The sequence below is a fragment of the Chenopodium quinoa genome, unplaced genomic scaffold (assembly GCF_001683475.1).
Source record: "Chenopodium quinoa cultivar QQ74 unplaced genomic scaffold, ASM168347v1, whole genome shotgun sequence".
In the NCBI taxonomy this organism is placed as follows: domain Eukaryota; kingdom Viridiplantae; phylum Streptophyta; class Magnoliopsida; order Caryophyllales; family Amaranthaceae; genus Chenopodium; species Chenopodium quinoa.
Genome location: NW_018742238.1, coordinates 568,769 through 640,857, shown reverse-complemented (window position 1 = coordinate 640,857; position 72,089 = coordinate 568,769). Strand labels below are relative to the sequence as shown.

Sequence of the window (72,089 nt, the reverse complement as noted above, 5' to 3'; positions counted from 1 at the left end):
TAGATTAATAGACCTCTCATTAAAGAAAACCGACCATTTAAAAATAATAATAGGAAAGAAATTAGGAAGAATGCATGTAACAGTAGATTTACTGAAAGGATGCTTACTAAACTGTACTATATGGACTCAATTGATTGGTTTGATTTATGAAGTAACTTTATGTAGATGTCATATATATATTTATATATATATATATATATATATATATATATATATATATATATAATAAATCAATCTTATTTTTAACAATTAAAAAAAGTCAAAGTCAATTTTATGAGATAGTGTAATAGTTAGGCCCTGTTCACTTCACCTTAAAAAAATAATATTAAGTAAAAATAATTTCAGTTCAGTAAAAATAATTTCAATTCAGTAAAAATAAGTTCAGTCTATTAAAATTAATTTAAATTCAGTAAAAATAAGTCTAGTTCAGTAAAATTCAATAACTATAAAGAAGAAATATAATAGAAAATCAGTAAAAATAATTTCAGTTTAGCAAAAATAATTTCAGTTCAGCATAGTAAAAATAATTTAAGTTCAACAAAAATAATTTCAGTTCAATAAAAATAAGGCAAAGTAAACGGGACCTTAGACATTATATTAAAAAAGAAACAAATTAAAGAAAGTGGTATCGTATGATTTTGTATATTGCCTTTATTTTCAAATACATACATAACAAATCAATACACTAAAGTGTATCTGAATTTAGGTTGTCTGAATTTAGGTACAGCCTAGATCTAAAATTTATAATATTTCTTATAGATTTAGTAACTACTTATTATTGAATAATCAATCATTAAACATTACTAATTTGGGGTGAGATAATAAATATTATCATTTTGAAGATACATCCATATGTATATTGACATAATACACATTACTACTAAGTAAAACCATTCATATGTGGAAAGTCATCACGACCTATATATCTCATTATTTACAACAAATGAATATTTTATCTCATAAATAATACCCTTTTGTTACAAATACCCCGCTTTGAAAAATTACATATGCATATTTCGGACATAATTTTTGGCTTCCTGTTTTGAAACACTAACCTTAAAATATTTTCTTACATTAAACTTCTCTAGTTGTAGGACGTCAAGAATCCCAACTACCAAGTCACTATATTTCTTATTGTATTAAAAATGCCATTGGTCATATTTTTCTTTTGAATAAAATCCACTTGATAAATAAATAAAGTAGTGAAAATCTGACGTGTAGCTACGGCATGTAGTTATGAACTTTTTTTCACTCCATCTTCAACTTATCCATTGTGTCCTTAAAGGATATGTAGACAATCTTATATATTGACAATTGCGCCTTATATTAGAGTAAGGTGGACAAAAAAAAGGCCGTTTTTAATTACTTAAAACCTCTAATTTTAGGGTAATGTGGACCAAATAAAACAGTTGGTTTTAACCACTAAATGCCTCTACGTACAACTACCCTCATGTGATCGAAAAAACTTAATCTTTTTATACTAGAAACAAATTTTAAAATTGAACATTTTTTTTTTCATTTCAAATACTACCTCCGTTATATATTTGTGCAACTTTTGAATTTTTTATATGTCATAAATAAGGTCTAAAAGTTGCAAATATTATTTAACTGAGACAATATATGTTGATTATCAGTTTCACTTAACATTATTGATCAAATTAAGCAGATTTACTCCGAATTAGCGAAACTTTTATAAGTTTGAATAATGCAACATAAGAATTAAGATGCTGGATGAAGAACAATAATGATTGAAATATAGCAAGAGTGCAAGACCCATGATGCCATGCGCCATGAGGCTATTATGTTATGTTGCCTTCCGATTTCATTGTTTCTTGCTCTTTTATTTCCTATTTTTTACTCTAAATACTTTATAAGCACTATATATGTCCCCTTATATCACTCCTTATAAGTTTGTTCATATTTATATACATCTACTTATACAATATCTGTAGAAAAAATCAATGATTTTTACTAAATACTTAAAGTAGCTCTTAGCACATTAAACGTTCATCCACATTTGTTCAAGGCTACTCTTTGGATTCAAGGAGGTAGAAAGAGAGGAAATTGGTTAGAAATGAAATTTTAAAAGCTAAAGCTTAGAAAATTGATAGTTTAAATCCAATCTTCAAAAGCTTCTAGCCTTCTTTGTTCTTATATTACAATTTACAACAAATAAAATTAAAATTAAAATCCACTAGTTGTCATAGCCTTGTTTGATTTTCTCTAGAGTGTACTTTTAGGTGATAATCCTATTCTATTTGCCAAAACAAATAAAACTTATTACTCCCTTGACTCCATGAAATTCTTCCTACATAAGAAAAACATTATCTTGTTAACAATGTTGGATTTATTTTGATATGTAAATTAACTTCAAAACGTTAAGTTTTTATTTGTATACACTTGAAAAATTAATGATAAAATATTTATATTGAGTACCGTGTAGAAGACAAACAGAAACCCTTCATGAAACGAAGAGAGTAGAAGTGTAGAGCTCATTATAAAAAAAAAGGAAAATTTAACATCAGTGGACTAACCTTTAGCCGGTTCTCCAATAATAGACTAACCTTTAAATCTTCCAGTTTTGGACACAAGTTTGCATAATTTCGCCAAAAATAGACTGAGGTAACCTGGAACCGGTTAACGAAGTCAACCTTAGACATCTTGACCCTTGGAAGTTCGTTTCCCTCCAACTGAGAGTGAAGCGCCATTAACTATCAACTAACAATTTCTTGTCCGCCATTAATGCTGGTAAATACGGTCATCTCCTCCCCTATTACCCATAGTACTCTGCTTCCCCTTTCATTTACAATCCGTACACTGCAAATTGTTGGTCCCAAAGATTTTTTTTCCCTAAATTGCTTTTGCGATTGAACTGGTTTGTTAGAAGCGTTGAAGCGAAATTAAAGCTACTGGGAAAACCATTGAAGTCTGAAAATTGGCGCAGTAGAGGTATGCACTTCTTAGAACCCTAAAGCGTAGTTTTTTCGATGTAAATTGCAAAATTGTTATCGTAATTTGTTGATTTTATGGTCTGAAATTGCCCAGTAAAAATTGTGAATTGTTGCTATGTTAAGTTGTTAATTGAGTTGAAGTTAATTGAATTGTAGTTAAATTTATGGGGAGATTTCAGGTAGGTGAGGGTGGATTTATGGGGGTCAGGGTGGATTTTTGTTGGGTGGAGGTGGCTAATCAATGGTAAGGGTTTTTCGAGAAGGTGGAGCCGTGGAGGTGAATTTAAGGGGGCGAGTAGATCTTTCAGGAGGGTGGAGGTGAACTTATGAGGGGTGGGTGGGGTTTCCGGTTGGGTAGGTGAATGTCATGGTGATGGTGGTTTTTGGGTGAGTTTTGAAGTTAAGGGCAGTGAGGCGGTGATGATTTGGGTGGAGGTGGTGGCAGTGCAATGGTGGTGTGGTGTGTCTTTGGTGAGTCTTCGGCGGTTTCGGGTCAGGGAAAGGGATAAACCCAACGGTAAGTTCCACGTCACCAAGTAAACCGGTTACAACAGGTAACGTAACCTGCTCAGTCTATTTTTGGCGAAATTATGCAAACTTGTGTCCAAAACTGGAAGATTTAAAGGTTAGTCTATTATTGGAGAACCGGCTAAAGGTTAGTCCAATGATGTTAAATTTTCCTAAAAAAAACCTAACTTGGTTGAAACTTTGAAACTAGTCATAGTAAGCCTTGTGCCAAAGCCCACAAATAAGATTTGAATGAAGCAAGGAAAAATTGCCAAACTGAGTGTTTTTGGAAAACAATTTCCCAAACAAGACGCGTGGCAAAACTATTTACCAAACTAAGCTTTCAGGGTAAAACGCCAACCAGGGTGGCGTTTTACCCTGGGCAAATTTTTTTTTTTTAATTTTTAGTCAAAGGTAAAACGCCATCAAGGGTGGCGTTTTACTGCTGGGCAAATTTTTTTAAAAAAAACATTTACACAAAAACGCTAACGCCGTTGGCGTTTTACTTTTAACACAAAAGCGCTAACGTCGTTGGCGTTTTAGAGTCGGGTATTTCTAACAGCATATATCGCTGTTCTTCATTATTCAACCAAACCCCCAAATTGCAAACCCTAACCCCGCGCATACCAACTTCCAATTCTCCATATTTGAAGCAATTTCATCACATTCCGTAGCTTAGTTTTGCATCATAGTCAATAAAAATTAATCCTCCTTCTTTGTTCAACACTGTTACGCCCTACTTTCATCGAAATTGAGGTATGTCTTGAATTTAACTATTTTACTTGTGTATGATGTTTTTTGGGAATTTATGTTTGTAATTTACAATGTATGTACTATAGTGTTGTTCAAGTATGCGAAATATGTATAACTACATAATACATTGTTGTTTAATTATTGAAATTAAGTATAGTTATATGTATGTTGTATAATTTCGTATAATTTATATGAAGCATTTAGTTGTTGAACTACATATATGAAGCATTTAGGAAATTACGAACTACATTGTTGAGTTAAGTACATTTAAATGTATCTTACATTGTTAGATTAAGTAGGTAAGTTAGTATGTTGTTGAACACTGCGTTGTATGTACGCTTTGCTTGGGGATTTATTGGAATCATTATGGTTTTAGTTGTGCATATGTGTCACCTAATATGTGGTATGATGTTATGTAGAACATGGCTTCACAATTGATTGTTTTGTTATGCCGTTGGGGGGGTGAAATTTTGTGTGTCGGACCCAATGTCGAGTATAGAGGAGGAAAAGTGGAACCGCTAGCATTGAAACCTTGTATGACTTACAATGATTTTTTGAAGAAAGTTTATACTATAATTGGTTCAAAGCCAACAAGTGTTGAAGTGAACATCAAAATGAGGTTTGAAAGTGTTAGCGGGATTCAAATCTTACCTGTTTTGAATGACGACCATTTGGAGGTTTTGAGGGGTGTCGTTGCAATGAGGTCTCTTCCTACTGATTTGTATGTAGAAACGGTGCCTGTATGTACTCAACAACCAACATTTCTTCCATCATACAATGCAAGCTCTCTACAAATGCCCGCATATAACATTCCATCATCTGAATATGGAATGGGTTCTTTCAGTAGAATGTTACACGACGATTAATTTGACATTCCATTCAGTTCACAATTTACGGCGTCGGGGTCAATGCAGAAACCTGGTCCATCTACCTCAAACAATGACATTTCATCATCGATGCAGTTGCAAAGTTACTCTCCCACGCAAGAACATATTGAAACACCACCGTTTCAGACTTTGGTGAATGCTGAACTTGTTGTAAACAACGAGTTGTCTGTTCTTGATATGTATAATGACACAAACGACGAGGGTGAAGACGGAGATGAAGAAGATGTTATAAACAACGATTTGTCTGTTGATGATGTTGTTGCTAGAACTCCATTACCTTGGTTCAGTCAAATAAACGAGAACTATGAGGTGGACATACATTGGGGTGATTCGGGGAGCCAGTGTTCGTTTTGTGTCGGGGGATAATTTGAGAAGGGCATGATTTTCGACAATAAGAAAGCGCTACAGGAAATGGTGAAATTGTATTCCATAGAGCGAAATCATTTCTACACCACAGTGACGTCGAATGAGAATGTCCTTCATTTAAAGTGCAAGAGGGGGTGTGGTTGGTCGCTACGTGGTACAAAAACAAATCTAACCACACGTGCCTTTAAGATCGTATCTTACAAGGGCCCACATCGCGACAATTGTGTTAATGAAGTTCCGCCCAGAGATCATCGACACTTGGACTCCTCTGTTATCTGCGACTATGTGAAGTCGTTTGTGCAGAAAGATCCATGTTTGAGAGTTGAGTTCATACAACATATCATCTCCAACAAATTTCAATTCGATGTTCCATATCGAAGAGCGTGGTATGCCAAACAGAAAGCGATTGCGGAAATTTTTGGGGATTGGGAGAGTTCATACAACAGACTTCCTTCATTCATGCAAGCCCTCCAGGAGTCGAACCCAGGCACTGTAGTTCTGTGGAAATACAAAGCTATTGCTGAAGGCGTTTATTACAGCAACATGGAGGTATTTGAACGAGTGTTCTGGGCCTTTAAGTCTTCCATCGATGGGTTCAAACACTGCATGCCTCTGTTATCTATTGATGGGACACACTTGTATGGGAAATATAAAGGCACACTTTTGGTTGCTACAAGTGTTGATGCTAATTTTCAGGTATTTCCTTTATCATTTGCAATAGTTGAAGGGGAAAACACCTCGAGTTGGTCCTGGTTTCTAAGCTGCATTCGGGTTCATGTTACTGATCGAGAGGGCCTATGTGTTATATCTGACCGACATGCGGGGATTATTGCTGCGATGACTAACCCGGATGTTGGATTTCATGAGCCACGGGCCTTTCACAGGTTTTGCGTTCGACACATGGCCTCTAACTTGAGGACCCATGTGAAAAACAACGACATGAGAGACAGGTTCAAGGCTGCTGCATACCAACGCCAAGAAAAAAAATTGGTTGAAGATATGCGTTCTATCGGCGAAGCTTGTGTTAAGTCCCTAGAGTACATCACGGATGTGCCGTTTCACAGATGGTCCTTGTTTCATGACGCTGGTCGGAGGCATGGTATATGTACTACAAATTTCTCAGAAACTTTTAACAATGTGTTGAAGGGAGCTCGTTTTCTGCCAATCATGTCCCTTGTCGAGTTAACTTTCCACAGAGTTAACAAGTACTTTAACAGAAGCAGAGATAGTTCACTTGCTAGGCGTGCTCACGGATATGCATACTCACCTAAGGTCACCGCCATTTTGGAGAAGAATAATAGAAAGGCAAAATACCATACAGTGGATGTTTATAGCCGTCAGCTTGGTATATACCAAGTAAAAACACACCGAGGAGAAAGGATAGGGAGAAAAGGGGGTCATAAGCATACCGTTAACTTTAATTTAAGAACATTTACATGCAACAAACCGATGACATTTGGGGTGTTGCCTCCTGATGCTGATGATGGGGTTGTCCAAAGATACGCTCGAGCGTACCTGTTCATGTTGATAGGATCATTATTCAGTAACAAGAGTGGTAGTCACATACAGTTGATCTACCTACAGCTGTTAGAGAAAAACTGGGAGGGTATACGTGACTACAGCTGGGGTAGTGCGTGTCTGGAAACCTTATATCGACATCTTTGCAGAGCATCCCAGCGTAGTAGATGGGAGATCAGCGGTCCCTTGATTGTGCTTCAGGTAGTCTTGTACTTTCATACCATTTTCTACCTATTACGTACTAAACATTGGCTAGACTAAACTTTTGTTTTTTTGTTACAGTTATGGGCTTGGGAGCACATCCACGTTGGTAGGCCAGCTATGCCTGCTAGGCGTCGACGCAAGGAGGAGGAGGAAGACGATCAGGAGCATGCATATGAGGCGCCGCCACACCCACCACCGGACTTAGCATACGGTTGCCGGTATGTATGACTTATTGTTAAGTTATCCACATATGGTTTTAATTTTCTATTAATTTTGTCATGAACACTGTTATTATACATGTAATCAGGTGGCTAGGGCGGAGACTTACTCGTGTGCATGCAGCAAGGGGTCTGCCGTATTATAGAGATGCATTCGACAGACTGAGCGAGTCTCAGGTTATAGTTCACTTTAAAAACTAATTTAACACCGTGTTCATTATTTTAATAAGTTAATTATGATGTTAGCGACTGCTTGTTAATGCAGATGACGTGGGATCCGTCCGTCCCTCACTTAGTCGATGCCATGCCCCAATATCTTCTTGATCACCAGATGGAGTGGCGTGCCATGACAATGCTCATCTGTTTTGAGTTGGTGGAGGCTCACCTCCCCGACAGAGTCATGCGACAGTTCGGCCTTTGTCAAGCCATCCCCGCCCCGTGTGACACGAGTGTCCAGTTGCACAGGACAGACCGACGAGGAAAGGGGGAGGTTAACTGGGCAATTCAGCATGCCCCTTACATTGACATGTGGGACCAGCGGCTGCAGCACGTCGCGGATGGTGCGCCTGTCCAAGGCCTGATGGAGTATCACGATCCATACATGGTATGGTACAGGAGCATTACCCGACGCTTCATCAACCCTAACTACACCCCACCCTCAACGCATTACCACCCAGCTTTTGGAGACATCAGTGGATATGTGAGTTTTTTGTCATTTTTTCTTTTCCTCCAATTTATAGTTTCTTTAATTATTAAAATGGCTGATTGTTGACTAATGCAGGCGTCTGATATGCTTGCTATACATGATGCACTAGAAGTCTTGAGCATATCATATCCCACCATACCGCAGTTGGATGACATTCACGCAATTGAGTAGCTTACAGAGACATGGTCATGGCCATCTTATCCCCCAGGGCCGGGACCAATCACACCGCCGTTCACACCGTGAGGTAGGCAGCAGTAGTAGGGGACAGACTCACACGTCCCCTACAGGGTCCCCCCTGTTTTTTGATGATCAGGAAGATATCGCCATCCACATGTCTGCGCCATACACATCTCAGGAAGGACCATCTTCCAGCCAACAGACTCCTCCCCAGACCTCTGCCCCAAATCCTTTCACAACGGTATCTCAGTACTACCGTCGTAGAAGACCGCAATTGGATAGACAACACTTACATACAATAGATGAATCGGGATCTTAGAACTTCTTTTGTTAGTTGTAATCAGATTCTATAGTACATTGTATCCAAATAAATATTATCAATTTTACTAACCTTTTTAGTTCATTTTCTGTACATTATCAACTTCACCATACGCATTCATTCTTTTCATTGTATTGGTTGCTGGTGTTGTTGTTGTTGTTGGTGTTGTTAATGTTGCTGATGTTGTTGCAGTTATTGTTGTGGTTCCTGATTAGGGGATTTTTATCCACCAATCACCGTCTGACAAGTGGACCAACCAGGTTCCGCCACGTGTCCTTCACGAAGGCCAACAGGAGCCTGCCACGTGTCAATCACAGATACGTCCTCTACGGACCAATTTAGACACGCCACGTGTCCACCCATGCCAAATGGGAAAACCGGCCATCAAGGCCCAATCCAGTCTAGAGGCCCGATCAGCCCTAGGTTTACCTTAAACCTAGAGAGTTGCACGCTTCTCAAGGCTATAAATACTTAATTAATCCTCATTAGTTAGGTAATCGAGAAAATCAAGTAATCAAGCAGAGAAGAACAGAGATATTACGGAACACCAACAACCGGCTAATCTCGCTAACGACGCAGATTACCAACACTAAGCACTCTCACCTAGAGAGATCTTATTACTTTAATTTCCGTATTAATTTCTCCTTAATCAGGTACTAACTTGACCGTTGGAGGCGGAGCTCTCAGGAGTCTCCGTTATTTTGCAGGTACAGGCGTCCGGTTCCAGTCTCGGAATTGTAACTCTCCCGCAGGACATCAGAAAACCCCGAAACATTTGGCGCCGTCTGTGGGGAGAGTACTTCAGAGATGGCATCCAAGTCTGTACCGACTCCAGAAGAGAGGCGTCCCCTAGACGACCCTCAAGTTCAGTCGGACCATGATACCGAAAGTGAATTTGAAGTTGAAACTCATACAGCTCCAGACGGGACCCTAAGGGCCCGACGTACCCGTCATACCGAAAGGAGGGAACGGGAGCATCTTCAAACAGGAAGCGAGCCAGCAGGCGCACCGCTTGCTCGGCAACAGCCGACTGATGGGTCTGCTCCCATCACAAGGAACGAACTCATGACCTTCATGAGGGACTTCAAGGGAGAGATTCAAGAGTTGATCAACAAAAAACCGCCTGCTTCAGTCAAAGAGCAGTCGGCCAAGAAACCTTCCACTTCACTGAAGAGGAAGCCGGTTCAAGGGCGAGAGGCGACTCCCCATCCTAAATCCAAGAAGCGGGAGCCACCTGCTCTTGATTTCACAAAACTCCGTTATCCTACGGGAAATAGGAAACCGGTTCGTCATATTCAGGCGGACGGGTCAAAGCAAACGTTCACAGATGCTCGGCTCCTGCTAGAGCAGAAGAAGAGTGACCGATTATCAGAGTCGGCTTCTACTTCAAATTTTCAAGACAGTTTGCGAAATGCCTCGATGAGGCATACTCAGTCGTACCATGAGAGTCAGTCAGGCGGCACCTCCCGTCAGTCCGGCTTTCATAGTGCCCAGGCGGTACCAAACTTACCATTTGTGCCGCAACAACAGTATTTTATGCAGCCACCTCCATTTGGTGGACCTGCAGCAAAAAACGTCCAACCTATGGACTGGCAGCTACGGCTGCTTAGACTTGGTGAACAGCCGTCGGCCTTCTCCAAGGAAATTACTGAAGCCGCTCAGCCGGCCAAAGTAAAAAATGTTCTAGTAGGCGCCTATGACGGCACTACTAACCCAGAAGACCATCTGATGGCATTCACCAACCTGATGTACCTTCAAGGGTTGGATGATCCCACTTGGTGCAAGTGTTTCCCAGCGACTCTCAAGGGAATTGCACAGCAATGGTTCGGCAACCTGCCGACTGGTTGTGTAAACAGCTTCAGGACGCTTGCTTACTTATTTGCCTCCAACTTTGTTATGAACATCCCTGCGAAGAAAACGACCCTTGATTTGGGAACAATTCAGCAGGGCGAGAAGGAGGGGCTTCGTTCTTACATCAGGCGGTTCAACCTGATGAGAATACAGATTCAAGGGTTACCGGATGAGGTAGCTTATACTGACTTTTTTAGAGGTCTCAAAGACGGGTCTACCTTCAAATTTGATTTAGTTCGAAAAAGGGTGGCGACTCTTCAAGAGGCCTTGATTGAAGCAGAAGCCTATATACAGGCGACTGATCTGTGTACGATAAAACAGTCGGACGGGAAGAGGTTCGACAAAAGAGAGGGACGACAGAAACAGTCGTCCAACAAAGATGAGAAAAGAAAAGAGGTTTGGGCGGCTGATTCCTCTAAACAGCCGACTCAGAAAAAGAAAAAAGAATTCAAACCATACTCCCCAAAGTATGTGTTTAACAAGGATAACCAGTTTATCCTAAAAGAAATAAAGGGACGGTTCTCAATTGAGAAGCCGCTCCCCATGAAGGGTTCTGCAAGCAACCGGAACCAAGACAAAATCTGTGCTTATCATGATGACGTTGGTCATCACACCAATGACTGCATCAGTCTCATGCGGTACCTAGACCGCTTGGCTGATCAAGGTGACCTTGACACTTATGTCAAGAAATCTACGGGGAACACTTCCTCAAAAAAGCAGTCGGCCAAAAAGAATCAACAGGCCGACAGTTCCGATACAGATGATGCAGTCGTCTACACCATTGCAGGCGGCTTCTCAGGAGGCGGCCCCACTATTAGGGGCAACAAAGATAATATAAGGCGGTTAGATGTAAATTCCGTTCACCAAGAACGGCCGTCCAAATATACATTTCCTGAGATTGTCATCACTGAAGAGGATCTAGGAGGAATAAGGGGGCCGCATGACGACCCTCTCGTTATTGAATGTAAAGTGGCCAACCAGAGAGTTGGCCGAATCCTCATAGATACCGGGAGCTCCTCAGATCTCATCAGCAGCAAATGTCTGTCAAAACTGAAATATCAGACGGACTGCATACATCCGGCCTCCCACCCTTTAATAAGGTTTGGAGGAGGAGTCGTCCACCCACTGGGACGAGTAGATCTACCCATTCGCCTAGGCGAAAAAGGGGAAGGACGACACATGGTAGTCCGGTTCCTAGTAGTAGAGGAACTCTCGGCCTACAACATGATTCTGGGTCGACCAACCCTGAATAATTCCAAGGCTGTTATAATCCCGTCTCTTATGCTGCTTAAGTTTGAGAGGGATAATGGAACAGTCGGCTCCCTAAGGGGAGATCAGAGGATGGCCTGAGAGTGCTATCTCTCGGATGTCAAGCCCACTGTTATGGCCACTGGGTCAAGTGGAGAAAAAACAGACCTTGACAATGTCAAGGAGAGTGCGCCTGTTCAAGAAACAGGCGACAAAAAGAGAAAAGCGTCCCAGACAGAGTCCGCAAGAAAAGCAAGAAAATAGCAATCATTGGCAGAGGAGCGGCCGGATGAGTTCCGCCCTCAGCCGGCTGGTGAGCATGCGGACCTCATATTAGACGACTCACGTCCTGACCGAACAGTCAAAGTTGGGACGACTGCTCTGAGAAACCTTGGTGACGACTTTCACAACCTGTTGAAAGAATACAAGGACATCTTTGCATTTGAAGTCCATGAAATGCCAGGCATTAGTCCTGATCTGGCAGTACATAAACTCGCTGTGGATCCGAAAAAGAAGCCGGTACGGCAAAAGAAGCGGAACCATGGTGAAGAAAGAGGTCAGGCGGCAGCCGCCGAAGTCAAAAAATTACTTGATGCAGGGTTCATTCGGCAATGTTACTTCCCAGATTGGGTTGCAAATGTGGTGCTTGTTAAAAAGCCGAATGGCACCTGGCGAATGTGTGTAGACTACACAGACTTGAACAAGGCGTGCCCCAAAGACAGTTACCCTCTGCCTAAAATTGATAACCTGGTCGACTCAACAGCCGGCCATGCCTTGATGAGTTTTATGGACGCCTATTCTGGTTTCCATCAAATTCCCTTATGGAAGAAAGATCAGGAGAAGACGGCCTTCGTCACTGATCAGGGGTTATACTGTTACACGGTCATGCCGTTTGGTCTTAAGAATGCCCCGGCTACCTTCCAACGAATGATAAACACAGTGTTCTTTGATCAGATTGGGAGAAACGTCGAGGCATATATTGATGATATGATTGTCAAGACTAAACTTCAGAAAGATCATCTGACGGACCTCCGAGAAACTTTCGCCACACTCAGGCGGCACCATGTCATGCTCAATCCCAAGAAATGTGTATTTGGAGTTGAGTCTGGGAAATTTCTCGGATTCCTTATCAATCAGAGAGGAATAGAGGCGAACCCTGAGAAGGTACAGGCGGTCATAGACATGCAGTCGCCTCGTACCGTCCGAGAGGTTCAGAAGTTAACAGGTTGTCTGGCGGCCTTGGGGAGATTCCTAAGCCGATCAGGCGACAAATGCCTATACTTTTTCCAGGCAATTAAGAAAAAGGCAAGGTTTGAATGGGGGCCGGATGCTGAGGCCGCCTTCCAGAAATTAAAAGTTCACTTGCATTCCTTGCCGAGGCTGGTCAGCCCTTTGCCCAAAGAAGATCTCTACATGTACCTGGCCGTATCTGATCATGCGTTAAGCGCTGTGCTCCTTGCTGAAAGGGACGGCTGTCAGCTCCCGGTCTACTTTGTCAGTCACGTACTGAAAAATGCCGAGTTGAGGTATCCCCTAGTGGAGAAATTTGGTCTTGCACTCTTCATGGCTATTAAAAAATTGAAGCCCTACTTTTTGGCACATGCAGTCGTCGTGTATACCGACCAACTAATCAAGCGGCCCCTTACCACCATGGAGTCGTCCGGACGAATGATCAAATGGGCCATAGAAATACAGAGCCTCGAAGTTACTTTCGAGCCTAGAAAAGCAGTGAAGGGGCAAGCCTTTGCTGACTTTATTGTAGAGATGACTCGTCCTCCTGACTCTCAAGTTCCAGACCAAGTCTGGAAGGTATATGTGGACGGAAGCTCTACTTCAAACGGTTGTGGAGCAGGCGTCGTATGTCAATCTCCAGAGGGCGACAGGTTCGAGTATGCTCTACGCTTCAGTTTTCAGGCTTCAAACAATGAGGCAGAATATGAAGCTTTACTAGCCGGGATCCGCATGTGCAAGGCGGCAGGGGCAAGAAAAATAGATGCCTGTTCTGATTCACAATTGATAGTGAGTCAGTACAATGGCGAATACGAAGCAACCCATCCGGCCATGATCAAGTATTTACAGGCGGTCCGACAAGCAGTCGGCTCCCTTGAGGATTTCCATCTGATCCAAGTGCCGAGATCAGAAAACAACCAGGCAGATGCACTTTCGAAATTAGCATCATCCGCCTCCTCCGATACTCCTCGAACTGTTTTTTGGGAAGTAATGGAGAAGAGAAGCATCGAGGAAAACCCTATTGGAATCCTAGACAGAAGCTCAACCTTGATGGATTCAATCAGGGCATATCTGACAAACGGTACACTGCCGGATGATCCTCAACAGGCGGCAGCACTGAAAAAACGAGCCTCCTGTTTTGAAATGATACAGGGAGAACTTCACAAGAGGGGGTACCTTCAACCCTTCTTAAAGTGTGTTACTCCTGAAAAGGGACGAGAGATACTAGATGATCTTCACTCTGGTTTCTGTGCTTCCCATATAGGTGGTAGGATGCTTGCTCAAAGGGCAAGGCGGCAGGGCTACTTTTGGCCTACTTTGGAAGCAGATGCAATGGAGATGGTGAAAAAATGTGACAAGTGCCAAAGGTTTGGCAAATTAATTCACCGTCCGGCTACTGACCTCACTACCATTCACAGCCCACTACCGTTTGCTAAGTGGGGCATGGACATTCTGGGTCCATATACGCCTACTACAGGCGGCAGAAGGTATATACTTGTTGCCGTTGACTACTTCACTAAATGGGTAGAGGCGGAGGCTGTAAAGGGAATCAAGACGAAAGATGTAATTTCATTCATTTGGAAAAACGTCATCACTCGGTTCGGGGTTCCCATGTCTATGGTTTTTGATAATGGTCCCCAATTTGAGACGCCTGTTCTCAAAAGCTGGTTGGGAGACCAAGGAATTGCACACTACTTTGCATCTGTCGGTCGTCCACAAGCAAACGGCCAGGTAGAAGCCTTTAATAAAATCATCTCAGACGGTCTCAAGAAAAAGATTGAACGAGCAGGCGGCCTATGGGCGGATGAACTACCACATGTTCTCTGGGCCATTAGGACGACTGAAAAAGGGGCGACTGGAGAAACTCCATTCCTCCTAACTTATGGTGCCGAAGCTGTTCTTCCAATAGAACACTACGAGCCGACTCTTCGAGTAATGCTGTATAACGAAGAGGCAAACTGGGAAGCCATGCGCCTGGCATTAGACTCACTTCCTGAAAAGAGGGGCAATGCTGTTTTGCGCCATGAGATCTATCGCCTGAGAATGACTAGATCATACAACAAAAAAGTACACAGGCGTCCACTCAAAGTAGGGGACTTTGTACTTAGAAAAATGGAAGCAGTAGGTAGGGCTAATGAGTCTGGCAAACTAACTCCCAACTGGGAAGGACCCTACCGAATCTATGAGGAAGTCAGGGACGGTACCTACCGACTGGAAACACCAGACGGACAACCGTTGCCTCGAACTTGGAATGTAGATAACCTTAAAAAATATTTCTTCTGAGAGATGTAAAGTAAAGAGCTACTTAATAAGGTTTGCACTTACTATTTAATTGTATTACGAGGGGCATGCCGTCTGTACCTTTACAGTCGGCTACTCTCCATTGAGTTTTTCACTCTATCTTCTGAGGGGCATGCCGTCTGTACCTTTACAGTCGGCTACTCTCCATTTGAGTTTTTCACTCAATCTTCAGAGGGGCATGCCGTCTGTTCCTTTACAGTCGGCTACTCTCCATTGAGTATTTTACTCAACACTTAGCTAAAAAGATTAGGGCCTGGCCGACCCTGTGCCTAACAGGCGGCTACCCTTTTTTTACTTAGCACCTACGTTCACCAAGAACTTACCAAGGCCACCGGCCGAATGATCAGACCAGGCGCCAAGCCAACTGATCAAATCTACAAAAACTAATACGACCTGTCCCAACATCATAGCAGGCGTCCGGCGGCATCCCTCCGGATGAAATTCGTCGCAGAGAGCAGCTCCCTTTTGGGTGGAACATTGTTCTATAAACTAATTACACGGCACCTATACGACTTTCCCCAAGGGCAACCACGTAGCCGTTTTTGAGACAAGGATAACTCTATCACTAACCAAACCAGTGGTAGCAGTTGACATCTGAGTCAGATGACCGCCTGTATTACTTGGGATAAATGCAGGGGGTACCTATTGAGTTAATAGCCAACAAACATTGGCGAATCAAGGGGTCTAGCCGGCCTACGCCGCCTGGCACCTCTACTTCTCAAACAAAAGTGACGGCGACTGAGTAACTCCAACGTTAACTCATAGTCACTCCTTCAAATTTGGTATAAAACCTAAAAAGTTTGAGTCGTCCGCCTGTTTCAAACAAACAAGGGCACTCAAACCCCTATTCCTACTAGATAACCTATTGAGTTAATAGCCAACAAACATTGGCGAATCAAGGGGTCTAGCCGGCCTACGCCGTCTGGTACCTCTACTACTCAATCTAGATTGTGACGAAGACTAAGTAACTCCTAAGTTAATAGTCACTCAAACTTAGTATGGAGCCTAAAAGGTATGAGTCGTCCACTTGTTTTTAATAAACAAGGGCTCTCAACCAATACTCTTGCTAGGTTAACAAATTACGAGTTAAAAGCCAACATTGGCAATAAAGGGAAACAACCGGCACCCGCCGCTTGTTATCCTACTTAATTCCTTGGCAACTAGGAAATACTATTTACTTGGTCAGACAAATTGAATAAATAGTTCGGATACCGATTGAATAAATGGCCGACTGATCATCTACCTTGGAAACAGACCACCAGTCGTCCAGGGGCATAGGCGGCGTACTCACTATTTGTACCTGTCTGCAACGTTCGGCCATACACAACAGTCGGTCTAGTGAACAAAGGGATATTAGATATGGAATACTTAGACAAATTTGAACCAAAACAAAAATTTGATTAAAAATGAGCCGGTCATTAAAGACCAGCAGAATATTCAAAACCCCGGCCCCCTGGCCGGGTAATTACAAAGCAAACGGCACGCAGGCCGTGGAAAAAATACTTAAAGCTTAAGAAGGGGGCAGTTCAGTATCAGCAGCTGCCGCCTGGTCAGCACTCTTCTTGCTGGACTCGGCTTTAGCTGCACCCTCTTTTGATGCCTTACCCCCAAGTGGCACAAGCGCCACAACCGGCTCTTCCTCCTCCAACGCACCTTCCAATGCCTCTTCTTCAGCAGCCGCCAGGATCTGTTGATTATATGTTTCCGAACACTGGCGGTACGTTCTTTCCCATGAGGCAAAGTCGGCACTGGGGAACAGTCGTTCCCAGGTCATGCGCTGGATTTGAGCGGAGTCTTCCACCATCTCCCGGACGAGCTCTTTCTTCTCTTGCTCGGCCTTTTCCGAGAGCTCTTGGGTAAGACTCTTCTCTTGGTTCACCAGGCGTTCTTTTACGTTGGCCAAAGATTTCTCCATGGCTTCGTAAGAGTGCATTTTTTGGCGAAGAGGTTTCAGCTCGGCCTTAAGGTTGGTGACGGTCGCCTCCAGCTCGTCAACCTTCTTTTGGGCCGCCTCTAACTGAGCCCGAACAGCGGCGGTAGCCTGCGCCTGATAATAAAGAAGATCAATGGTCAGTACTTCATTTTGGGCAATTTGAAACATTGCCTTATCACAGCTGGAGGCGGCCATAGCCTTTGCGGCCTTTACCTCTTTGTTTTTCCGATCAATCGGCTTGCGAAGGCTGTTGACTCGGAGCAGGGCCTAAGTACAAAGAAAAACAGGCGTCAGTTCCCAAACAAAAAAGTTAACAGGCGTCCTGGAACTCAAAAGCTCAAAAATATGCTAAGTATACCTCAGCAAGGACCCCTGAAATCCCATCAAGGTCAAGGGTGCCGGCACCCCTGACCGCCTCCCTGTCAGATGGAGGAACTACTTTAACCATGGACTTGGCTACCTCAACCAAGTCAAGCCCCTGAGGGCCGGCTGCATTAAGCGAAAGGAAAAAACAAGTTAGACCTAGTCAAAAAGGAAGCAAGTGAGTTTTTACAAGTGATTGTCCCTACTTCTAGGCGGCCCCGCCGGGGTTTTAGAAGAAGTGGTCGGCTGCTTCTCAGCCGCCACTGTTTTCCTGGAAGACCCAGGAGAGCTTGCAACAGTCGTCCTCCGGGCCTTGGGGTCCGGCTGTTGCGAGGAAGAAGCCCTTGGAGTGCCAGACTGAAAACAAAAAGAGTTAGTATATGCATAAGACAACTAAAGGAGGAAGAGTTTTCGAAGCTTACCAAGGGTGCCTCCTTGTTGGGGGAGTCGGCATACGACTGTTTCATGAGCGAGGCCCGCAACTTGGCCGCCGCGGTCTTGGATGCTGTTATTTTACTCATGGCGTCAGCTGCAAGAAATAAACAGCAAAGTTAGTAAAAATCCCAAGTAAACAAGGCGTGAAAAAACAGAGTATTTGTCAGGCCGGCTACCTCTAGAGCACCGACTGCTGAGGCCACAGGCGGCCAAAAAGTACTCGTCATAGAGCCACTTGAAGCTCGGGACGCAGTTTAGGGGTACTTGCTCTCGTACCCCTGAAGTAGAGTTCACCCTAGTCTCTACTTTGAAGAGTCCTTTGTCTAGGATCTCTCTTTTAGCCTTTGGGGGAACAGGCGGCATGCTTCGGCCGCCTGCGAGAAGAGGCGGATCCCTATTCCACTTGTTAAAGCGTTTGTTCAGCTCCGTGTCTGAACCCTCGATGATAAGGAAGGTGTTCCGCCAATCCTTCCATTTGTTCGCCTTACCTCTCGTCATGAGGTAACCCCTATGGCTTGTTAATTGATACCAGCCGGTACCTCCCGACTTAGGGGTCCGGCTGAGATAGTTCATGTGGGCGAAAGCCTCAAAGCTTGGCTCCACCCCGTACATTTCGCACCCGGCCACATAGCCGAGTACGTTTACCCAAGAGTTGGGGGCTAACTGCCATAACCCCAGATCATACCCATCTAAAATCCGCTGAACAGCCGGATGTAATGGGAAGCGCAGTCCAGCTTTGATGGCCGCCACATAGCAGCCAAAGCAGCCGTCACCATAGCTGGTACCAGCCGGCCAGACGACAGTGTCTTCTGGATCCGGCACGAACAGTAAAAATTTCGGACCCATTCTGTGGTTAGCAATAAAGCTCGCCACGTTGTTTTGCATGGTTGCTATCCGGCCCCGGGGTACCCTGCAGTAGTAGGGGGCGTTTTCCTCTCTGTAAGAGGCGGACGGCTCCGCCCAATTGTCCCCCTTCTCAACTGCATGAGAAAGTCTCGCCTCTTGTAGGCGGCTATGTCTTTCTTCTGAGCCTGGAGAACTGTGGCCAGAAGAGCTGGACTCGGACTCGTCCTCTGACGAGTCCGAAGAGGACGACTCCTCCCCTCTCCCAGAGGGGCCCGCCTCCTCTCCCTTTGAAGGGGCAGGAGGAAAATTAGACATGTCAACGGTAAGATGGGAAGGGACCACCTTGGCCCCTCTCTCAGAACTGTCGGCTTGACAGTCGCCTCGTTTCAATTCTACATCTGGCGCCTGGTCAGATGTTTCACTAAGGAGCACCCTTTGGGAGGAGCCGTCTGAGTTTGATATCATAGCAGTCTGTTTCGTTCTGGCCATCACGTTCTGCATAGACACAGATACAGTCGGACTTTGTATAAAGGGCAAAGATGGGTCCAGAAAAGGGCAGGCGGCACTCCTAGTCCTAGATTCAGCCGTCCCCGGTGACCGGCTGATCACTAACTTAGGTCGTGTCGTGTGCTTCCGTGGTGCCATTTCAAAAAAATAAAAATAAAATTAAGAGTAAGAGAACTGAGTTACCTGAACGAGTGACGGTTGATGAAGTCCTGGAAGTCCGGGTCAGTCGGTTTGTCAGAACAGGCGGTAGGCAGAAAAGGTCCGAAATGTCAGAGCAAGTTCAGGGGTCCGAATGTTCTCGCAAAGTTCTCAAATGTGAAAATGACCGAAGTCAGCACTTCCTTATATAGGCAAGGTGAGAAGGCGAAAGGTCGCTTCCAAATTCAAAATTTGGGCGGGAAAATCTCTCGGCCGTTTGCAAGGTGACACCTGTAACAGGCCGTCGCCTGTCACCGTGCGACACCTGTCACAGGCGACACGTGACCAGTCACGTACCACCTGTGAGGGGCAAATGATTAGGGGATTTTTATCCACCAATCACCGTCTGACAAGTGGACCAACCAGGTTCCGCCACGTGTCCTTCACGAAGGCCAACAGGAGCCTGCCACGTGTCAATCACAGATACGTCCTCTACGGACCAATTTAGACACGCCACGTGTCCACCCATGCCAAATGGGAAAACCGGCCATCAAGGCCCAATCCAGTCTAGAGGCCCGATCAGCCCTAGGTTTACCTTAAACCTAGAGAGTTGCACGCTTCTCAAGGCTATAAATACTTAATTAATCCTCATTAGTTAGGTAATCGAGAAAATCAAGTAATCAAGCAGAGAAGAACAGAGATATTACGGAACACCAACAACCGGCTAATCTCGCTAACGACGCAGATTACCAACACTAAGCACTCTCACCTAGAGAGATCTTATTACTTTAATTTCCGTATTAATTTCTCCTTAATCAGGTACTAACTTGACCGTTGGAGGCAGAGCTCTCAGGAGTCTCCGTTATTTTGCAGGTACAGGCGTCCGGTTCCAGTCTCGGAATTGTAACTCTCCCGCAGGACATCAGAAAACCCCGAAACAGTTCCTGTTGTTAAGGTTGTAGTAGTTGTTGTGATTTTTGTTGATGCTCTTGTTAGGGTTGTCGTTGTTGCTGTTGTTGTAGTTGTTGTGGTTGTTGCTGCTGTTGTTGTTGCAGCTCCTGTGGTTGTTGCTGTTGTTGTTGCAGCTCCTGTGGTTGTTGCTGTTGTTGCTGTGTAGCTGTGTTTGTGTGCAGAGATAAAACGCCAACCATGGTGGCGCTTTAGGGGGGTAAATTATTTTCAAAAAAATCACTCAAGGTAAAACGCCAACAGCGTTAGCGTTTTTGTGTAAATGTGTTTTTTTTTAAAAAATTTGCCCAGCAGTAAAACGCCACCCTTGATGGCGTTTTATCCTTGACTAAAAATTAAAAAAAAATAAATGCCCAGGGTAAAACGCCATCCTGGTTGGCATTTTACTCTGGAAGCTTAGTTTGGTAAATAGTTTTGCCACACGTCTTGTTTGGGAAATAGTTTCCCAAAAACGCTTAGTTTGGCAATTTTTCCATGAAGCAACAAGGTAAACTAGCGCCCAAATCAAAAGCCCATACAACGTAAAAACAGCCAAATATTGGTCCAACTTAAGAAAGCAAATCCAACACAGAAGCAAGGAGCCTCACAGAGGCACAGGCTTGGGAGTTGAAACTTTTGTTACCGCTCTCGAGTTGCCGATCTTGAGCACGGATTTAAAGTTTTAAGTGCGTCGTTGAAATTATTGAGAGAAACTCAAACTTGACACGAACCATACCAATATGATCACTTTGTCATGTTATGAATTCGACAATTTATATATTCCGATAGTTTGTATGTAATTGTAAAAAAATTAACATCAAAACGAAACCAAACATGCTCCAATGACAATTTGAAACTGTAAAAATGTATCAAACCTTCCATCACCAATGATCAGACATAGACCTATAAAAGCGGTTGGCCGAATAAGCTTGAAGTATGTCATTCTCCGATAAAATTATTAACTGTGGGTCGAGCATATACAAACATGACCTAAAGTGTTTAATTGAATTTCAAATTTTGTGTTCATTTTAATATTGATTAGTATTTACAGATTTTATATCTTAATACAATGCATAAATATCGCATCAGCTTCTCATCAAATTGCAAAAAACCATAACCACCCACCCAACAATTCAATAAACACCACCCCACGCAATTATAGACCAAAATACAAAACCATCGATCTTACCCTTACCCATCAAAATTGTCAAGTATTACACCCCAAACTAATATAAATCATCAAACTATATACCAGTATATTATTAAACCATGCATTCTGTAATATGTGCAGTGTAATAATGAGCCGATCGAGAGTCCAAAGCTCTTAATAAATCAATAATAATAAACAACATAGTTTATTTGAAACTCGTTTATGTTTTGTTATTTGATAATAAGTCGAGCATGATGAACAACTTTCAAAACACGTTTGACAAACGAATAGGGGTGGGACTTCGATCTGGCGGTTCGGTTTGACCTCGGTTTGAGTCGATTTTGGTTTGGAGCGGTTCGGATTGAAACGTTTTAGTTTAGCTGGCGGGTCGGTTTGGTTCGGTTTGGGTTAGTCACGGCTCGGTTTGGTTTCGGTTTATTTCTTTGCGGTTTAAATTCGGTTTGGGTCATAAGCGGGTCGGTTTATAAACGATTCGGATTATGTCGGTTCGGTTTGATACGGGTCGGTTTAGGGGGCGGGTTTACCCGGGTCAATGTCAGTTCGGTTTACAAACGGTTTGGATCAAGCCGGTTTGGTTTGAAATGGGTCGGTTTAGGGGCGGGTTTACCCGGGTCAATATCGGTTCGGTTTATAAACGGTGTGAATCATGTCGGTTTGAAATGGGCCGGTTTAGTGGAGGGTTTACACAGTTCAATTGGTTCGGTTTATGAACGGTTTGGATCATGTCGGTTCGGTTTATAAGCGGTTTGGGTCATGAATTCATGATTTTTTTAAAGATCGCGTCATGACCATGATTTAATGAGTTGATACTTAGAATACGATAAATCGATAATTAAGAATGTACAATTATTCAATTAGATTGATCAACAAGTGTTTTAAACTTTTAAGTTTTAATAATCAGATATGTAAATATGTTTATCGATTGTAGTACATACCAATAATTCAATGAGGCAATGATACTTATGATAGTATGATAATGATACCAACCGTACATTCGTACGATATGATATACATAATAATTAATCTATAATTACATATACATTAACAATATCGTATTGAATCAATTTCCATTTCCAAACATTCCATTTCTTATAAATTATAACTTACACGAGATTAAATGGATTCGTTATTTAGTTTGTTACTTTATTTAGATTACTAACTCAAACAACTTAATAAGTTAAATGGACGAAATCACGAAATCATGACCATGATTTAATGAGTTGATACTTATAATATGATAAATCGATAATTAAGAATGTACAAGTATTCAATTAGATTGATCAACAAGTGTTTTAAACTTTTAAGTTTTAATAATCAGATATGTAAATATGTTTATCAATTATAGTACATACCAATAATTTAATGAGGCAATGATACTTATGATAGTATGATAATGATACCAACCGTACATTCGTGTACGATATGATATACATAATAATTAATATATAATTACATATACATTAACAATATCGTATTGAATCAATTTCCATTTTCAAACATTGCATTTCTTATAAATTATAACTTCCACGAGATTAAATGGATTCGTTATTTAGTTTGTTACTTTATTTAGATTACTAACTCAAACAACTTAATAAGTTAAATGGACGAAATCACGAAATCACTAATTAAAGTGGTGATCAAATCATTATGCAATACTAATGTACGAATAGTTAAATATACAACGGTTAGATTGAATGCCCATGAAAAACAATGGTTAGATTTTCATTACTTTATTAGTTATTAGTATTATTACTTATTAAGTTATTATTAGTTTATTATATATACTGATATACAGTCACAGACTCACAGATATATATAATATACATATAGAGATGTCAGATATTGATGTGCATTAACTCATTAAGTCATTAACTATGTCGTATTGAATCAATTTCAATTTTGAAACATTTGCATTTCTTACAATTTATAACTTATAAGTAATAAACTAATAATAATAATAATAATAGTAATAATAATAATAATAATAATAATAATAATTATTATTATTATTATAATAATATTATAATAATAGTAGTAGTAAACTAGTAATAATAATAATATTAACAAATAATTATACTAACAATAATAATAATAATAATAATAATAATAAATAATAATAATAATAATAATAATAATAATAATAATAATAATAATAATAATAATAATAATAAGGGTAATGCTATACATAGCCCTTAGGGCTATACTTAAGCATTAAATTTACTCTTGAAAAATGTATAAAGTTAGGAATTCATGACAAAAACACGCGCAAATCGGTGTAATTAGTGTATTTTTGTCATGAATTTCTAAATTTTTAACAATTTTCAAGAGTAAATTAAATGCTTATATGTAGCCCTAAGGGCTATGTATAGCATTTTCCTAATAATAATAATCTCTCAAAATAATAATAATAATAATAATTAATTAAAAACGGTCAAAAAGACCTAGAAAAGCACAAAGAAAAATCTAGACCCGTTAAATCTAGATGAATATTCTGGAATCTACAAAAAAAAAACAAAATGAACGGTTAGATGTTGAGATTGAATATGGACGGTTAGATCAACTGAACAAGTAAAACCTAAACCTAGAAAAAAAAAACCCACTCTATCAGCCATTCAGCCGTTTTACACTTTTACTCACTCAGTCACTCTTCTATTCTCAATCTATCATAGTTTCTCTCTCTAACTTCTCAGTTTCTCACTCTTTCGTTCTGAAATTATCAAGAATCTCAACTTCTCAACTTTTAAAAATCCTAATTAGGGTTTTTGTTTTCGTTTCATTTGTGTTTTGGATCTACAGTTCTGATTTCTCGCTTTACATTCTCGTTTTTTTTGTTTTTTCAAATCTTCCTCTCCTTCAATTTGAAGGCTTCAAGCCGTCAAAAGTTCAAAACTCAAGGTAATTTTTTGTTAATTTTTGTTGCTTTCGTTTTGATTTTTTTCGTTTTTGTTTCGGTTTGTTTATTTAGGGTTTTTGTTTTCGTTTCATTTTTGTTTTGGATCTAAGTTCCGATTTCTGACTTTTCCATTCTCGTTTTTTTTTTTCAAATCTTCCTCTCCTTCAAGCCGTCAAACCTCAAGGTAATTTTTTGTTAATTTTTGTTGTTTTCGTTTTGATTTTTTTCGTTTCGTTTCGGTTTTTTACTTTTTTTATTTAGGGTTTTTGTTTTCGTTTCATTTTTTGTTTTGGATCTAAAGTTCTGATTTCTGACTTTTCCATTCTCGTTTTTTTTTTTTTTCAAATCTTCCTCTCCTTCAAGCCGTCAAACCTCAAGGTAATTTTTTTGTTAATTTTTTCGATTTTTTTCGTTTTCGTTTCGGTTTTTTTTTTTTTTATTTCAAGTTCTGATAATCTACATTCTTGATTTTTTCTTTTGGTCTCCAGTTGAGGCAGTTGTCCATCTTCAAATCTCCTTCAAGCCGTCAAAGGTAATTACTTTTTCCTTTTTGTTTTTTTTTAATACAGTTTTTCTTTTTTTGTATTTGATTATTGTTGTTGTTCTTGCTTGAATATAGTTGAAATATGCCTAAAATCAGTTGTTGATTGTATTTTTGTTTTTTACGGGAAAATGGTAGATTTGTGCTGTTTTGTTGTTTATTATGCTCGATTTAAAAGTAATGATGATGGGTTGTTCAGATTATGTGATTATTATTGTTGGAATACATGCATTGTTTATTTATTGGAATACTTGTGCAGTTGTGCTTCATGCTTTGGTCCATACTCTGTAAAAAATGATGGTTGACCATACTGTCAATTGCATACTTGTAATAATTGGCATATTTTGTACTCAAGAATGAATTTATCCATTGAAATTCAATTGTGGGTCCTTATGCCTTACTGAAAAAAATGACTTACCAGGGAAATCATGCATGCTTAAAATGAATGGTAGTCTTCTATTTTTATTTGTAATGTCATAATTTAACTTTTAATAGAAAATCTGTTTCAGTTGCATGAGGTTGATGACGAATGTGATGATTCAACTAGATGCCCTCTGGCTGATCTTGAGGCATATTTGAATGGACCTCGTTCGCGATTAATTCAAGGGGAACATTTTGACGTTCTCAAGTACTGGGATTCTCAAGCTTCTTCTCTTCCTATTTTAGCTAATATGGCAAGGGATGTTTTGGCCATTCCTATTACATCGGTGGCCTCTGAATCTTCTTTTAGTTTGGGTGGTCGTATTTTGAACAAATATAGGGGTAAACTTTTGCCAAAGAATGTTGAGGCATTGGTTACCACCCAAAATTGGTGTCGTGGTTATCAAGCGGATGTTGAGGAAGACGTCCTCCTTATTGGTAAAGAGATTGAAGCCGAAAGTGCTTCATCTGCATAACTGGTATTTGTGTCTCATTGTGGTTTATTTTATCTTGAAAAATCGTTGCCCTTGTCATTTATTTTCAGACTTGCTGGCAGCATTTTTCAAGACTTTTAAAATCGTTGCCCTTGTCATTTATGTTGAGACTTAAATAGTTAAATGTATTTTGGTACTTGCTGGCAGCATTTCTCAAGTTTTTGTTAAAACAACCATTGCTCAGTGATGTAAATCTGAGAGCAATTTTAAAAAATAAAAGCTATAATTTTGAAGTTGCTTGAACTTGTTATGAGCTGCTGCCTGCTGGTAGTGCTTTTGCCTTTTGGTTGTTGTCTCTGAGTTGTTATTGCCTATATTGTTTCCTGCATGAGCTGGTTCCTGCCTCCTGCCAGCTTGAGGTGCTGTGTTACTACCTTTTGTGTTATGAATTTATGATAAGTTTTGTTGCTGCTGTTTCTTATGCTTGCTGTTTTAATTTTTCTTGAATCATCGTTGCCCTTGTCATTTATGTTGAGACTTCAATGTATATTTACTTGTTGGCAGCATTTTTCAAGTTTTAAGTTAAAACATCCATTGCTCAGTGATGATACGATAAACGTAAATCTGAGAGCAATTTTGAAAAACAAAAATAAGTTCCTGCTGAGTCCCTTCTGCTTATATTATTCCTTGCTTCTGATAAGTTGCTGATCTATTATTGCGTGTGCTGGTTCCTGCTTGTTGATGCTATTTCCTCTGCTCTTGGGTGCTGTGTTGCTGCTTCAAGATTCTGCTCCCAAATCACTCACATTCTCACTCCTCCCTTCATCTTATCATGTATCATTTTTTGCAACTCTAAACTTGATGATGTTTCAGTTGATAAATCTGAAATCTAATCTGGGTAGTAGTGATAGTAGTTTCATTATGTATTGGTATATGTATTGTGAATTTTAATTAATGAAAATGGTGACTTTTTTTTAATTGCTTGTTGATATTACTCTAATTTTAATGCTATTTATCTGCTGGATTTGTGGTAATGTTATGAAATAATTGTGGCTACAGATTTGGGATGCCTCCGTATTTATTAAAATTATTTTACTTAATATCTGGTTTAATTTAAGAAAAGCTAAAAAAATATGTTTTATAAACATTTTAGTCCTCCCCTTTACAAAATACTTGTATAAGAAAGTTTTATAAAGTGATAATGTGAATGATTGTACGCCTTATTGACTAGTACAGTAATATTCTAATGCTTATGCCACTTGTGTAACGCAATCTCATACATCTCCAATCTGATGTTACCTTTGAGGCTTTGAGTGTTATTGGATGATCATGAATATCTTTATGAAGGAACAATGAAGATAATTTGGGTGGACTAGCATTATTACTGGAATGAAAATGATACAAATGATATATCTTGTAATTAAAATAAATAAGTAATCTGAAACGATATTAATAATGTCGTTGGCCTAGATCTAGGTGATATAAACCTTTGTATAAACCTACGCCGTTTGATTAGATCTACATTTATTAACATTAATTGTATTTACTATTTAGCCATTTAGGTTGTAAATAATTCAATTTGAATTAAGCAGTTTGTAATCGGATCAGTTTAAACAGGTTGCGATTCGAAAACAGTTCGATTTTAACGGCTTAACGGGTTATGGCAGTTCAGTTTAGACGGTTAGCGAATTATAACGGTTCGGTTTATACGTGCAGTTTAAACGGTTTCGGTTCATAAACGGGTCGGTTTAAACGGTTAGCGGGTTACAAATGGTTCGGTTTAAACGGTTTTTTTTTTCCGGTTTAAACGGTTTCGGTTTATAAACGGTTCGGGTCATTAACGGGTTTATAAACCATTCGGTTCGGTTTCATTTCGGTTCGGATTTGCGCGTTTGGTTTGTTATCGGTTTACGGTCTGTAACGGGTTGACATTCAGCGGTTCAATTCGGTTTCGGTTTGATATTGAACGGTTCAGTTCGATTTTCGGTTTATATTTATCGGTTTATAAACGGATCGGTCCGTGATGGTTCGGTTCGGTAACGGGCTGTTTTACGGTTCGGTTTGAAAAGTCCCACCCCTACAAACGAATATGTACATGAACATAAATATACTCATTCAATTAATTTTATGAACAACTTGTTTATTTATATTTATATTCATGAACAAGTTTGTTTGTAACAAAAGTTCAAACGTCGATTAATATAATAAACGTTTTTGGGTTATTCACAATTGTTCATTTATACAAGTTGGCTTAAAACAAATCAAGCTTGAATAGGATTTTGATCTTGGTTGAAGCTCGAAGCCACCTAAATTAAATGAACACGAACGACACAATATTCAGCTCAGCTCATTTAGACCCGCATCATCGGATGGGGCAGAAAGGGTCGTAGTGACACCTAGTATTTATTCACAAAAATACTAATCAATAATTGATAAAAAACATCAAGTTCGATTGGACTCTAACGATCTGTCTTTAAATATTCCGTATATATTAACGTTTTCAAGATAATTTTGGTAATAAACGTGTAGTATGTACGAGTATGTATTATTGATCCATTTAAGCTAGTGAGCTAAGTTAGCTAACACGATCATGTCCCTTAAGTCCTTAAGGCCTGAATTAGTTGTGTTGGATTAATGTTGAGATTCTCGGCCCAAACCTATTTAATTAGTTTGGATTAGAGTTGAGACTATATTAGTATATTTGCCTAAAAAAAAAACGAGTTGAGACTATTGATACATGAACATGTCTGATTGAAATGGCTCGTGTTTAGGAGTTTAAGACTTGAAATAATTTTAGATAAATTTGATGATTGTATTGTTTTGTTAGTAATGTCTAGTGAACCCTTTACTTGGGTTAAAGGGGTAAACAAGTTAAATGGGCTTGTAAATAGCTTGGGAGGGGGGACATCAAAAAATCCACATTTCGACTCTGAGGTTGTAGCTAACATGTTGGTGGATGAAGATCCGACCAACTCTCCACACATACATATGATTCGAAAGTGCAAGGCACTGATGGACAGAAGAGATTGGGAAGTAGTTGTGTCTCACTGCTATAGGGAGGCCAATCGGGCTGCTGATTGGCTAGCCATTTATGGGGTGACGGCGGAGCAAAATCTGGTCTTGTTTGAGACGATCCCGAAGGATCTTCATATGATTTTATTGGAGGACTTGGGTGGAGTTGTTTTTCCGCGTATGGTGCCGAGCAATAGGAATAAGGGGGCTGCTTAGCCCTGGCAAGTACCTGATGTGGTGCTTGTTTAGTTTTCTTTTAGCTGCTTTTCGTGTCTTGTTTTCTTTTCTTTGTTTTTGTGTGTTTTTGTTTCTGTTATTTTCGTTTTATGCTTTCTTTGTTTGGGGCCTAGCCCCTCTCCTTCACCAAAAAAAAAAAAAAAAAAAAAAAAAGGCTTTATGACTATCAATATAGTCTTCATTATTGTCTACAAGGTTTTTTTATTTTTTTTTGACATTGTCTACAAGTTTATCTTTATGAAATTAAATCTTTAATGAAATGTAAATAATATTATTTGGAGCTTGACTCGAGCCATTAATTTTAATTAAATATAGAGTGTTACACTGTTTTTAATTTAGGGGATGACTCATGAGATAGTGTGGTCTTAACATAAACTATCTAAACTATTAATGCACGAGATATACGTATATATGTAGTATGTATATTTAAAAGAAAAAAAAATTAAGTGGAAGTTGTAGATCTGTTTTTGAAAAAAATGGAGAAGTGGAAGTTATTGCCAAAAAAAAAACAAAAAAAAAAAAAAACAAAAAAAGTAGTGGAAGTTAGAGAGGAAGTTATTAAATAAAATAAAAAATAAAAAATCATAGAATTACTCCATTCAAGGATTGGAAAAAAAAAAAGCTCTTAAATTATATAAAAGATTTGTACTATATATACACGATGCGTGTCTGAAGTATTTGAATTAATTTAGTATTGTGTATTTGAATTATTTTTAATTACATGTAAGCAATATTATCATTAAAAAAAATTAACTGTTATTTAAATCAGGGTAAATTTTTTTCTAATATATTAGGGTTACTTTACTATTGATGTACAATATCCAATTTATTTAATTTGTCTTTATATTTTATTTAAATAAAAGAAAGGTAGGTATTATTGGAGTTCATATTTTGAACACCAATTATTCATTCTACAGTCTACATGGCCTTCCCTTTTCCCTTATATAGCTCTTCTATAGACGCGGTGCATGCATTGCACATTAATTAAAATAATTTACATTATTGGTTTTAAGAATTTTTTAGAAAATAAAACCATAAAATTGCCACAAAATAAATTTTTTTTTTTAAAAAAAAAAAATTATTATAACACCACAAAAAAACCCAAACGGATTCTTGGATGAAATCCGTTAGTGGGGTCCATAACAGACACGTGTCACTAACCTATTGGTTTAACAAAAAATAATTAATAAAAAAAAACCCCCTTAACATCCAAACCCAGCCCAACCCCACCACCGGCACCACCTGTCCCCCCACTGCCAACACCCATGCCCCACCAAAACTGGCGAAACCCTCCTTTCCCACTCCCCGAAAACCACCCCAGCTCCGCCTTGCCTTATAAATTCGCACCGAGCAACCCCCGCAACCACCTCCGCCACTATATAGACAATATAGTGCACACAACGAATTCCCACCCCTTAACCACCGAAACCCTCCTCCAACACACCACTAACCACCGAAAACCTTTTGCGACACACCCCCAACCACCGAAAACCTTCTACGACACACCCCCAACCACCGAAAACCTCCTCCAACACACCCACAACCAATGAAAACCTCTTGCGACACACCTTAGCCATCGGAATGCTCCTCCTTTCCCCACTCAAAACCGACAGCCACAACCATTTTTCTTCCACTCCAAAACAAAAATCGCTACTAGTGGTCGAGATCGGCCAATTTAGGATCGAATTTGACCACTCAAACCCTAAACCGGTTGATTTCAACCGTTAGTAGCCGTTTTTGGTGGTGGCTAGGGTTTAGGGAGTTGCGTGCTGGGGTCAAGGGTGCATCTGGTGGTCGACAGGGTTTTTCAGGGTTGGTTAAGGAGGATGCGTGGGGGTGATGACCAGGTGAACGTTGGTGTGGCTTGGCGGCAGTGGAGGGTAGTGTCAGAGGTAAGATGTAGGGGCTGCCGGTAGGGGTGGCAATTCGGGTCAGTAGGTCGAGTTCGGGTCAGATTTTGGGTTATGCTTAGAAACTATCAAAAATAGTGTAAAACTTAATATTATTACGAAATATGACATTTGGGTCAAATCAGGTCGAATTCGGGTTGTTCGGGTTCGGTTTGGGTCATGTTATCGGATCGGGTTTGGGTTTGCCAGCCCTGCCTGCCGGTGGTGGGATTGGTGATTGGCTTAGGGTTTAGTTTTTTTTTTCCTTTTTAAAATTTTATTTAACCAATATATAAGTGACACGTGTACAGGTGTACTTGGTGGGGTCCACAAACGGTTTTTTGGACGGCATCCACTAAGTGGTGGTGAAATCAATTTTTTGGGTTTTTTTTGTGGTGATTAATCATAGTTTTTTTTTGTGGTGTTATAATCAAAATCGTGACTTTTTTGTGGTGTTAATTTCTAAAATTCCCTAGTTTTAAACAATATTTAAATTATTATCAAGATCTAATTAGTTAAGAATAAAGATGGTCCAATATGTAAAGAAGTTTAAATTAAAAGTAAACCAACCAATGGTATGATAGTCATTATCAAATAAAGTAAGATTCATTGATCATTGAGTATATATGTAGTTAGTAGCTGTTCAATTACAAGTAATAAAACCAACAATAACATCTTCGATCAACTCGTTATTAACTAAATGTAGCACATGGTCATAGAGAAAGATAAAAAGAAATGGTGTAAGGCCCTGTTCACTTCACTTTAAAAAAATATTCAATAAAAATAGTTTTAATTTAGTAAAAATACTTTCAGCTCATTAAAAATAATTTCAATTCAGCAAAATTAATTTCAGTTCAGTAAAAGTAATTTAAGTACAACAAGAATAATTATGTTCAGTAAAAATAATTTCAGTTCAACAAAAATTAGGTGAAGTGATCAAGGCCCAAGTAAAAGAAGAGAAGGTGGTTATGTTTATACATTACATCAAAAGAGTGAAACAAATAGAATTTATAGGAATATTTGTAGGAATTAACACTACTAGAATCAGGTCGATTTCCGACGGAAAGGTTTCGACGGACACGTAAATCCGTCGAAAAAACGGAAATTTTCAACGGATTTAAATTCCATCGGATGTTTCCAACGAATTCAAAATTTCCGTCGGAAATCCGTCGAAAATTTCCGATGGTAAATTATTTCGTTGGAAAACATGTACTTTCCGACGGAATTACCGTCGGGAATTTCAATTTCCGACGGAATTTCTGTCGGGAATTTCAATTTCCGACGAATTTAAATTCCGTCGGAATATTTAAAAAAAAACTTTTTAAAACAAAACCCTAAAACACACTACACACCCCCTCCTTCCATTTCGCTACTTCTTTCTCCTTCCCCTTTCTCTCTCATCCGTTCTCCTTCTCTCTCCTCTTCTCTTTGTTTCTCGTTCTTTTTCATCTTCTCTTTCTTTCTCTCTTCTTCTTTTCTTTTTCTTCTTCTCTTTCATCTTCTAACCACTACCGGCGAAACTGACCGCCGAAACTGGACCAACACCGACATCAACAACAACCACCAACAATAAAACCGCACAACAACCAATTCGAGTTTTCAGATTAAGGCAAACGGTCTTTTTCTCCCTTTCTCTCTCTTCCCATGTTGAAAACGAAGGTTTTCAGGTCAAATTCAACGATCTAGAGTTTTCATGGTCGAATTTGTCCTCATAAACCCGATTTCAAGGTTTTGTGTGGTTGAATTAAGGTATGTATCTCCTTTTATTTTAATTTTGATTTTATTTTGTTGTTGTTTTTTCGGATCTAGAGGTTTATTGTTTAATTGTTGGTTGAAAATTTATGGTGGTGGCGGCTGGTGTTGCTGGGTGGCGGCTTTTGGAGTTCGGATTTTGGGTTGGGGGTGGCGAGGTGGTTAATAGATCTAGGTTGTATTGTTCGAATTTAATTTTGGATGTTTTGTTTTTATTTTTTTCCGGTTTGGGTGGGTCTGGTGAGGGTTTGGGCTGATAGTGTGATGTGGGTGCTGGTGGTGTGTGGTGACGGCTGGTGGTGGTTTACGGGTTTTGGTGGGTGTTGAGGTGGTTTAGTGTGTTTACGGGTTAGGTGGGCTGGTAGGGGTTAGTGTGTTTACGGGTTTGGTTTTGGTGGTCGGGTTCTGGGTGGCTGGGCGTCGATGGGGTGGTGGTACGGGTTAGGTAGGCTGGTAGGGGTGGTGTGGGGCGTTTTTTTTTATTTTTTTATTTTTTTTAAAGCATTTTCCGACAAAAATTATGTCGGCAATTTCTAACGGATTTGTATTCCGTCGGAAATTTCTCTTCCGATGCGTGATTTCCGTCGAAAATTCCGTCGAGAAAAGGTCGTTTTTCCTACAAATAGCTTTCCGACAACCGATTCCGACGAAATTTCCGTCGGAAATGGGTTTTCCGACGGAAAACAAGGTGTTTTTGACGGAATTTTTCCGTCGGAAATGGCTTGTTTTCTAGTAGTGTAATTAGATAATTATTGATTTGTAAATGAGAAGATTGATAAATGAAGAATATAATCTTGTTGTTATTAGAAAAAAAAATTGAATTCATTGATTGCGCGATTGATTTGTTAGAATTATTTATTGTAAATTTATGAAATTACAGAGTTAATTTAGAAAGTACATATTTGTAATAGAAGAAGATGGGGCAGATTTTTCATTTTTTTGCCCTTTTATTTAATATTGTAATATAAGCCAATATGAGTACTAAGGTCTTTTTAGGTGGACATTATGCATATTCTCCCCTTTGGCTTATATAATAAAGATAAAATATTTTTTTAATGATTTAGTTGACACAATTTGACTTTTTTACTATTCATATAACAATTTTAACCATAATGTATTAATATAAAATATTATACTGTAAAATGTTAAATACAAAGAACTTCGTAGGTATTAGTATTACTCGTAGTATATAGTTTCATATTATCAACTTTTCATCGTTTAATCATTTTTATAAATGGTCATATTATATTAGCAAATGTATTAACTTTTAAATTCAATTGTAACAACTACTCTATAATGAAGATATTCCATAAATACTACCTCTGATTTTAATTATTTGCAACACACCTATTCGGCACACATTTTAAGGAAGATTTTAGATTAGGTAAACGGACAAATTAATTGATATAATTTTCCACTAGTAAGAAGAAAGTGTTAAGTTGCTACGGTTTAAATTTTATAGTTAAGTACGTCCATTTGCCTACTCAAATCACTTTCTCAAATTGCGTGACAAAATAATGTGTTGCAAGTAATAAAAATAGAGAAAACATATATTTTAAATAATTTAACCATGCATTGCGTGAATAGTACTCTCTCTATCCCAAAATAATTGACACAATCAATCTTGACACACATATCAATACATTAGTTTGACCTTAGATAGATATAATTAAAATTAGTTTATAATATAAAAAAGTTGATGTTATAAACTTTATATTAATACCTATTTAAAAATATGTTTCATGAAAAGATATATTATTAATACATTATTACGTACTATGGTCAAATTTAATGTATAAATTATGAAAAAAAAAAAACTCAGCGTATCAATTGTTCCTGAACGGTGGAGTCGTAGTTTTAAGTCCTAGCTATTCACTTTACTTTAAAAAAATATTATTCAGTAAAAATAATTTTAGTTCAGTAAAATTAATATTAGTTCAGTAAAAATTGTTCAGTTCAGTAGAAATAAGTTCAGTTAAGAAAAATTCAATATTTTTAAAGAAGACATATTATTAGGGAATCAGTAAAAATAATTTCACTTCAACTAAAATAATTTAAGTTCAATAAAATTAATTTCAGTTTAATAACAATAATTTAAGTTTATAAGTAAAAAATAATTCCAGTTCAGTAAAATAAATTTTATTTTTTGAAACAAATCAATTCATTAATAAAAAGTCATCCGACATCTACAAATGAAATCTAAATTAACAAATACATAAAATTGAATCAAATTATGGTTTCCTTTCATCAAAGCTACGATCGTTGAAAAGATCTTGTACTGTGGTACATCTTTCGCACACATCGCTGGAATATACAACCCTTTCGGAAAGACGGTCTAACGATTTGTTGTAGTCGTAAGGATGATTTTCATCTGATTCGCTTGAACGCATTTGAAAACTTGACAACCATTGCGATCCCAAACAAATCTTTACCAACAAACTGACAATAGAGCAAAAGATTATTACCTTTTTGATAAACCCTAACACACAAACAAACCCTAAACATAAACAAACAACTAAATTAACAAAAACTAACGACTCCACCATAGGGAGACACTCCACCATAGGGAGACGGACGAAAATCTACACTACTCGTGTAGATTTATTGAAACCTAAATTGCAAAACCAAAGAAATTTAAGGGAAAAGGGTCGGAAATAGTCTAATTTCCGAAGAAATTAGACTATTTTCAGTCTAAACGGCCAAGATTTTAGAGAAGCTCTAGAAGAGAGGAGGAGAGAAGAGGAGAGGAGAGGCAAAATATTTTTTCACTAAAAATAATTTCAGTTCAATAAAAATAAGATAGAGTGAGCCGTGCTTTATGGCTGTGCAAATAATGTAAGAGATGGTGACAAGTACACCACCTTTTTGTTTGGTCTTCCCATGTGATCTTCTCTTGGAGGATGTGAGAACTCTCCTCTGGCTCTACACTCACACCATTTGCATTTGCCTCACCCATTTAGCTTTCCTCCTTAATTTTTCCTCGAACCAAATTTCACAATTTTCTCCACCTATTAATTATTCCGTCCCCTTCCTTTTTTTAATTTCATATACTTCCATATTTCTTTCCATTTTTACATCTATCCATTTCTCTCTCTCTCTCCACCATTAAATCTTAATCCTGAAATCTTCAATTTTGGAAGTTGCACCCAATAAAAAAAATTTACCCATTTACAAATTAGGCAAAAATATTTTGTTGGTATATATTACCATAAATAATGTGATGAAGATGAAGAATATATTCTCCGTAAGATCTCTATTTAATTCTATTTTACCTTCATTTTTGAGTTATTAGTTTCATCAAATGAGATTTATTATTATGAACAAATGTCGATGAAGTCATTAACCAGGATTGGAATCGGTTTAAGTGTGGTATTTACATGTTTATTATTAGCATTAGTTGCTGAAATTTACTACTTATTATGGTGGAAAAGGAGGATTATTATGAATAACAGAGAGATTAAGGAGAATAGTAGAAGCAATAATCCAAAGCAAAGTGGGTTTTGCTTCAAATTTTGCTGGAGTAAATCATACAAATCGTCAATCGATTCGACAAGAGTCGCAGATGCCTAATTTCATCATCATAATCATCAAATTCAACAAGAAAATAACAAGCAAGATTACTTGGTAAAACCATTGGAAGGTGAAAATGGTGTTTTAGAAGGCGAATTGATGATTATGGGTCCACCAAGATTTTTGTTTACTATAAATGAAGAAACAAAGGAAGATTTATTGGAGTCTGAAGATCGAAAATCAAAGAGTTTGAGTGAATTACTTACTACTAATAGTAATGCAACAATCTCTCCATATCTAACACCAATTCCTTCGCCTCCGTTTTTGACACCGGTTTCGAATTATAGTAGTCAAAGTGGTGGTGGGTATAATCCAATGTATGAAGCATCAAGTGATGCTGAATTTAATAGGATGGTGAAGCTTTCGCCGCCTCCGAAATTCAAGTTTTTAAGGGATGCTGAGGAGAAATTGCAAAGGAAACTCATGTTCATGGAAGAAGCAAAGTTGGAGAGGGATTTGCACAAAGTTAGGGAGGATGAAAATGGGTCTTTTATTTCAATTGTTGTTGATGACAATCATAAAGGGAAGGATGATAATAAAGACGATGATAAACTCAATCATCATTATTATCATTTTCCTCCTTCTCAATCAGGTGATTCTTGTTCTACTTCTATTAGTTGTTCTTCTTCTTCTACCTTAGCTTCTTCATCTAACAAAAAATTCAAGAGTTTTTTGACAATGTAATGTATGATGAATTATGAAGTCTTTTTTATTTTTTTTAATATCTTTTTTGTTTTCCTTGTGAATTTTTATGAGAAAATGTTTATGGATATAATTTTGGGGTTTTTCTTGAATTCCAATGGTGGCATTTGTGGGGATGTGGATTTTGGTGAAGTTGCATTACTCACATTTGTTTTTGATTTTTTTTTTTTTTTTACTTTTTTTTTTTTTTTTTTTATTATGATCCTTTTTCCTTCAACCCTTGGTTCTTAATACTTTGGTGCAATGGTTAATCATGTACTTGTATATAATAATACGGTTATGAATCTTATGATATATACAGTCCTATACTCCTAAGAACCGCATTTATCATTTTCTGTAGTTGTATTATAAGCTTCTTTTCTTCGTTTTGACAGGTCCTCAAGACTCTTGAATCTTAGTTTTGTTAGTCAATGAGTTTAATTAGCTATTTCACGTTCACCCATTTAATTGCATTGACTATTTGAATTAATTGTTTGAGTCAACAAAGTATCAATTTTTAGTAAAATCAGGCATGACACGACCTTTGTTATGTGACAAACCTTTTTAGTGACTCCTTAAAAAGCAAACAATCATTTTATACGAGTAATAAACTCTCCTCAAAGTAGCCCTTTTTATTTTGGCGGAAAGTCATCAGAAACACCACCTTTTCAAATGACTAAAATTTTTTTTTTGCTATAAAACATACTCGTAGATTTTGGTTATTTGACCATATGATAACAAAAGACCATTAAGAAATCTGTCAAAAAGTCAGTTACCAAACAAAGCCAACAATATGAACTCCATAATGAAACATAGTAGCAAATAATGCACAATGTGTGAGTTAAATTCACACCAAAAATTAACAACATTCTCTGCAACAATATATAGCAATTGGTAGTTCATTTATTACTTGTTGGAAACTTATGGAGCTCAATCATACAACTAACATATTATATAATGTAATAATCTCTAAAACTCTCAAGCCCAAGGTGTCACTTACCCCATAATCATTCATGTGAGTTTTTGCTAACAATATAGTAGTACATTGATCTTTGCTGTCAGATTAAAAAGTTGATTGTAATTCTTTTTAGGCCAAAACTTTTGGTTCCTTTTTTTAATTATTTTTTCCTTACTTGGTTGCATTTGTTTAATAATAATAATGACTAGATTATAGTAATAATAGTTAGAAGTTTGGCACTAGGCTAGTTGGCTAGCCAGAGAATCAGAGATCATGTTCTTATTATTGCATCTTATATAAATATTAATATGTTAATAATTCATCATATGAAATTATTGCAAATTGAAGTCCTTGATTGTTACATATTTGTCCAATTGTCCATGCATGGAGGCCAACTCGATGATTTACTTGAATTTACACAAATGTTTTGAAAGGTACTACTCTTGAATGATTTATGGTCATTGTTTTAGCAAGTGTTCAAATGTTGTTAATTTTCATAGATTGGGATGATAGAAAAATAAGTTACACATGAATCCAATGATAATAAGTCGAATTCAACACTTCGTTCGGATGATAATAAGTCCAATGATAATAACTCGGATGGAAAACGATGTCTAGTAAGTCTAAAAGTCACTCAGTTTGATTTGGGTGATATTCGATTCTATTACCAATCAAATTTGATTAGAACTAATCATATGTTAGGCTCAGGCCAAAAGGGGACCAAAAAATGGCCTATTTAGAGTTTACTATTTCTAACAAACTTGGTACCTGAGCTTTAGCCACAAAAATTGTCTCAAAATTGCATTTCTGGCATGAAAAACATGCCCAAAGCTCAAATATATTCAACAATTGGGCTGGGTTCAAAAAGATGCTTGACTTCGTTTAGATCGGTTCGGATCAAATGTATTCTATTGCTAAATCAATTCACTCCATTAATATGTTCAAGCTAGGTCTGGTTAGATTGGATCATAAATTTCGAGTCAATTCGGATTTGTTCGAATGGAGTGATTCAAATACTATTGCTACCTTTGTTTCTTATTATATGTTACTAAAGAATGTTTTATGTCTTACAAGTAATACCCATTTGTTGCAAATAATACGAAACGGAGTTACTATTTTATTGAATGCAAGTTTACTATTGAATCCCACCAAGATTGAACTGAAATCCACCATGATTGAGCTGCACTTTTATATATGTAAGGTTGGGTAAGTGGGAACTCTAGCATGCTTTTCATGAATCAACCAAACATATTGCATCTCGGAGATGGTGAGTGCAACTGTGATCTCAACCAATTCTTGAAATTTATACAAAATTTAACTTAAACAAACTCCAAATGCTTTGATTCACTAAAATTACAAGATTATATTTTCTTGGACTAACCAAATTTGATGCTTGTATATAAGTCTGCTGCCATGCCCACCAACATCATGAATCTTATCTGCTCTCTATTTTATTTTATATGCCAACTCTCGATACGTTTTGTGTTTACTTGAAATACAATTGGACTTGTTCTCTTCACCTTATAAAAATAAGTTTTATGCCAGATAAGTTCAGATAAGTCAAAATAAGGTCCAATAAGTTTGATAAGGCCTAATAAGTTTAATAAGTTCAATAAGGTCTAATAAGTTTCAATAATTTAAATAAGGTCCAATAATTTCCAATAAGTTCTAATCAAGTCTAATGATAAGGTTTAATAAGGTCCAATGAGTTTCAACAAGGTCTAATATGTTAAATCGGGTCTAATAAGTTCAATAAAGTCTAATAAGTTCAGTTAAATTCAGAACTTCAAATAAGTTCAAGTCCAATAAGGTGAAGAGATACACCCAAAATTTCCATAGTTTCTCTGTACTAATTTAAAATAGTTGTTAACTAACTAAGCTTGGTAGAAATGGTGGGGAACTCACCTTAGGCTGGTTGACCCATAAGATGTGATAGTTCAGTAGGATCCTTATTGCGAATATTTAAAGCATGGATCATGTATGCATATGTAGTAGATAAGATTGTGATAAGATTTATTTTCCGAACTCTAATTGAGTTCTTAGCTTCCTAATCTTTAGGGTGAGTTTATTGCAAGTATTGGAAGGAGTCTTGAGAGCAAGACTCTTGCATATGCAAAGACTACATGTAGTCCTGAGATGAGTTTTGAAATCCAAACCCCATCGTAAGACTATACTTTAGAGGAAAAAATCAGATTTTTTTGGTTGACCAATAATGTGCTGCCAACTCATTAGAAAGACAAAAAATGTGATTATTTTTTGTTAGTCAATATTTTAATGAAAGTGAGTAATGGGATATTGTGCAAAAGTAAAGAAAGTCTTATATGAGTCTGATTAGCATTTAAAAATTAGTGAAAAGCTGATGTGACAGAGTCTGAGATCCTTAAATAAATCAAAGTGAGTATATAACCAATATAAGGGTTCTCTTTCAAAAAAATATATTAGGGTTCAAGATTTATTATACAAGAATACTGAGTTGTAGCCATTTTTTTATTTTTTATTTTAACTTATGCGAAGCATTATTTACACTAATAGCTGCTTTCAAAAAAAAAAAAAAAAAAAAAAACTAATAGCTTAAATATGGGCATATAGCAATACCCTTGAACCTCTACTTACTATGCAAGCAGCCATAATATACGATAAATTCTGCAACTCTAGTGCCGTACAATATCAGTATATATATAACTTTTATAGATGAACAGTTTCATGGAGTATGTGTGAAATTCTGTGTGCATCAAAGAGGACCACAGTACATTTATCCTGTGTGAGCTAGCTTTCAATTATGTTAGGTAATTGCGGTCAATAAGATACGGAGTAAAAAGGTAAGGCAATTTTCTATGTACAACTGGTTTTACCTGTTGAGCACATAAAAAAAAAAAATAAATAAATAACTTTTCGTACTTTGTAAGAGTCATATAACTTACAACTGGTTGTATGGTGAAAGTATCAAGAGATAAAAAGAGATTGTCACATTTCTTAAATAAAATTAAGTGAATTTTCAAACCTTTGGTCATGAGGAGATAAGACGATATTAAAAGCTATCTTTAACACAATTGGCAACATACCAGAGTATATTCTAAACATTCTTAGCACTGCTTGACTATTAACAAAACGATACTCTATTAAAGGTAATTAAAGACAATGTTCATAGTTAACAAGACAGTTTATTAGTCCGTCCTTTTATCTGGCTTGGTAATAATTTTTGGCTCGGGGAAAAAATATCTTTGTCCTGTTGAAAACGATTGTGTACTAAGGTCCTATATAGCCAAAAAGCCATGAAGTGTCACAACATACAAGTTTTGCCAAGCTTAACCAACATGATCCCACACCACAACTTGTCTATGTCTAACAAAATCAAAATTTGTGGTAGTTATGATGAAAATCTTGATAAATTCCTCTAGAAATCACAACACTTTTTAAGTGATACTCAACTATCAAGTTTGGCATAGTTTAAAGACTTTTGCATTTGTCAGTTTGTAGAAAGTTAATTAGCAAAATGAAAGTAAAAATTGGTTGAAAAGAAGAAGAATCAAAGTGACTTTTCAAGTGTCTTTTTCGGTTCATTTTGATAAGCAAACAATATGTACTGGAATATCCCGTGAAGTTCTGTCGTTAATACTATGGGCCGAAAAGCTGACAAACCAAAGAATCAAATCTGTGTTGAAAATTATGGGAGTTAATTATTTGTTTGTTGTGGGTGGATCTAATTAGGAGCTCAATTCTAGTTTGTAATACCATTATTGTAATCTCCTTATTGGTTTTTAATGAACTTTTGAAATAAAACGTGACATTTCTTTTTGGTTCGATTAATCCGAATTGTTTTAATTTCAAATCCGCTTTATTTCGAATAAACCCTTTCTCAAGTCTCAACCAAATTCGTTTCAAATCAATCTATGGTCCAATTTGATTACAACCCGAGTGAAATAGTATGAAATTAACCAAACCATAGTGACCCACTATCCTGAACTAACTCAATTGAGAGTGCTTTATTCCGAAGAGCACTCTCAATTGTGCTCACCTTTCCATTGATGAGGAGAATTGATTTTTCTCACCATTTTCCATCGATGAAACTAGAGTAGATTTAGCTTCAATTTAAATTTACATGATTGATAGTTTCTAGTTAGTTTGTAAGAAAAATGTTGAATAAAATGATTTTCTCATTGATGTTACTACTAATATAAAGGATGGTAAAGGGATTAATGTTGTTAAACACTTAAACAGTCTAATAAAATACACGTCTACACAAAATGATTCACTAAGAATTATGTTGATAAATTTGATAACTTAAGGTCAATTTTATTGCAAAATGGTCATATGTTGACCGAAGATTATGTGCTTGAGAGTTTTGTGCGAGGATTGAAGTCAAAAATTAAACCATTTTCAATCTAATACCGTTAGTTACGCAAGATTGCAAGAAGAAAAACTTATAGCCTGACCTTATAAACCTATAACAAAGCCTAAAACTTAAGGTCAATTTTCATTTTACTGAAAATCTAGAATGCAAAGATTGAAGAAGAGTTTCATATGATATTTGAACATCTATTTAGATAACCACCACATAGAAGAGTCATCGATTCTAGGACTGTTTTTGGAATAAAAGAATCTCTTGTAAGCATGGGACCTTACTGATATTCTCTCAGGTAGAGATATATCATTTAATAGCATGTTCTGGAAATGCAACACCGAGCAATTGTGCACAATATTTCAAGTCCTTTTGCTTCTCCAATGGTATGGGTTGGGAAAAAGGATGGTACTTGGAGATTGTGCGTAGACTACTGGGAATTAAATAGAAGATTGCGAAAGAAAATTCTCTACTCCAGCGTAAGAAGAGCTTTTAGATGCACTAGTTGGTGCAGCTGTAGTCACTATTTTGAGTTGTTGGCGTCTTTAGGAAGTGTCAAATATAACAATGTTGCTAGACCTAGTTAATTATAATCCCTCCAATTTCAGAAGAAGTTTGTTGGGAAGTGCATGGATTTAATTACTAGCCTACCCAAGTCCAATGGCAAAGATGTTACCTTTGGTCATTGAAAAATTGAGTAAATATGTAGATTTTGTTGCACTGTATCATCCTTACAATGCCTTTCAAGTTGCTTATGGGGTTGTCTATAATCAACCCCCAATTTGATTTACCAACCTTCCTTGGGAATTTTGCTGTGGATGTGGTTGACAGAAGTATGTTGCAGAGAGAAGCTATGATAGCTGCCTGGAAGTTCCATAAAACCACAGCCTACTAAACATAGATCAGAGAAATCTGAGTCTTAAGGATGAAGCACAAATTTATTCAGTCTCACTATCATCAGTCAAAAAATATAAATAAAAAATAGAAAAATAAATAAATAAATAAATAATTAAAAAAAAAATGATGATCATATCAAACATATGTAGGTAAAAAGAATTGCCATGTATTTCGTGTAAAACATACGCTTTCTATCAATCAACTTTGAAATGTCTACTCTTAAGGCTGGAACAATCAAACCAACATTGAACAAATGTACCAGAGAAGGGAAAAAAAGGAAATGAAAAAGAAGAGAATTTACAGATTGTTCAAGAGCAAATCACTGCCGACGGTATATTTTTTCCCCTCTAAACATCACAACCTACGTATTTTATCCAACTTATAAAGTTTTCGGCGATGAAGAAACTTTGGCTGAAACCCTATAAAAAAAGTTCGAGTCACTTCTCCGATCCGTAGTATGTCTAACCAGCCTTGAAGTTACATGCTTCCTGTTCTCTGTTGTAGTGTACAACAAATGATATGATACAATCTGTGCCTCAAGTAAATCAACTTTTAATGAATGAGATCTTAAATCAAGATCCAGATGCAGCTCTCTTCGTTATTCCAAGTTCAACACAGAGGGAGTTCAGAGTAGGTTCCTCCAACAGACTATATGCAGAGAACCCGTAATATGAGTGATAAAGCTCCGGCAATTCCCCTGGAAATTTACTGAAACCGCCATACTACAGAAAGACAATATAATCAATTCCATCGGAAATGATAAACAGGAATTTCATCATATACTATATGAAAGAAAGCATCATCATTATTAAGAAAGATTTTGCCACCATATCAAGAAAATTCACGATATACAGATTCATCAGCTTCTGGTTTTTACAGAACAGCATGTAATAAAATTACTAATGAATAAGCATTAACCTGAGGTACATTACCAGAGAAGCTTTGACAAACTTATGACAAACATGGCCATTTAGCACATTTCAAGTGTGTTTTGAGTTATTTGGACATAAAAGGGGAGGTTTGAAGGGGAGTCAGGAATGTAACGGGTCTACGGGCCCTTGGTTAGAGAATCACTTACCACAGATTGACAAGTCAGTAGCGAATCACGCAAGGCTTCTTTGTTAACAAATTTGCTGCCTCCCAATATCTTCAACACACCACCCACCCTACAAGTGAAAAATTTTCATCTTCAGGATGACAAAACAAGCATGTAACTAGGTTTACTACATTACTACTAGATAGGCCACCCCAATTTACCAGAAAGCATAGCATGTGTCACTGGGTTTGTTTAATCTTCCCTGAAATCCACCATCTGCAGCTTGTCTCTAAAGCAAGAAAATTGCATGAAAATTGCCACACAATTAACACATGAAATTAAATCATCCGTCTATAAACTAAGGTTCACAAAGATATATTTTCAACTCCTAAGATTAAATAAAGATTCCACTATTTCTAGTCACCACAAGAACTTTCACTGACAACAAAATAAGATAGGAAATTTAACAGCATGAATGAAAGACCAAAATCACCTTGATTCAAAAAAATGGTAAGGTGGTCCACTCTGCATTATTTAAAGGTTGAGGAAATACTTTTTATTAGATTAAATAATTCTTTCCATCCACAGATTAAATTTGTAACAAGTTACACTAAAATAATGACAATTATTTCTGGAAATCCATATAATTTAGGCATTAAGACAAATGACAGACACTACTTGATCTTGATAAGGATTATGGCTTCATATAGCCTCGATATAAAACATTTCCGAGTAAGAATCCAGAATCCGATTTGTCAACATCATTTAGTATCATTATTTTTCTTTAAGCTCTGACTGAGCAAAGCATGAGTGTTCTTTTCAGTAATTAGCTAAGAAATGTTTGTCAAGTTTAATTGATTGACAAAAATAAGGTGACATAATTGTTTTATTAGGATATCCAAGAATTTTGTGGTATAAATTACAGTTTTACTGTTTCAATTCCTCAACATAAGTACATCAATTTGATAGTAAGAGTGCTTGAAACATCTTCTACATTGTTTAATCATGATTTATCATTAACATAAAAGTTTAACAGAAGATTGTTACTATGTATGAAAGATAAAAATAAAAGGGAAATTCTCTTTAGTAACACTGTAGTTTTTAATTTTCTCAGAGGTAAACTGCGAAAATTCTTATTATCCTTGGTAAACTTGAATTTTTTATTTTAAGCTAACCATAACATTAATGATAAATTGTAGTTAAATATTTAACTATAGTTAGTTTATTTATTTATTTTATTGATATTTGTTTACTTTAAAAAAATAAAAAAGAAATAACTTTTTTTAAACAAAAAAAACCACCCCTTCCCCCTCCAGCCAGCCACCACTCTCCGCCCCCACCCACGTCGGTGTCCAGCCTCTCTGTCGCCGACGCGCCGGCCTCCCCCTCCCCCTGACCGGCAGTAGCCACCACCGCCCACCGCCCACCGCCGGCCTCAGCCCCGAATCCCGTTCCCCAAACAATCACCTCCAAAACTCAACTCTGCAATTTCAACCTTCACCTTCACCTTCAATTTCGCCGGCGACTTTTTTCACCTTCATCTCCTCCCTCTCTTGGCTGCAACACTAACCTCGGCAAAACCCTAATTTTCGCAGGAATCGCTTCTTATGCCCTTGAATCCCAAAACCCATCTCAATTTCACTACATTATATTAAGCTTGTTAAAACAAATTCGAAAGAAAAGAGGTTGTTTTGTAGTACTTTGTGTGCGTGAAATGAGGCTGATTCGTCGCATTTGGCGTTTAGGGTGGAGAAGGAGGCGTTTTCGAGGAAGGCGAGGCCGGAGGGACGGATTTTGGTGGGGGAGTGAGAGGGATGGGAATCGGGGTGGGAAAGTGGGAGTGGGAGAGGGGAGATGGGAATCGGGGGTGAGGGAGGGTTGGGGGTCGCCGGAAGAGAGGGAGGGGTAGGGGATCGCCGGCGGCTTGGCGCCGTCGGCCGAGGAGGGGGCCAGGTGGTGGCTGGGTGAGTGGGGGAAAGGATTTTTTTATTTTTTTAATTTTAATATAATTTTATTATTAAAAAAATAAATAATTAACCATGGTTAGGCTTATAATTGCATATAAACATCATTAATGTTACCATTTGCTATTATAGCTAATTAGAGTTTACCAAGAATAATAAAATTTATTAGAATTCACCACTGAGAAGATTAAAAACTACGATGTTACCAAAGTTGAATTACATATTCCGACGTTAACTTTTCTCTAACTCTCATTCTCCCTCATGCCATGGCTACTCCACCACTTCCCCTTCCCCCTCCACCGCCCCTCCTCTCTTTTCTTTGATTTTCCCCCTTTATCTTTATCTCTCTCTTAGAGTTAACTACTGGGTGGATTTTTTTGATGATTAGGGTTGTTTTAACCAAGGTTAAATGGGACGGGATTCGATTCGAAACGTGGTACGGAAACGAATACGCAAAGTGCTATCCGTGGTGAATCCGGTATGATTGGGTACGAAATAAGTAAATTAATAAAAAAATATATATAGGTAATTTTTTTAATAGATTTTATATTGGAAATTAAAATAAATACAAGTATATCCTAACTCCTCCATAAAATTTATATCAGGTGAGTGGATTGCTAAAAAAATAGAGTATAAAATAAAAAGCCCAAGTTGTTCATTAAAAAACAGACCAAGTTATTGATAGAATATTAAGCCCATTCACCAATTGAAACAACACCCTAGCCATCACCCTAGTAAAACAAGAGAGGGGAGAGAAAAAAGTAAAAAAAAACTTCAGAAAGTAAATAAGCAAATGCACGTGAAAGAAGGAAGATAGAACATATTACATTGAGGGGGGGTAAACGGAATGGAATGAACAAAGGGAATGAAATGGAATGGAATGAAAATCCCTCAAATGTAGTATGTTGTTTGGTTGTAAAAAAACAATGGGAATCACTAGATTCACCACCACCACAACCACACACCCTCACCGCGTGATGTCGAAAATTAGGGCAATTAAACAAGAAAGAATCAATAAACTTTAAACCCAGATGCAGATTGTCACGACATTGATACAAAATTTGAGCAATATCAAAAGGGGTTAATGTGCGATAGTTATGAAAGTAAGTGGACTTACCAAGCTTCTAATTCAGAAGGATTTTGTCGACCTTTAGAGAAGATGGTACTAATTTGGTGAAATGGGTTGCTGGGAAATTGGTGGGGGAGGTGCGGCGAAGGGATGGCGGTGGTGCGGTGGTGCAGTTTTCCGGTGATGTGGGTAGGTAGGAGGGTGGTGGTATGGTGGTGTGGTGGTGGCCAAGGAATGGAATGGAAATACCTTGGGGGGTGGGGAATGAACTTGGAGGGATTTGGGGAATGAAGGGGGAAAGGGGAAATGGAAAGTGGCCTCACAAACAACAACAAAGGGAATGATTCCCGTCGATTCCCATTCCCTTTGTTGAATATCCCCAACCAAACGACCCCTGAATATGTCGGGAAACAAGCCATTAAAAGTTACAGAGGAAGAACAACCATGTTTGCTCAGGAGTCGTCACCTTTAGCGTTCTGGTCGCGACCACCAGCGACCCAGGTCGCGTTTGTTCCGCGTTTCGGTTCGCATGAATCAGTTCGCGATTCGTGGCTCCGTACTGCATTCCTTGTAACGTTGGTTTTAAGGCTAGGTGGTTTGGTTTTCCAATTGTTTCAAGTAGTTTCGAGAGTGGGTGAGCTTGTTTTGAAAATTCGAAGAAGAATGGGCTTAGGGATGTTAGGGTTTTTTCTTAAGTTGATTTTTGGGTGTAAGTGGGTGGTTTTTAGGTAGTTGGGTTGGGTTTAAGCCTTTAAAATGGTGGGTGAGCGATTTTGAAAGCATTTGATGGGTTTTAAAGTAGTTCGGTGGGGAGGCAATGGTGGTTCCGATGGTGGTGTGGCTAACATGGGTGTTTGTAGCAATCACGTGGGTGGTTAATGCCAAAAAAGGAAAGTCAAAGCCGAAATCCGTCATAAGGTGTTACTTCACACACAATAAAAAAAGAAAATAAAAAAAAATAAAAAAATAAATAAAAAATAAAAGGTGGTTTCTAATAAAAACTTCATTTTAAAATGTGGTTTTTGTTAAGAAACAATAAGTGGATGACCATCCCATATACTCTATAGAACATTCTAGAGTTAGGCTATTTGATCTTATCCAAGAAAACCGTAGATAATCTACATGTATATATATTTCGTACTAGATGAAATAATAGATACAACAATATTCCCTCATATCTCTATCTATATTTATTTTTATAATTTAATACATTATAAGCACTATTGCCGAAGCAGACGTATGAATGAATTCAATCATATTAAGATTAGCAACTTTATAGTTTCTCCACTAGAAAAGTAAATCATGTAAAACCTTGCAAAACTCGAACTTGTTGCTCTTGATATTATTGGAAACAGCTATGGGTGTTAGATGCTAAAATACATCTAGATGCAAAGGGGCTTTGTGATACTATCAAAGAAAATAATAAAGCAACAAGCCAAGACACGGCTAAAGCTATGATATCCCTTCGCCACCACCTTCATGAAGGCCTTAAGTGACCGTTAAAGACCCACAAGCCCTTTGGAGTAATATAAGAAGAAGTATGACCACCAGAAAACAGGGATATTACCAAAAGCTCGTTATTACAAGACTTTAATTCTGTGAGTGAATACAACTCAACCATGTTCAGAATAACATCACAATTGAAATTATGTGGAGAGAAAATCATGGATGTAGAAAAGTTAGACACAATACCGTGAAAAGGGTTTCACAAAATATTATGAGAATAATGAACTATTAATAAAAAAAAAAATCAATACCGTGAAAAGGGTTTCACAAAATATTCTGAGAATAATGAACTATTAATAAAAAAAAATCACAAATCACACCTAACTGGCTCTATAGCGAATGTGGCATCCCATAATGGAGAAGAGCTAAAGGCTAGAGACCACGCCAGTACTCCGATAGTCATGGTCGTGGCTGCGGCCGCGGATATGGTCATTCATTTTAGGAACAAGAATGAAAAGGATAAAAATGAAAATACTACCTCGTTAACACTTATTTGCAACATTTACCAAAAAAGGCTGCTAACTATTATTTGCAACAAAACTATTTCTTTCCTAATATAGTAACTTTTTTCAATAAAATGACCAAAATACCCTCATTTAAAAATTATTAACACATAATACTACACATAATTACAAATTATTATAACCCTAATCTAACTTAATTATTTAAGCCTTTCCCCAAAAAAAAAAAACAATATGATTCATCCCTAATTTCATCTCCCCACCATCTCTCTCCCCCATCTTCACCTCTCACTTCATCATCTTCTTCCTTCTTCATCTCTCATCTCTCATCTCCTTCTTCATTTCTCATCCCTCATTTCTACTTTAGATTATCTTTCTCATCTCTCATTTGGTTAGTGGGTGGTTGTTGCTGGTTTGTGGGTGAGTTCGGTAGATCCGGTGGTTTTTGTAGTTTATGGGTGATTTTTATAGTTCGTGGGTGGCTATTTCATGGTTCGCGGATGGCTGTTTCGTGGGTGGGTGTCAATGGTGGTGGTTCTGGATGGCATGAGTTGTGGTTCTGGGTGGCGTGTGGTGGTGATTTGTGGCTGGGTTTCGGTGATTTGTGGTTAGGGTGGATGGTGGTTCGTGGGTTCTGGATGGCATGAGTTGTGGTTCTGGGTGGCGTGTGGTGGTGGTTCTGGGCGGTTCTGTTTTAATTGTAACTGCTTTAATTTTATTTATTTTTAAATTTAATTACATGTCCATAACTTTCAATAATCATGTTTAAGAAGTTTTGCCTAGGAGTCTGTGCTAACCCCCTTTGTTGCAAATAACTATTAACGGAGAAAGTATATATTACCGTTGTGGACTTGTGGAGAAAAAGACCATTGGTCTCGTGGTGTGTCGTATACCAAAACACCTTATAGACCTTTATCAGAAATAAATTCAATTTGGCGTACAAGGATGACGAAAGTGATTTCAATTATGGTGATACAACCGAAGGATTTCTGTCTTCATCAAGTGTAATTACTAGATATATAATGGATTAAATTATGGAGATAATTAAGTTCGGTCTTTTGGGTTGTCGTTATATCATAGCTAGATGTACAAATGATCTTTAGGCTAGTAAAATAGGTCAAAGCCCAACTGAACGGATCCTATAAGATCACTTAAAGGGCCTAGATTGAGCATAAGAGGAAGAAGCCCATGATGGGCCTTCACCCTCTAGGTGGCCGGCCATATGGTGGAGATTAGGTACATCGGGCTTTCTAACCTAGTCTAATTATAATATAATTATAAATAGACTAGGTGCCTAGGGTTTTCATAAGACAGTTTTACTGTAAATCAAACCCGAGTTAGCAAACACGAAACCCAACCCCTCAAACTCTCTCTCTCTCTCACGGCTCTCTCTCCCTTCCTTGCGCCGGTTGTGTGTACGGTGGTGGAGGTGGTTCGGGGTGGTGCCGGTTGTTTGCAAAGGTGGTGATCGTGGTGTTTTCCCTTTATCCAACCAATCTAGTATTGGTGGACGGCTCATTCGAATCCCGTGGACTAAATAGAAGAGCAACGCTTGGGGCTCTATTCTCTCCCTAATTGTCAATCAACTTGCTACGTGGAATTCACGCTTTAAAGGTATAATTATGTGATTCTTGTGTGTTATGCATGCGATCTCGTTTTAGGTGCGAATGAAGATGATTCATGAAATTCCGCTAAGAGTACCTAATTCCCTACAGTGGTATCGGTTAGTCTCTTGCATGAACACGCTTGATTATAATAATACGATTATTTAAAGTCCATGTTCATAATTTTATAATCAATTAAGAGGTAGAATTAATTTAAATATGGTTCAATTATTATATTAAATGTGATTTAACTCTTAGAATTGATTAAATCTGATTTAAATATGCTTAACATAGCCTAGAGAGGACCGAATTTTAGCCCTAATATGCTCGAAAATTTCTAACACCCTAACCCTAATTTTCGAATTTTTCGAAAAACCCTAGCCCTAAATTATGATTTTGTGCTTGAGTTTTGGTTTAATTCGATTTGATTCATGTTTCATAATTTTAATTAGGTTGATTTATGCATAAAAATGTTTTATGTATGATCAACAATTTAATTTTAAGAGTTAGAATTAAATTGGAATTAATTTTAAGATGAGCCTTAATTTTAAAATTGAATTGGGATTTAATTTCAATTATTGGACAAATTTAATTTAATTTTTACAAAAGTTGTTTATTAAATAAAAACACAAAAAAAAAATTAAATAATAAATAAATAAATAAAAATAATTAAAGTGGCCGACAACCACGGCTACCGTGGCTGCCACTGCTACTGCTTGCTGCCTTCTTTACGCGGTGGCTGTTTTAAAGTGGCCAGCCACCGTGGCTAGCCAACCACGGTGCTGGTAGCCGTGCAGTACGGTTTTTCAAAAAAAAAAAAAAAAAAATTTTCAAGAATAAAATCATATTTTAAATTTGGGATAAAATTAAATTTCAAAAGTTGATATTTTGATAATTATCCATAATTAAAGTTGTTAATTTTGGATAGCATTAGTTAGGATATTTTGAACAATATTCCAAAAGGATAATAATTGATTTAAATAATGTGACTATCCCATAATTATTTTTAGAAATAATTGATTTTAAAATTATTTAATTGGTTAGTAATTAGGATAGAATCTCCGAAATTAGTTAGGATAATCATGGAAAATAAATATGATTTATCTTTACATATTAAAATAAGATTTGATTTTATCTCATGCCAAATTTAAAATGTATGATATTTTATAGATGGTAATGAATAATATATGATATTATCTAATTATGAATTTAAAAATATGAGATATTTTAGGAATTACGTTGCCTTAATTAAGAATATTCGATATTTTAGTTTAGGCAAGCATGTTGAGTGATTTTATTATGTGGCAATTTTATAATATATGATATTATTTTGCTATATACAGACTAGTATGACTCATAGATTCTAAATACGATCTGCGCATCGTGATGTATTTTTGTAATCTAAATACGGTCTGTGTACCGTTAATTATTTTTTTGTAACTTTTTATTTAAAGTAAATAGATTAGTTATTTATAATAGATTGGTCCAAAGAAACCCATGAAGTGAAGGCTCAAAGGAGCAAGGTGGATGGAAATCCATGAAAGTTCAAGTGGGGGCTTTTCAAGACTAGTTTTCTAAGGACTAAGGGGCCATACTATATCATATTCTATTTTATGCATTAGTAGATTATGTATGCTAGGTTTTATTTATGTTGTTGATGATGCGCTAGAATTCACTAAATTAATCACAATATAATAAATCTATGTCCCGGTAATATTGAGATTGTTTGTCCAATTAAAAACCCAACCACCCTTTAATAATAAATAATAGGTCATGCCAAAGTTGGGTGTCATTTTTATATTTTAGGTAATTTGGGGTAAATCAAGTTTTACAATTTTAATTGGTTGTGCTCAACAAGATTACCTAAAGAATTTAAAATCTTGAAGCAAAGGGTAATAATTGAACATGAGATGGTTAATTATTCAACCAAGAATTACAAGAGTTGTAATCAGTAAAGAGTTTACTCACCTTGAAAATATAATGATTGATGGTAGGGCCAAAGTCTGGTCAATTATTGTACAAATAAAGGATCTTGGAATCACTTAATTCAACTGGGACCATTTAATATTGAATAAAGTGCTTTAAAGGACCTATTTAATTCGTTTATGGTACTTTAATTTTATTAAACCTAATTATCGAATTTTGCCTTATTCTGTCGTAGATGAATACAATTCTGACAACATTACTTTACCACCAACAATGAAAACGAGGCTTAATTTTCTCAACTTCAACGATTGGGAAAACGAACTTAGAAATGTTCTAAGGAACGAAAAGCTTGAATTTCAATAGACTTACCAATCGAGGGCAGATTTAGCGCAAGCATGACTCCTGAGAAATATTTAAGACATGTTTCAGAATCCAAGAGAGTCGTGTCTGCCATATTATCTTCTATTCCGAAGGATTGGGCTAGAAGATTTATGGATTATGAACCTTATCTCCTATTCAATTGCTTACGTAATATTTGCAATGGAATAGCAAAGTCCAATGGTGATGGGCAATTGGATGGAAATATTGGGCATGAAACTTTCAAGATTACCGGTGAGATTACTAGAAAGCTTATGCCATTAGTATAAATTCATGTGGATATGATGGTTAAACTATTCAATCACATGAATATGTTAGGGAGACCATTCCAAGATCATGAGGTTCATACTATAATTCTGCATTCACTGCATGATGGTTTTGACCATAAGAAACTATCACATGATGATGAGGATTCTGCAGTCAAGCTAGTTGATTTACTCAAAAATCATGCACAAAATTATATGAAAGGAGAATGAGCCAGTGCTAGGAAGTCCCCACTACGATTAAATGTGAGGTAAGGAGTTGCCTACTAACTTGTTATAAACATTTTAACTTTCGCTTAAGTATGTGATACCAAGTTGCAGTGCTCACATTATTCATGTCGTGCAGAAACTGCAAAAAAGCACGAAAATAGTTTAAGTGACCAGAAAAGCTTGAAGTTTTAATTTCAGATTGTTTTATGATGATTTTAGACTATTTCCGGTTTTGTCGAGACAATTTTCAGTTATTTTGTTAAAATAGTGATTTGGTTTACTTGTCATGGGCAAGTGTTGATCCATGACAAGGTAATAAATTGTTTTCATTTGCTAGTTATGAGTTAATTTTGTTTTATGACATTGATATAAGTAGATCACAAGAAGCGAAAAACAGATGATTCAATCCCAACCTACTTATGACATTGTAGGTTAGGTCATACAAACCAATCGTGCATCCAAAGATTACAAAAGGATGGACTCCTATCCCCATTTGATTATGAATCAACTTAGAATTGTGAGTCATGTTTATTAGGTAAGATGACCAAATCACCTTTACAGGAAAGGGTGAAAGAGCTAGTAACCTTTAGGGACTCATACATACGGATGTATGTGAACCAATGAGTTCAAAAGCTAGAGGTAGATTTAACTACTTCATTACTTTTACTGACAATTTAAGTAGATATGACTATATTTTACTTAATGAAGCAAAAGTTGGAATCCTTTGAAAAGTTCAAGGAATTCCAGAATAAAGTACAAAATCAGCTTGGGTACACAATTAAAGCACTATAATCTGATCGTGGTGGTGAAAATTTGACTCAAGAATTTGATGATCATCTTAGGGATTGTGGAATTAATTCCACAATTAACTCCGCCGGGAACACCACAATTAAATGATGTGTCAGAAAGGAGGAATCGAACTTTGCTTCACATGGTTCGATCCATGATGAGCTTTACTGATCTTCACATATCATCCTGGGGATATGCATTAGAAACAACTACGAACATACTAAACAGAAGCCCGTCCAAAGCAGTTAAGAAGACGCCATATAAGTTATGGAGTTGCGAAGCCTATGTAAAACGTTTACAAGGCGACAAACTAGGCCCTAAATCAGATAAATATTTCCTCATGGGTTATCCCTAGGTGACAAAAGGGTATTACTGCTACAATCGCGCAGATAACAAAGTGTTTGTTGCTCGCGATGGTGTCTTTCTAGAAAGGGAATTTCTTTCTACAAGGCCAAGTGGGACTAAAGTGGTTCTCGAAGAAATTCGAGACGAGCAACAAATGGATGTGGATAACACCACATCAGAGGCGAGGGCACATGAGTCAACTAATTTGACAAATAATGCGTCGGAGCAAGCTAATTCAACTAGCGAGACTCCTATCGTCCCACTTGAATCTTCAAAGAGTTGAAGAGAATATTTCTATTGTTGTTCCTACCCCTTGTAAGTCACTCAGACTCATGTTCTGTTAACTGAGGATTCTGAAATTATCCTATTGGAATGTGCGGAATCCACAACCTACAAGGAAGCTTTGGCGAGCCCTGACTTAGAGAAATAGCTTGAGGCCATGAAATTCAAAATGGACTCCATGCCTGAAAATGATGCGTGGGCCCCGGTAGACTTGCCTGATGGTAGGCTTGTCAGGTAGTCTATTCGGATTCTTCTAGCGATTACTACATTTTTTATTACGAAATTTGGCAATTGGATGTCAAAACGCCTTTTTGAATAGATTCCTTGACGGAGGATGTGTATATGACACAACTTGAGGGTTTTGAGGATCCCGAAAATCCTAGAAGGTTTGCAAACTTCATGAATCCATTTATGGATTGAAGCAAACATCACGGAGTTGGAACATTCATTTCGACGAGGCAATCAAATAGTTTGGTTTCCTCAAAAGCGAAGAAGAACCTTGTGTATACAAGAAGTCTAATGGGAGCAGCCTAGTTTTCTTAGTCTTGTGTGTAGATGAAATACTGCTCATAGGGAACGACATACCAATGCTTGAGTCAGGTCAAGGATTGAAGAGTTGTTTCTCCATGAATGGCTTTGGAGATGCCAAGTACATTGGGAATTAAGATCCATCGAGATAATTCTCGAAGGATAATGGGACTAAGTCAAGAGAATTATATTGATAAAATCCTTGACAGGTTCGAGATGCAAGACTCTAAGAGAGGATTTCTTCCCATGTCTCACGGTATTACACTCGGTAAAACCCAGTGCCCTCAAAAGCAAGCCAGAAGAGTCGAGTCGTATGGATAAAGTACCTTATGCCTCTGCAATAGGGTCCATTATGTATGCCATGATATGTACAAGACCAGATGTTGCATATGCCAGGCATGTGTAGAGAGAAGTACACTGGAGAACATCCTTAAGTACTTGAGAAGGACTAAAGGAATGTTTCTAGTTTATGGTGGCGCTATGGCGAAAGTGAATTGGTTGTCAAAGGCTATACGGATGCGAGTTTCCAAACAGACAAAGATGACTTTAGATCTATCTGAATGGAGGAACAATGAGCTAGAAGAGTTTGAAGCAAAGCACTGTTGCAGTCGTATTTGGCTGTGGTAAAAGCAGCTAAGGAGGCAGTTTGGATCAAGAAGTTCCTCATTGAGCTAGACAATGAACCTAGTGCTCAGGAAGGAATCGAGTTGTTTTGTGACAACAATAACGCCATTGCCCAATCAAAGGAGCCAAGGTCACATTACAAGTCCAAACATGTTGAGAGGAAATAGCACCTCATTCAAGAGATCGTTGGCAGGCAGGATGTCAAGATTTGCAAAGTTCATACGGATGAGAATATCGCTCATCCGCTTACTAAACCCCTTCCATAGGCCAAGCATGAGAGTCACACTAGGGCTTTTGGATTGAAGCAAGTTATGTAATTTAAGTTGAATTTTTTTGAGAAAAACTATTACATATGTAATACATGAACTTGTAGAATTATGTTTAAATCAGAAAGCTTCATTTCTCTTATCTAAATGTGGTTTGATATTAAATAAAATGTCCAAAATAATTATGAATTGATGGGATCATCAAATACGTGATTCGGTGAATGAAACCCCACACGTGAACTAAATTCATAAATTATTTAAGTTTCTAGCTCAAAATCATTAAATTTGACATAAAATGTTTCAATAAATGAACTGGCATGTAAGATTGATTGGATAACACAGTTTTATGGGCTATAGGGGCATAGAGATGCTCGGTCAATCACATGGATATGCATGAATGATGCATGATCGAACTATTGACCTACTTTGAAGTTCAAATATAGAGCTTCCGGATATATTAGTGGATTCCTTTGACATAAGTAGAACATTGAATTCATTCAATGATTGATTTACTATCAAAACGTCTTTCCATAAGGGGACTATAAAGGGTGTTTCTTGGTTACTTCAAAAGTTGAGTGGGAGCTTTGGTTGCCACAAGATTGGATTGAGTCTACCTATTTAATTAGAAATGTGTCATGGGATCTTAAAGAGGGAGAATACGAAAAATGCGTGGCCGCGCTCAAATATTTTACTCAGTAATCATTTGTTTTGTAATTCTAACTCAGATTTCAAGAAATGATTTGTAGATTAATATGATCTCGACATGAGGTGCAATCATATTATCAAATCGACACATATGGACTTAAGGAATTTGAACATTGCACAGACAAGTGGGAGATTAGGTGGATCGGGCTTGATATTATCTCCCTTTAGGTGGCCGGCCATATGGAGGAGATTAGGTGGATCGGGCTTTTTAACCTAGTCTAATTATAATATAATTGTAAATAGACTAAGTGCCTAGGTTTTCATAAGACAGTTTTACTGTTAATCAAACCCGAGTTAGCAAACACGAAACCCAACCCCTCAAACTCTCTCTCTCTCTCACGGCTCTCTCTCCCCTCCTTGCGCCGGTTGTGTGTACGGTGGTGGTGGTGGTTCGTGGTGGTGTCGGTTGTTCGCAAAGGTGGTGATCGTGGTGTTTCCCTTCATCCGACCAATCTAGTATTGGTGGACGGCTCATTCGAATCCCGTGGACTAAGTAGAGGAGCAACGCTTGGGGCTCTATCCTCTCCCTAATTGTCAATCAACTTGCTACGTGGAATTCACGCTTCAAAGGTATAATTTTATGATTCTTGTATGTTATGCATGCAATCTTGTTTTAGGTGCGTATGAATATGATTCATGAAATTCCGTTAAGAGTACCTAACTCTTTACTACTCCCGGAGAAAATAATTGAATAAATCATGATCATTTGGCGAATAAACTCTATTAGCTTGCATTTATTTTATGTTATTGCATTTATTTTGTGTTATTAAAGAAAATTAAACACTATGACTTTATGCCTTATGGGGCATTTGTTTTGGACAATTTTATTTTTTCAAATATTTCGTTATTATCATTATTGGTCATATCATTAATTTAAGTTATTTTATTTGTTTTTGTGAATCTTATTTTAATTCATTTATTTTAAGTAGAAAAGAATGTGAATCCCTTCAAAGCTCAATCACCAATCAATGGTGAAAGTTTATGTCTAGTTGATAGTGCAACCACTCACATCATACTTAATCATAAGAAATATTTTTTGCTTTTGATGACGAAAGAGATAAGTGTGAGTACTATATCAGGTAGTACAAGATTATAGAAAGCTTTAGAAGAGCAAATGTTTTATCGTCAAAGGGAACAACATTGGAAATTATTGATGCATTATACTCCCTAAGTCTCAAAGAAATTTACTAAGTTTTAGATATTTGACAAAATGGATACCATTTTGAGACAATTAGTGAAGGGAAAAATGAATTCCCTCAAATCACGAGTATAACCCAAAGAGAAATTACCTACATTCTCCACTAATTTGTACTATACAAAAATCAATACATTTGCGGGCATATTTTATTACTTGCTCCATTTTCTAGAAACTTTTAACAATATTTTACTATTTGGCATGACCGGTTAGGCCATCCCGATTCAATAATGATGCAATTTTTTTTTTTTTTTTTAAAATTCATATGGACATTCATTGAAGAGCCATAAGTTGCTCAATTGGCAAGTTGATACTCCGCCATCACCGGCCAAATAAATTCTGAATCAATTACTTTTGGAATATATACAAAGGGATATATATATATATATAAGTCAATTCATAACCCGTGTAGGCCATTTAGATAATTCATGGTTTTAATAGATGCATCAACTAGATGGTCACACATATCATTGTTATCAACTTGCAACCAGGCGTTTACAAGACTACTTACTCGGTTCATCAGATTACAAGCACGAGCACATGTTCCTAGTAGTGTTGGAGAATTCACATCTAGGGCCTTCAATGAATTGCATGTCATTAGGGATTAGTGTTGAACATCCTGTAGCACATGTTCATACACAAATTGGTCTTGTAGAATCGTTAATTAAACGTTTGCAGTTTTTTGCTCGACCATTGCTTATAAAATCTAAGCTCCCAATTTCTACTAAAGGACATGCTATATTACATGCAACAACACTCATTCGCATCTCATATGGCGAACAAGTCATCATAAGTTCTCCCAATCACAATTGGTTTTTGGTCAAATGTATCCCATTTGAGAATATTTGGATGTGCAGTATATGTTCCAATTACTCTAACACAACGCACTAAAATGGGCCTTCAGGGCAAATTGGGATATATGTTGGATATGAATCTCTATCGATAATTAAGTATTTAGAGCCAACTAGAGGAGATTTATTTCTGGCTCGTTTTACACACTGTCATTTTGATGAGTCAATTTTTCCAACATTAGGTGAGAGAAAACACACAACTGGAAATTGGAAAGAATTATCATTGTCTCACCTAGATCCTCGTAATAAATAATGTGAATCGGAAGTCTAAAAGATAATTCATTCACAAAGCTTAGCAAATCAACTGCCATACTCATTTAGGCCTTGTTCTTTTTGAGCTTCTAAGCGGAGTAGATTAGATTTCAGCGAGCAGCAAGTGTCACGCAGACTATAAATACTAAGCAGCGCAGGGACTCGGCACAGCAGAGCAGATTTCTACCACAACAACTAAAACGAATATGGCCTTACTGACCCAAAGAAAGTGACAAAGTCACATATACGAGGTGTAAATGCTCTAATAAAAATTAATGTCCCGGAAGGACAAGCCCAAGTTGTAACTGATTCTAAAGAGCACGCCTGAAGCGTGGTAGACCTATCGGTTCCAAAGATAAAAATCCTCGGAAAAAAAAAAAAAAAAAAAAAAAAAGGGAGCAACAATTGACAATTGACAATTGCCAAACTAAGGAAGCTATTAATTTTGAAGGATCTCTAGATGAGACCTTAGACATGATGGAAAAAGATATTCAGGTACCTAACAACAAAGAAATTACAACAAATTTTGTCATGTTTGGAATTACATGGAACCGAAACCAAGTCGACGTCGATGATGTTTTTGTATGCAATGTGGCATTAGATGTCATTAAATAATGATGAGGATCATAAGCCAAAAATCCATTGATGAATGTAGACAAAGAAGTGATTGGCCAAAATGGAAAGAAGCAATTGAGGCAGAATTGAAATCTCTCGGAGAAAAGAAGTATTTGAATTTGGTGTAATGCTAGTGGGATATAAATAGGTCTTTGTACGAAAGAGAAATTAAAATGGTGATGTTGTAAGATACGATTAGTTGCACGAGATTCTCACGAAGACCTGGTATTGATTATGAGAAGACAAACTCTCTTAGGTGGATGCAACTACTTTTAGATTTCTAACTAGTCTAGCAATAAGAGGACTTTGACTACGCCTGATTTGATGTAGTCACGACTTTCTTATATGGAGCTCCCAACCGCCAAAAGCAACAAATTCATGTTTTCAAGAACAATACTCAATCAAATTGAGTAGATCTCTATACGGATTGAAATAAGCAAGGTAGTGGTGAACTTAGCTTTTAGTGTTTAAAGTAGCTTTTACCAAAAGTTCAAACTTTTAAAATCTGAATAGCTATGAGATTTTTTTAATTTTTTTTTTTTTTTTTTTTGGTGTGAAAATTAGGTGTGGAATTTTTATCCAAAATTTTAGGAAATAAAATCCAATTTTTGTTTTTCTATCCTTTAAATTTGAAATACTGTTTTAATACTTATCTCAAACGCATAACGTTTAAAAAAAAAATTGTTTCGCTATTTATCTCATGCTTAATGTTGAAAATTTGTATAGCTATATATATAACTTGGTCTTATTGTGTTTTGCGTTCTTCATTTCAAATTATATTAAGAAAAATTGCATTCTTTACAAAAGATGTAGCTATGCATCGTATCTTGTTGACACCATTATGTTATAAAAATTTGACTAATAATATAATTATAATATTTATAATAATGAAATAATAATTTTAATTATTTAAAAATTTACCGAACACTCCTACTAAAAATTAATACATTCACAACTAAGCTAACAACTACTACGAGCCTACGACAACTTACTACTACCCACACATCTACTTTTGTCGAACACGCCCTGAGTTTTTCTTAGTGACACAACCTAAGCACCTAAAGAATGGAATCCTTGTGCAAGAGTCAAACTACATAGAAAAGGTTCTTACAAGATAAAAATGTATCCATTGAATAACCCTATGGTTATTAAAGCCTTTGAAGTAGAAAAAGATCCTTTCCGTCCTCCAGAAAAAAAACGAAGAAAAAAAATCTTAGTCCTGAAGTACCATATTAAAGTGTATTAGGGGCATTAACGAATCTTGCTAGTCATACATGACCTGACATATCATTTTCTGTAAATTTGTTAGCATGATTTAGCTCATGCCCTACCCAGAGGCATTGGAATGGGGTTAAGCATGTACTTCGTTACCTCCAACGTACGAAAGATATGGGTTTTTTTTTTCTTTCCTCTAACCTATCGGAAGAAGGTTTAATCGGTTTTTCTGATCCTCATAATGCTATTGCTAGATCACAAACTGGATATGTGTTCATGTGTGGAGGTACTTCCATTTCTTGCGTTGTATGAAACAAACAATTGCAGCTACTTCTTCTAACAATGCAGAAATTTTGGCAATCCTGAATGTGTATGGTTAAGATCTGTAATTCAACATACAGACAAATTGTGGCACATACTCCGAGAAAGAAGTTCCAACAATTTTACATGAGGATAACATGCATTGCCAGTTTAAGGAAGGGTACATCAAAGGAGAACAAAACACATTTTACCAAAATTCTTCTACACTCATGATCTCCTAAAAAATGGCGATATAAAAGTCATACAGATTCGAAAACTTGGCAGATTCGTTTACTATGGCGCTCCCAACAGCCACATTCAAAAGTTTAACTTACGGCATTAGTTTGCATCGTCTTTAGGATCTAAAGTGATGTAGTCATGAGGGGGAGTTAATGCACGCTGCACTCTTTTTCCCTTAACCATGGTTTTTTCCCACTAGGTTTTCATGGTTAGGCTTTTAATGAGACAATATCTTATGCGCATTATGTAATAATGTATTCTTTTTGTAGGTTTTTCTAGTAAATTTTTCTTTGTTTTATATAATGGTCATCCAAGGGGGAGCGTTATGAAACAATAAGTGGATGACCATTATCCCAAATACTCTCTTGAACATTCTAGAGTTAGGATATTTGATCTTATCCTAGAAAACCCTAGATAACCTACATGCATATATATCCCGTACTAGATGGAATAATAGATAGAACAATATTCCCTCATATATCACTCTCTTAATTTAAATAGTTTTGGACAAATTTTCTTTCAAACAATAGAAAGAATGACTTCAACAATGCAAATGCTATCTTTTATATTGTTTGAAGCATTAGGACAATTTTTTTGAGAAAACGAGATAGAAAAGCAAACCTGCATCATCCAATCGAGAAGCACGGGAATGTCTATGATTGAGGATGATACACCCTTGGAGAGAAGATCATCTTCTATAAATCCCATCAGTCGTAGAGATGCAATTGCACAGTATGTTGCACCACCTGTATCACTAGTGTCATAGGTATACATTATATTGACAAGGAAACTAAATGCCTGAAAAAAGAGGGCAAGGAAACTTAAACCAGAAAATATGTGCCTCAAGAAATCAACAATTTGCTAACACTTATATAAACAAAAAATTGAGCATCTAAAAGTACATACAAAGCTGGTTTTAAAAATTCAAGTTTTATCTACTCACCATGGGATTCCACACCAGGACATAAACCAAAGCCACCATCATATGACTGCAAAAACAGGATCATACAATTGAATTCAGCATCAGGATAGCAAGTTTGGAAGAACAAGGCATGTCAAGACTGCAAAATAGCAATAAATTTTCATCTACCTGACAATTCAAAATATACTCCTTAGCCATCTCTTTGTCCATTCCAGTCCAGTCATCCAGCAGATAGGAAATGGCAGCTGATTGTCACAAAAGACCAAAAGGAAAGTAAGGGTATAATACTGCACAAAACCATTTTAACAGATGTTAAAGTATAGTAGTAAAAGCTCTCATCTGATCTTACCAGCACAATACACAAACCGCAGATCTGCCTCAGCCCCAATATGGATAGGCATAAAACTGTAAAAATGAAAAAAATAACAATCATGCACCCCATAATAGTAATAGTTCATGGCTACATAATCATAGTAGAAGGGACAAATGTTGGTGAAAATTTACACGTGATTAGTTAATAACTTTAATAGGATGTGTGCTTCAAGACACCAATGTGAATTTCCCAAGAGCACAGTTATTTCCATTTACTAGATTGAAAGAGCAAGTATTGACTGATACATAAAACTTCTGAAAGTGCCTCAACATTTCACAGGTTGACGCCATTCTGTAACATAGAGTATAAATCACGCATATCTTAAAGCACCTAGCACAGCAGTTTGCACGGATATTTCAGGCTTCCTATGCCAAAATCAAAGCTGTGAAGAGCGGTAGCAAATAAATAGTAAGTGAAATAAGCACGTAAGAAATTCTAAGGCAGCCTTTATTTTTTCTTTATATTTTTTCTTCCATCATGAAGAGCGGTAGCAAATAAATAGTAAGTGAAACAAGCATGTCATATTTTTTTTTCTTTTTATTTTTTCTTCCATCTTGAAGAAATTGATTGTAATATGATTCTAGAAAATAATACAATTCAGCACAGCCTAATTGAAATTTCACCATCTTCATTATAAATATGAAAGAATGAGAAATCATGTACCCAAAATCAATCATCAGAGATTGCTGCTACAACTACCAGCTTTTGGCTCTTGGTTTAGGACTAAAATATCTGCAAATGATAACAGCCTACTGATCTACTAACAAAAATTATATCAACACCCATCTCCAACAACTCAGGTCACTCAGCTGCAAGCTGAAACAAATTTTACTTAGGGGCCGTTTGGTTTGAACAGGGTAAACGAAATGGAATAATGAACGAAGGGAAAGAAAGAGAATGGAATGAAAACAATTTACATTTAGTACGTTGTTTGTTTTAAAAAAACAAAGCGAATCACCACCACCACCGCCACCGCCACCACCACACAACCCCCTCTTTCTTCACTTTCCCACTTCTCCGGCCACCACCCAGCCTCACTCGCCGCACCTCCAACACCCCTTGCCGCCCCTCCCCTCTCCTGTAAACCTTCCCCCCACCTTCGCATAACCCTAGAAACCCCTCCCCCTCCCCTTAAAAGCGTTGGCCGCCCCTCCGAGGCTAGGTGGTGGGGGTAGGTAGAAAGGGTGGTGGCTGGTGTGGGTATGGTGTGTAGTGGTGGCTAAGGAAAGGGAATGGAAAAGGTTAGGGGTGGGGAATCAATGTAGAATAGATTTTGGTGAACTCAAAAATAAAAGTGGGTAAAGGGAATGACAAAAAGTGACAAACAAACAACAACAAAGGGAATGGGGCTTGTTCATTCCCTTTCCCTATGATTACTAACCACAACCAAACGGCCCCTTAACTTATCTATGATAATTATGCTAAAATAACCTTTTCTCAAAAGCATTTACAGAAAGCAAATGCATATAACATGAGTGTATACAACCATCGATTACACCAATAAATCTATACTCCAATGAGCAGAATGACTTAACTCACAAGTCAAAAAAGAAATTTAGTATTAGTATAATTTAAAGTAGCATGAAGGATATGAAGTATATGGATTTGCATGAAAATGAGGCATTGGATAACAAGGGATGGAGGAGGAAGATTTTTGCCGATGACTACACGGAATAATCACTTTTGGTTCATGTAGCCGACCCCACTCATGGGATTAAGGCTTTGATTGATTGATATAATTTAAAGTAGCACTTCTAAAGTCCATGCTCTTCGTTGAAACTTGCAACATTAACAACATATCAAATCTACCTTAATATCACTATAGCACCTGTTTTGATGCATTTAAAGGCAATAGAAAAGATAAGTCAGCTAGTGCATAGCATAATAACTCCATGCAAAAAAAAGGAAAAGAATGTGTTTTGCTTCTTGTTTTATGTAATAGACTGATTCTCTGGTTTTTTTAAATCAAACGAATAAGAAGAAAAAATAAAGATGAAGATTGAGTCTTTGATTACAATGGCAAAGGGTTACAAAATAATACTGTAGAATAATAGCTTTAGGCTATTACTCTCTTTGATACTTTCAATTATCACTCTCTTGGTAACTTTAGCTTACCATTCTCTTTCATTCCACAATACAAATCTCACGCCTTTCTACTGCTATGCTACTTCCCTTTTATAATCAAGCAAAACTACAAAAATAATCTAATATTAATAATGTTTGTCCTTTACTGCTCAAGAGTATCAGAATTCAGTCCCATGTTGCCACACCCCTTAGGGGTGCTCCCTTAATTAGTTTTGTCTTCTTTTGCTAAAGGGTCTTTTGCCCCATTTTGGGTTCATTACATTTGCCCTAAAGATGGCAGGTCCTATTCAAAACTTCAGAAGTTGGCATCAGAAAGAGATAAATGAATAATACAAAAGACTAGATGTATGAAGGGGCAATGGAAGCATGAGAAAAGCGTACCTCCCATCAGATTGTTGCAGGTTTCTCATAGATCTCAATATGGATTCAGAATCAAACAAAGAAAAATCATAGCCAAGGATCTTCAGTATAGCTAATGCACTATACGTGCTTGCCAAATGACTACTGTTACAATTTGAATTCTGAAGCAGCAGACAAAGAGTAAGAAGTGCTATAATCAGCTCCTTATACCTTTGAGCATAAATCATACCCAACCCAAGTAACTCCACATTATTTGAATTCAAAACCAACCTTAAGAGCATCTGCTGGAAACTGTGATGACCTCGAACCAAGAAATCCATAAAATTGTCCTATGTCATCATAATAGTACATTAAACAATTGTGTTACAAAATTTTGATCCAGGATAAGTTAACAAGTCTACCTTGTAATTCCAACCCCTACCCCTCTCGAAAAAATAAAAAGAAGAAAACCACACAGACTCACTTACCGCTTCTCAAGTCATCTTGATCTTTTTTATGAGCTTGAAATGACAACACCCATGCAACTATTGCCTCCTTGTCAACCTATTAGTCAAACAGCTTTATACTTTGAAACAAGCAATACAACACATGAGAGGAAAAATAGAGCTGATGAACAGAGGCATGAATCCACCAGATATATGATTAAGATGTTACAAGAAGTCCAACATGTGCAAGATCAAATCTGTACATGTCAATACAATTATTCTACACAACTTTACTGGCCGGTACCATACCAACTTCAAAGCATATATAAGCACAAGAGCTCTACCTTTACACAAGCTCTCTACAAAATAATTTGATTAATTTTTTTTTTTTTTTCATGTTCTCTTTCACTTTCTCTTTCTTAAATCTCTCTCCTATCTTCCCTTCCTCAATCTAGCCATCACTTCCTCAACCACCAAATTAATATGCAACAATATAGACACAACATAAAAAAATTCAAGAAGCAACAACAGTGGCTGCTTCTATTATTATCACGAGATAAAAGCACCAGGACAGCTGCTAATAGAACTATGTTAAATTTATATCTCTAGCAAACACGAAATTAGTAGTGCTTATTTCCTTGAAGAAACTCCGAATAAAAGAAGAGAAAAAGTCAAATTTCAGAACATCACAGGTACAAGCAAAGATATAAGAACTTGATTAGCCAAAACAAACACCTCTATGTTGCATATATTCTTCATTTCACCACGATAATCAATAAGTACTGAAAAAGAAATATTATTGTCCATAAACAGATGGAATTTTAAAAAATGGCCTAAGGAACAACAAGGAGTCAAATTTGCAACAAATAATTAGTAACAAGTTATGAAAATGTTTAGAAATTTGACTTAAAAGAGTGCCATTCCTCTTGAACGATTGCCTAGGTTGTAATTGATGATTAGTCACCTTGATTATCAATAATACAGTCATATCTTGCTTGTTCATTCCTAATCCTTCCTCTTTTAATCTTAATCTCTCTTTTCTGTCCCTGATCTCTAATTCATGATGATTCATAGCGGTTACAAATTTACAGCTAATCAACTAGAGATCAACTAGCAGATTTATAATCACGTGATGAATCTGGAAGATGAGCTGAAACCACCCAGACCGGATTAAGAATTTTGGCACATCCAACTTGGTCACTCCATAATATGATTGTTTGAGCTTGTGTGATTGAGATATCAAGACATCAAGTACATAATTGGGCTACAGTAGCTCAGTAGAGGAATATCAAGCTCAAATATTCCGCTATGTGCATCATGAACACAAGGAGAGAGAAACTGAGAAGAAAAATACAGCAGCTAAAAGAGTAGATTAAAAAATAGAATTTCAATATCTATGTCTGAAATTCTAACTTATAAAATTTTTCCCATCAATTCCGTTCCTTTTTCACATGAAAGCTGTATGCACTATGTAGTAGCTACAAAAGTAAGAGGCTTGATCTTCTATCAAAATCAATTAAGTACTTTTTGGTAGAAGTAGGAACAGAAAAGAGAGATTAAGATTAGGAGAGTATTAAGAGCAATCAGATTAAAAGAGTATTAAGCGCCTTTGGTAAGGATTTAGAAAAGACCAGTATCTTAATGTCATTTGAAAATATTACCTTTTAAGACATTTTAAGAGGTGTGAGATTTACACAAATTCCAAACTCTATGAGCTTCCAGGATACGGATTTGGTTAGTTCCAAATGAATTCCTTTTTCCAAAATAGAGCATAAGAAAATTGAATGACAATTGAAGGAAAAAGAAAAGGAAGAAAATTCCACAAATAAGGCACCAAGGAGGAGAGAAGTGAAGTTGAAGTGACAATAAGATGGTTTCCCACAAGAATCTAGTTCCAATTTCAGATTTGTATTTCACATACCCCTTTTGTATGTGAACAAGAAAATGTTGGTTAGTAGAGATGGTTTGACAGGGAGGATATTTGGAGAAAGGAAAAAACATAGGGGATTAAAGGCACATTCGTGTGGAGGCATCAAAGTCGCATTGGGCATAGTATGATAGCATTCTGTCAGGTGATGGCACACAATTGTGTACCACTAGCCAAGAAGACTATGAGTTTCTGCCAGATACGGCTGTGTGGCATTGGGTACACGGTTGTGTAGTCTCATTTCTCCTCCAAAATTGTATTTAGTTGACTAGGGTTTGGAAACTAATTGTACCCTAATATAAGTTACCTATTGATCCACTTAAGAGCACAATTCTCATATGAGTCAGGAACTACTCAGGATAGAGAACCCTAAGAGGGACAGAGAGTTTGAGTTTAGGCTTAATGCAAAATTGGTGGTTTTACTCCTCTCTGGCAAAGAGAAGATTTTCCACGTATAATTCTTCAGTGTACTTTATTGTTCTTCTTTACTATTTCCTGTCTATGTTTCTGCAAATTATATTGTTGATTGCACAATTTGTGAGCCCCTCAACCTAACAGTAACATACAGTGCACTAGCACATAGTAAAACACATGTTGATGATTTCCAAAATCCACACCTAATACCACTAAACTTTTTATTAAGATAGGCTTGGGGTGCACTCTTACCCATACTACCATCTAACTATGCCCCAAGGTCATACCAAGCTTGGATATTTATCAACTGCCCAATCACATGAGAAGCACATCAAAATAGTGGTCAAAAACCTTCACTCCTCCCACCCTATATTCCCCCAAAGAATAGATGTAAATTCAAATACAAACGGAAACAGAACAAGAAAAACAAGCAAAAACCAACAAATTCAATGAAGCTCCCTTCACTTTGCCAGTCCTCAACTATAACCTAATAAACAGAACTCTGTCTAAATCTTTCCAAATTTGTAGAAAAAGCTGTCTTTAGACAGAAAATCTCAGAATTATGGCAGCATAGCAAAACATCTCTACTTAGGTTTGCGAGCTTAGCAACCGACACGCACATTGTTATGATTTAAAAAGTTAAGTATCATAATCAAAATATCAAATTCTGTACAAGTTTGGAACTATATGAGAAGCCAAATTTGTGCTTATCAATTAATTTGAATTTACAACTGTCACCCATACAATCCGTTACAATCCAAGCCAAACCAAATTCATTAGATTAGAAATCATCTTAATTTCAGAAATTACTAATGCAAATACTTATATTCAACCCTGTAAACTATAACAAAATTCAAAATTTAAAGTGTACTTAACACAATATATATAGCGTACTAATCACTTAATCAACAATGTCACAAATTCCCTCTCAAAACTACATCATTTAACATTATTCGCATAATCAAAACACAAAATTCATGAACAATGTATAACGGGTATAATTCAATTTTAAACCCAAAAAAAACAAACAAAAAAAAAATTATGAACAAAATACTCACACAAATTCCCAAACAATCGCAACATACATAATAATTTAATGATAAGAATAAAAATTTTGAACAATGTATAATGGGTAACTAAAATTCAACATTTTATCAATGAAATAAAAAATAATCACAAACTAAAATGCAAGAAATTGGAAGAAGAAAGTACCCGATCTAAAGCGCCAAGAATATCAAGAGAAGAGAGAGTAAAGTAAGCAAGAGTAAGATGGTTGATCTCTTGAGACTCGTAATCACTGGGTAGTAATTCGTACATCATGTCTAGGAATCGTACATGCCTGTCTTTGTCAAACGAAGGATCTATTGAAAATGGTTGTGTTAATTTTGACGCCATTTTACACCAGTGGCAGAAGTGTTTTTTGATTTAATTGGAATTTTTGAGTGAGGGGAATGTTTTAACTTTTTAAGGTTTTACTAGCATGGAACTATTAATTCCGTTCGAAAAAAAACAGTATACTTTACAAATTTATTGAAATTAAATAAACAATAATAACATGAACTCAATTTTAAAGTTGTTAAATTATGGTGTTAAGTTCTGTTTTTCTTCCGTGCGTAGTATTGAGATGCGGCTTGAAATATTCATATTAGTCATATAATGATTGATATTGTTATTCGTGTTGTAGTATTTCAACTTGATTTTAATTGTTAGTGGTATTAGTTGCCTTTGAGACTATTGAAGTAGAGTATCCATCATTATGCCCTTTTATAGGTTCAATGATATTCTTAGTAAGGAGCATTAGTTTTAGAGGTTTAACATAAGTATAATTTTTGGTTTTCAATCTTACTTTTTTTTATTTCAATCTATACTGGTAATGAAGAGTTAAAATATTATACTAGTACAAACCAAGCTGTCTATAATAAGAGGAATTGCAAGTCACTAGAAGCATGACGTTAGATTAGGACCAATATATTTTGTTCAATTGTAAATATATGTTTAAAAATCTTTTATTTGGATTATTTTTGTTAGATCAATAATTACAAGTCAAACTATATATGGCTGAATAATTTATTAAAGTAAAACAACCGTAAATAATTATCCTCATAATTATTTACATATGATAACTCTTGTACAATCAATTATAGTTAGCATTCTTATCTCCTAACATTCTTTAGATAGCTAGGTTGTTCTCTTTATAAAGTCTATATAAAACACATACGCCAGTTTTCTGTTTCACTAGAAATAAACATTGTATTTGTCTAGGAGTATGTATATATTTGTGTTAGTTACAGATTTAACTTTGGATCTATCTTGATTGAATCAAGTGATTACCGTGTTAATATCGTTCTTGGTTGAAGATTGAATTCGATTATGTATGTTGCATATGCCTACATAAAGTTGGATTATAAGAATGATGAGTAAATTGAACATGAAGTACTCATACATGTGGACCTAAAGTTCGTTAATTAAATTTATGAAGGGTCCAAATCCCTCATAGAAAAAGATAATAATATGAATATACGTATAACTCAGAATTTTTACTAGTATGTGAAGTATGTTGCTTAAATACTTTACCATTACTAAAGTGATTCTATAAACTACACAATGTCGTGAGAAAGAACATACAAATGATCTGTTTTCCGATATTGAACCCTGGGTGAGAATTGATGTTTCATAAATTACTAGATTTACTCACTCCACAAGTGAATAAGAGTTCATGTAATTGAAAGAAAGCATGTTTGCATAATGTTTTCATGATTACAACTCATTGAAAAGCTCAATTAGAATTGCAAACATGATTACATATCAACTATTGGACCAAGAAATAATGTTTATGAGTTTATAAAATGCAACATAACATTGAGAGAAACTTTACATGATCAACGTTTTATTATGCCCATAAATATAAGAGGTTTTGTTTTTTTTTTCTTTTAAGATGAATGTAATTGGGCAAGAGGAACATGATTAAGTGTTCTATAAGTATAATTTTATTTAAGCATGTTTTTGCTAAAAGGAACACGTTACTTGATACATGACATTGCCAATAGAACTTATGGCTTAAAAGGTGTAGGGATTTCAAAGGTTGTTGGATTGATTCAATACCCCTATATGCAATGATTAGGGGGAGATTGTAAGTAATCCTTGCACATAAATAATAAATATATTGATGGTCAGTTTGATACATACATTAACTTAAATATCAACGATTTATCTAATAGAAGTGGCCACATGTTAATTATTTATTTTGAAATGGTACCATGCTGAAGATGGATATAAATAAATGTCATTGATCATATACTAGTTGTAGATGCTCCAATTAAAATTAATGTCCAGAAGGACAACATCAATTGTTGATGAACCTATAGCATGCCTAAAGCGTGATAGATCAATATGTTCATAGATAATTAAGTATCTTTGAAAAGGAAAGGAGACATTATTAACAATGACAAATTTGAGGAAGTGATAAATTCCATTACATTTCTTGAAGAAATCACAATTTTAGTAAAATTCATATATTCCATGATTATATAAAAGACTCCAAAAGAGTATGAAATGTCCAATAAGATTAACATGTATCAAGATTATAGTCAAAACTCTAGCAGAGTATGGGTAATTATTGGATAAAATATTAGTTGATTGTCTTGCCAATTGTATAAGAAACACATGTTGGTGTTCTAATATCACATCATACTCATGACCATGCATAAAGTAAGTTTAATAAAGTAAATTTAAGTGATCACTATTGTTGGAAAAATGACC

At 36.8% G+C, this 72,089-nt stretch overlaps 3 protein-coding genes across 3 annotated transcripts; 2 read left to right on the top strand and 1 right to left on the bottom strand.

The window, feature by feature from the left end:
- Window positions 1-7,765: 7,765 nt before the first annotated feature.
- On the top strand, window positions 7,766-8,448 carry LOC110734960 (serine/threonine-protein phosphatase 7 long form homolog). The gene is made up of 2 exons (XM_021915081.1): window positions 7,766-8,104; window positions 8,186-8,448. Exons 1-2 carry the CDS (start codon window positions 7,805-7,807, stop codon window positions 8,279-8,281), a joined length of 396 nt encoding a protein of 131 aa, XP_021770773.1. The 5' UTR covers window positions 7,766-7,804; the 3' UTR covers window positions 8,282-8,448.
- A 27,982-nt stretch (window positions 8,449-36,430) lies between these two features.
- LOC110735660 lies at window positions 36,431-37,009 on the top strand. Its single transcript, XM_021915853.1, has one exon. It carries the CDS (start codon window positions 36,431-36,433, stop codon window positions 37,007-37,009), a length of 579 nt encoding a protein of 192 aa, XP_021771545.1.
- A 6,324-nt stretch (window positions 37,010-43,333) lies between these two features.
- Window positions 43,334-69,853, bottom strand: LOC110735141 (geranylgeranyl transferase type-1 subunit beta-like). The gene is made up of 11 exons (XM_021915303.1): window positions 69,543-69,853; window positions 66,032-66,107; window positions 65,835-65,893; window positions 65,586-65,725; window positions 63,096-63,151; window positions 62,915-62,991; window positions 62,768-62,813; window positions 62,446-62,570; window positions 44,458-44,525; window positions 44,279-44,366; window positions 43,334-43,922 (listed from the first exon to the last, which is right to left on the bottom strand). The coding sequence occupies exons 1-11, from the start codon at window positions 69,723-69,725 to the stop codon at window positions 43,773-43,775; spliced, it is 1,068 nt and encodes a 355-aa protein (XP_021770995.1). The 5' UTR covers window positions 69,726-69,853; the 3' UTR covers window positions 43,334-43,772.
- Window positions 69,854-72,089: the final 2,236 nt, after the last annotated feature.

What these genes read in the sequence shown, in the direction of transcription:
- LOC110734960 (XM_021915081.1), top strand. Translation starts at nt 7,805, where the DNA reads ATGCGACAGTTCGGCCTTTGTCAAGCCATCCCCGCCCCGTGTGACACG. An exon ending in TTGGAGACATCAGTGGATAT is followed by an intron (nt 8,105 to 8,185) that starts GTGAGTTTTTTG and finishes TGACTAATGCAG; the next exon opens with GCGTCTGATATGCTTGCTAT.
- LOC110735660 (XM_021915853.1), top strand. Translation starts at nt 36,431, where the DNA reads ATGGGTCCACCAAGATTTTTGTTTACTATAAATGAAGAAACAAAGGAA.
- LOC110735141 (XM_021915303.1), bottom strand. Translation starts at nt 69,725, where the DNA reads ATGGCGTCAAAATTAACACAACCATTTTCAATAGATCCTTCGTTTGAC. An exon ending in TTCTTGGCGCTTTAGATCGG is followed by an intron (nt 66,108 to 69,542) that starts GTACTTTCTTCT and finishes TTTGACTAATAG; the next exon opens with GTTGACAAGGAGGCAATAGT. An exon ending in TTCTCGATTGGATGATGCAG is followed by an intron (nt 44,526 to 62,445) that starts GTTTGCTTTTCT and finishes TTCTTGCTTTAG; the next exon opens with AGACAAGCTGCAGATGGTGG.